The 72,089-nt window shown below is 44.0% G+C and overlaps 1 protein-coding gene across 1 annotated transcript; it reads left to right on the forward strand.

The window, feature by feature from the left end:
* The first annotated feature begins 30,779 nt into the window (after positions 1–30,779).
* On the forward strand, positions 30,780–54,600 carry POU2AF1 (POU class 2 homeobox associating factor 1). The gene is made up of 5 exons (XM_032641903.1): positions 30,780–31,210; positions 48,750–48,880; positions 49,392–49,434; positions 49,519–49,784; positions 52,470–54,600. The coding sequence occupies exons 1-5, from the start codon at positions 31,195–31,197 to the stop codon at positions 52,782–52,784; spliced, it is 771 nt and encodes a 256-aa protein (XP_032497794.1). The 5' UTR covers positions 30,780–31,194; the 3' UTR covers positions 52,785–54,600.
* The last annotated feature ends 17,489 nt before the right edge of the window (positions 54,601–72,089 follow it).

Raw genomic sequence — 72,089 nt, forward strand, 5'->3', positions numbered from 1 at the left:
GGCAAACTGAGATTAATGAAGGTTTCAGAGAGACTCATAGATTCATATCCAAATAGAGAAATTGAGGCTTAGAGAAGTTAAGTGACTAATTCAAGATCCCACTGCAGGTTAGCAGCAGGCCCAAGCCCAGAGCTAAGTCTCCTGAATCACAGTGCAAAGTTTAAGATCTGGAGTTGGAAGATCTATGTTTGCCTCCCGTCATTTCCATTAGCCAAGTCCCTTCCCTTCCCCCGTAGACCTCAGGTTCTTCATTTGTAAAAGGGGGGTGGTGGATCAAATGAAATGATTTACATAAGATTGATTTATGAAACTTCTTTTTTCCTACCATAACATACAGCATTTCTTATGCCAAAACCATCCAAAAGAGAGGAAATAATCATAATCCAAACTTCATCGGCATTAGGAAGAGGACACTGACACGGGAGAGATGCACGAACCTCACTGACATATCTAGTCAACTCCTTTTTCAGCTCCCTTCATCTCCTAAAGGGATGATTTTTAAACCTTACTGTTTTCCATCACCTCTTCCATCACTCTCAGAGAAAACATTGGCTGATGAATGACAGTTCCTTCAATCTCCTGTAACTACAGCTAACAAACGTCTGCATAAACCTTCATTTCCACCTTTTCCTGTTTCTGAAATGGCAATATCCTGCTTCTTCCCTTGGTTAACTCCAGTTTCCACATATCCTTCACAACTCAACTCAGAGGTCATGGCACCCATCCTTATCCACCCGCCCTTGGCTAATTGGTACCCCTCTTCTGTTCTCCAAGAGCACCCTCTCCGAGCATGAATCCCATTGTCTTACATATTTGTTTACTCGAAAACCTCCCTCACTAGAATGTAGGGATTCTATTTACCACTCTATCTACCTAGTGCCTGGCACATATATGTTCTCAATAAACGTGTTTTTGGGTAAATGAATGCATGTGTAATGCTTATTTGGGTTGCCCTGAAGACGACTTCATCAGCTTCTGCTTTACCATCCCTGGTGGGTTTGAATGTCCTGGTGAGAGAAGAGTCTCCAGGTTGCCCAGGCTCTGTTTGCACCTCCCAGCCTCAGGCAGAAATGAATGAAAGCAGAGGGACTCTCTTTTGACTATGCCCCACTGTGTACCCGTGCCCTGTGTCTGAAATCCTCTCTGGATGGTGGAGGTGAGGATGTTGAGGATGGCTTCTGGAGGAGGCAGGTCTGGCCTGGCCAGGAGTTAGAAGCTCCTGCTTCTAAACGTATAGACACCAAGGGGGGAAAGTGGTGGTGGTGGGATGAATTGGGAGATGGCAATTGACATATATACACTAATATATATATAAAATTGAAAGATAATAAGAACCTGCTGTATAAAAATAAATAAATAAATAATTTAAAAAAGAAAAAAAGAAGCTCTTGGTTCTCCCAGCTGTAAGCCTGCTCTTCCTCTTTCTTCTGCTGGGAACCTTCCCTGAGGAGCTGCAGCAGCCTCTGCCCTCCAAGACTCTCTTCCCAGGGCCATTGAGTCAGGCTCTGAGTAGGTCGCGGTAATTGGTATCAGTGATTGGTATTGAAGCAACCAAGAGACAAAAGGCAGCGGGGGGTGTAGGAGAGACAGAAGAGAAGGGGGTGAGGGTGGCTTCTTGCCTCCTACCACTCTGTCAATCAAGTATGGTCCCAGCTCCAGTGACTCTGCACACCCATTTCCATCTGTCTTCTGGGACATCCATGTGGTGTGCAACATGAACTTGGAGGCTTCGGATGGGGAGGGTTGAGTATTATGTGAGCCCGGCTTCAATAAAGGTGAGACTGCAGTTTGTGTGTGGGGAACCTTTAGCATACTTTCACTTGTGCTGACAGAGCCCCTTTGCCCCAGCACTATTCTCTGGCTGTAGAGGCCTCTGTGTCCCTTTCCATCCTAATTCCCACACACTACACTTTTCCTGCCTTTTGACCTGCATCAAAAGTCACTTGTCCTGAGGAATAAGGCAATAGCTTAATGAGGTTAAGAACTTGAACTCTGGAGGCAGTCTGACCCTGGTGTGAATCCTGGCCCCGCCATGGACTGCTATGCAAGTTACTTATCCTCTCTGAAGATTAGTTTTCTCATCCAAAATGTGGCAAATATTATCCACTCATGGAGTTTTCTGAGGATTATATTAGATAATACTCATAAAGGACTTAGTATATTTTGAGCTCTTAACAAATAGTGATTATTACGTTGTTTTATAACTATATCTGTCTCAGATATACCTTGTCATAAATAATCACTCTTTCCTTGCTGTTACTACAGAACATTGTAACAATAATACATATTTATTTTGAGAATAGTGTATATAATAATATGCTATATGTAGACTATATGCTTTATAGCAGGGGTCCCCAACCCCTGGGCCGCAGACTAGTAGCAGTCCACTGCCTGTTAGGAACTGGGCCGCACAGCAGGAGGTGAGCAGTGGGTGAGAGAGGGAAGCTTCATCTGCCGCTCCCCATCGCTCCCCATCACTCCCCATCACTCGCATTATTGCCTGAACCATCCCCCCCATCACTCTCATTACCGCCTGAACCATTCCACACTCCCCCACAATTTTTCCGTGGAAAAATTGTCTTCCACGAAACCGGTCCCTGGTGCCAAAAAGGTTGGGGACCACTGCTCTATAGTATATGTAGAGTATATACTTATATGGTATAACTGTATATAATACATATGCTACATACTCTATGTAATATATACTAAGTATATTTAATAATATATAAATATATAATATATGAAAATAATAGCCAACTTTTATTAAATGCTTACTATGTGCAGACATTATTCTATGAGCTTTATATGTATTAATTCACCGAATCCTCTCAAGATAGGTATAATCGTTATCCAAATTTTATAAATGAGAAACTGAGGCACAGACAAGTCAAGCAACTTGCCTAAGGATATAAAGTTAGTAAGACGAAGAGCAGCATTTGAAATGCGGCAGGTGGCTCCAGTATTAGAGTTTGCTGTATGCGGGCTGTGCACCCACTCCTGGCCTGTAAGTCTCACGGGTGCATTACCTGTTTCTGATTCATCTTTGTAACCTCCCCAGCGCTTTGCTCCAGGTTTACCTTGTTTCTGGATGCCTGTACAAAGGAGGTGTCATCAGCAAGAACACCAGTTCTTCAGTAGCTAACTGCCCGGGGAGGGAGGATGCTGGCTTCCTGGCGCTCAGGTGCCCACCGCCCAGTACCCAGTTTTCAAAGTCCCCCTGCTCATCCTTGGCAGCAGATAGCAGATTTTTTCGCCCAGGGAAAAGCACTTAGAGTATGCAAGGCTTTCAATAATGGGGCAAAATGACCACCAAGCTAATTAGAACAAGAAAAATAAAGGTTCATTTTGCAGCTAGGGACCGTATTTGAGGAGTGAGCAGAGGTGAGATGTGGGGCACAAGCATGGATTTGATTATGTGGGGGTCAGTCAGTCAATAAAGAGAGACTGACTGAGAGATCCCAGGATTCCATCCAAGAGCAAAACCTATTCAGGCCAGCGGGGCCCTGTTGAGCCATCTGCCCCTGCCCCTCTCCAGGCCCAGCAGGATCTGACCATCATCTGAAGACCACTCTCTGCACCATCATCAAAAGACAAAATGGTGTGGCAAACTGAGTGTAGCATTAACAAGTCATTTAAGTCTCCTGTTTTTAATTTTTTTCATTTCTGAAGTGAAGATGATAATAAAATCTGTCTCATGAGTTTGTTGGGAGACAGTGAAATATCTTCATTGTGAAGAGTGGTAAAGATAACTTACGTCTGCAGAATGTTTTAATAATAATAAAAATAATAGCAATAATAACACCTAACCTATATACAGCACTTGTTATATGCCAGGAACTCTTCTAAGTACTTTTGTATATTTAATCCTTATAACAATTTTATGAGATGAGTAGTATTATATCCATTTTACAGAAGAAAAACTGAGGCACAGAGAGGTTAAATCGATTGTCCAAAGTCACATAGCTGGTAAGTAGCACAGCTGGCATTCAAAGGCAGGCAATCTGGCTCCAAGTCTATGCTCTTAACCACCATGTAAAGATGAATGTGAGCATTTATAAAGTATGCCTTTATCCATCATCTCAGCTAATCCTCCCTGCTCCCCATACAGGACAACTCATTGGCACAGGGGAACTTGGGCAATTCCTGGCACTGAGATGAATCTGCCTCTTGGAGAAAGGTCTTGAGTCTGCTACAGATCCCAAACCTTGGGAAAGCTTGCCTGATGCTTGCAGAAAAATACTGAGGGTCATCTTTGTTCTTATAGGGAGGACAGATAATCTCTGCAAACTCTCTGGGTTCCCATTGTTCTGGCATCTCAGTGTCCATCAGACAGGAGCTGACCCTGGCTGAGTGGAGGTTCCTCAAAAAATCAGAACTCAGATATTCACTGGGCACCTACACCATGCCCAGCACAGGCATGTATATATCCTGTATAAAGAAGCAGGATATGGCCTCCATTTACAAAGAGTTAGCAGTCTAGTGAGAAAGATCAAACAGATGAAACAATAGATTAATTAATAAACAAGGTAATACCATTAAGTAATAATGGGATAACATGAAATCGTTTGGTATTGAAAACAAGGCTGTGGGAGATGAATGGAACACAGTTGCTAACTGTGTCCCATTCATCTCTTGGTCTTTTTCTCAAAGGTTTCTGTAGGGACACTGTATGCAGCATGGGTAACCCGTCCTCCCTTCCCAGGGAAGAAAACAAAATTCCACGTAGAAGAACATTCTTTTCCCAGCAGCTCATGCCATATTCACCAAGATGTGTCTTTGCCTTTTCCTGTGTATTTTTCCATCAGAGATGGTAGAGAAGTTGATTTGAGGTCTGTTACCCCTGTAATAACTGTCATAGTGACATCAGCAGAGGGGACTTGATGTCAAAGGGTAAGTCAGAGATGGTCTTCCCTCTCCTCCTTTCAAGGTGTGCTCTTACTTCCCCAGGAAACTTGAAGCTCCTTCCTAACCCTGGAAATGTAGGGTGCTTCAGCCAGGACACCATCTGAAATCTTTGGCGGGCTTCAGTCCTTTCTCTCCTAGCTGGGTGACATTGGGCAAGTTGCTTAATCTCTTTCAGCTTTAATTTTTCTCATCTGTACAAAGGATATATAAATGTGAATGTGCACATTGATTCAGGATGGTGGAGTAGAAGTACGTGTGCTCACTCCCTCTTGTGAGAACACTGGAATCACAACTAACTGCTGAACAATCATCAAAAGGAAGACACTGGAATTCACCAAAAAGGATACCCCACATCGAAAGGCAAAGGGGAAGCTTCAGTGAGATGGTATGAGGGGTGCAATCACAATAAAATCAAATCTCATAACTGCTGGGCGGGTGACTCACAAACTGGAGAACAAGTATACCACAGAAGTCCACACACTGGAGTGAAGGTTGTGAGCCCCACATCAGGTTTCCCAACCTGAGGGACCAGCAATGGGAGGAGGAATTCCCAGAGAATCAGACTTTGAAGGCTAGTGGGATTTGATTGCAAGACTTTGACAGGATTGGGGGAAACAGAGACTCTGCTCTTGGAGGACACACGCAAAGTAGTGTGTGTATCGGGATGCAGGGGAAGAAGTGGTGACCCCATAGGAGACTGAACAAGATTTACCTGCTAGTGTTGGAGGGTCTTCTGCAGAGGTGGGGGGTGGCTGTGGCTCACTGCAGGGACAAGGATGCTGGCAGCAGAAGTTCTGGGAAGTACTCCATGGCATGAGACCTCTTGGAGTCGGCCATTAGCCCCACCAAAGAGCCTGTAGCCTCCAGTGCTGGGTTGCCTCAGGCCAAACCACCAACAGGGAGGGAACTCAGCCCCACCCATCAGCAGAGAGCAGATTAAAGTTTTACTGAGCTCTGCTCACCAGAGCAACACCCAGCTCTACCCACCACCAGTCCCACCCATCAGGAAGCTTGCACAAGCCTCTTAGATAGCCTCATCCACCAGAGCGCAGACAGCAGAAACAAGAAGAAGTACAGTCCTGCAGCATGTGGAACAAAAACCACATTCACAGAAAGATGGACAAAATGAAAAGGCAGAGGACTATGTACCAGATGAAAGAACAAGATAAAATCTCAGAAAAACAAGTAAATGAAGTGGAGATAGGCAACCTTCCAAAAAAGAATTCAGAATAATGATAGTGAAGATGATCCAGGACCTTGAAAAAAGAATGTAGGCAAAGATCAAGAAGATGCAAGAAACGTATAACAAAGACCTAGAAGGATTAAAGAAAAAACACCTAGAAGAATTAAAAACAAAAAACCGGTGATGAACAATATAATAACTGAAAAGAAAAATACACTAGAAGGAATCAATAGCAGAATAACTGAGGCAGAAGAACGGATAAGTGAACTGGAAGACAGAATGTTCGAATTCACTGCCATAGAACAGAATAAAGAAAAAAGAATGAAAAGAAATGAAGACAGCATAAGAGAACTCTGGGACAACATTAAATGCACCAACATTTACATTATAGGGATCCCAGAAGGAGAAGAGAGAGAGAAAGGACCTGAGAGAATATTTGAAGAGGTTATAGTCAAAAACTTTCCTAACATGGGAAAGGATATAGCCACCCAAGTCTGGGAAGTGCAGAGAGTCCCAGACAGGATAAACCCAAGGAGAAACACACCGAGACATACAGTAATCAAATTGGCAAAAATTAAAGACAAAGAACAATTATTAAAATCAACAAGGGAAAAACAACAAATAACATACAAGGGAACTCCCATAAGGTTAACAGCAGATTTCTCAGGAGAAATTCTACAAGCCAGAAGGGAGTGGCATGATATATTTAAAGTGATGAAAGGGAAGAACCTACAACCAAGATTACTCTACTCGGCAAGAATCTCATTCAGATTCAATGGAGAAATCAAAAGCTTTACAGACAAGCAAAAGCTAAGAGAATTCAGCACCACAAAACCAGCTCTACAATGAATGCTAAAGGAACTTTTCTAAGTGGGAAACACAAGAGAAGAAAAGGACCTATAAAAACCAACTCAAAACAATTAAGAAAATGGTAACAGAAATATACATATTGAGAATTACCTGAAATTTGAATGGATTAAATGCTCTAACCAAAAGATACAGGCTCACTGAATGGATACAAAAACAAGACCCACATATATGCTGTCTACAAGAGACCCACTTCAGACCTAGGACACATACAGACTGAAAGGGAGGGGATGGAAAAAGATATTCCATACAAATGAAAATCAAAAGAAAGCTGGAGTAGCAATACTCATATCAGACAAAATAGACTTTAAAATAAAGACTATTACAAGAGACAAGGAAGGACACTATATAATGATCAAGGGATCATTCCAGGAAGAAGATATAACAATTATAAATATATATGCACCCAACATAGGACCACGTCAATACGTAAGGCAAATGCTAACAGCTATAAAAGAGGAAATCAACAGTAACACAATAATAGTGGGGGACTTTAGCACCTCACTTACACCAATGGACAGATCATCCACACAGAAAATTAATAAGGAAACACCAGCTTTAAATGACAAAATAGATCAGATGGACTTAAATAGTATTTATAGGACATTCCATCTGAAAACAGCAGATTACACTTTCTTCTCAAGTGCACACAGAACATTCTCCAGGATAGATCACATCTTGGGTCACAAAGCCAGCCTTGATAAATTTAAGAAAATTGAAATTATATCAAGCATTTCTTTCTGAACACAATGCTATAAGATTAGAAATAAATTACAGGCAAAAAAACCTGTAAAAAACACAACCACATGGAGGCTAAATAATACATTACTAAATAGCCAAGAGATCACTGAAGAAATCAAAGAGGGAATGAAAAAATACCTAGAGACAAATGACAATGAAAACACAACAATCCAAAACCTATGGGATGCAGCAAAAGCAGTTCTAAGAGGGAAGACTATAGCAATAAAATCCTACCTCAAGAAATAAATCTCAATTAACAATCTAACCTTACACCTAAAGGAACTAGAGAAAGAAGAACAAACAAAACCCAACTTTAGTAGAAGGAGAGAAATCATAAAGATCAGAGCATAAATAAATAAAATACAAACAAAGAAAACAACATCAAAGATCAATAAAACTAAAAGCTTGTTCTTTGAGAAGATAAACAGAACTGATAAACCTTTAACCAGACACATCAAGAAAAAGAGGGAGAGGACTCAAATCAATAAAATTAGAAATGAAAAAGGAGAAGTTACAAAAGATGTTGCAGAAATACAAAGTATCATAAGAGACTATTATAAGCAAGTCTATGCCAATAAAATGGGCAACCTGGAAGAAATGGACAAATTCTTAGAAAAGTATAACCTTCCAAGACCGAACCAGGAAGAAATAGAAAATATGAACAGACCAATCACAAGTAATGAAATTGGAACTGTGATGAAAAATCTTCCAACAAACAAATTCCAGGACCAGAAGCCTTCACAGGTGAATTGTATCAAACATTTAGAGAAGAGCTAACACCCATCCTTCTCAGACTCTTCCAAAAAATTGCAGAGGAAGGAACACTCCCAAACTCATTCTACGAGACCACCATGACTCTGATACCAAAACCAGACAAAGATACTACAAAAAAAGAAAATTACAGACCAATATCACTGATGAAAATAGATGCAAAATCCTCAACATAATACTAGCAAACAAAATCCAACAACATATTAAAAGGGTCATACACCATGATTAAGTGAGATTTATCCCAGAGATGCAAGGATTCTTCAGTATATGCAAATCAATCAATGCGATACACCATATTAACAAATTGAAGACTAAAAACCATATGATTATCTCAATGGATGCAGAAAAAGCTTTTGACAAAATTCAACACCGATTTATGATAAAAACTCTCCAGAATGTGGGCATAGAGGGAACGTACCTCCACATGATAAAAGCCATATATGACAAACCCACAGCAAACGTCATTCTCAATGGTGAAAAAGTGAAAGCATTTCCCCTAAGACCAGGAACAAAACAAGGATGTCCACTCTCGCCACTGTTATTCAACATAGTATTGGAAGTCCTAGCCACAGCAATCAGAGAAGAAAAATAAATAAAAGGAATCCAAATTGGAAAAGAAGTAAAACTGTCACTGTTCACCAATTGACATGATACTATACATAGAATATCCTACAGATGCTACCAGATAAATATTAGAACTAATCAATGAATTTGGTAAGGTTGCAGGATACAAAATTAATGCACAGAAGTATCTTGCATTCCTATACACTAAAATGAAAGATGAGAAAGAGAAATTAAGGAAATTATCCCATTTACCATCTCAACAAAAAGAATAAAATACCTAGGAATAAACCTACCTAAGGAGGCAAAAGACCTTTACTCAGAAAACACTGATGAAAGAAGTCAAAGGTAACTTAAACTTAAACAGATGGAGCGATATACCATGCTCTTGGATTGGAAGAATCAATGTTGTGAAAATGAGTATACTACCCAAAACAATCTAAAGGTTTAATGCAATCCCTATCAATTTTCACAGAATTAGAACAAGAAATTTTACAATTTGTATGGAAACACAAAAGACCCTGAATAGCCAAAGCAATCTTAAGAAAGAAAAACAGAGCTGGAGGAATCAGGCTCCCTGAATTCAGACTATATTACAAAGTTACAATAATCAAGACAATATGGTACTGGCACCAAAACAGAAATATAGATCAATGGAAGAGGATAGAAAGCCCAGAGATAAACCCATGCACCTATGATCAACTAATCTATGACAATGGAGAAAAGACAGTCTCTTCAGTAAGTGGTGCTGGGAAAAATGGACAGCTACATGTAAAAAATGAAATTAGAACTCTGTAACACCATACACAAAAATAAACTCAAAATAGATTAAAGACCTAAATGTAAGACTGGACACTATAAAACTCTTAGAGGAAAGCATAGGAAGAACACCCTTTGACATAAATCACAGCAAGATCTTTTTTGACCCACCTCCTAGAGTAATGGAAATAAAAACAAAAATAAACAAATGGGATCTAATGAAATTTAAAGATTTTGCACAGCAACGGAAACTATAAACAAGACCAAAAGACAACTCTCAGAATGGGAGAAAATATTTGCAGATGAATCAATGGACAAAGGAGTAATCTCCAAAATATATAAACAGCTCATGTAGCTCAATATTAAAAAAACAAACAACCCAATCCAAAAATGGGCAGAAGACCTAAATAGACATTTCACCAAAGAAGACATACAGAAGGCCAAGAAGCACATGAAAAGCTGCTCAACACCACTAATTATTAGAGAAATGCTAATCAAAACTACAATGAGGTATCACCTCACATGGGTTAGAATTGTCATCATCAGAAAATCTACAAACAACAAATGCTAGAGAGGGTGTGGTGAAAAGGGAACCCTCCTGCACTGTTGGTAGGAATGTAAATTGATACAGCCACTATGGAGAACAGTATGGAGGTTCCTTAAAAAACCAAAAATAGAATTAGCATATGAGCCAGCAATCACATTACTGTGCATATACCCAGAGAAAACCATAATTCCAAAAGACACATGCACTCCAATATTCATTTTAGCACTATTTACAATAGCCAGGTCATGGAAGCAATGTAAATGCCCATCGAGAGACAAATGGATAAAGAAGATATGGTACATATATACATAAAATGGAGTATTACTCAGCCATAAAAAGGAATGAAATTCAGTCATTTGTAGAGACTGTCATACAGAGTGAAGTAAGTCAGAAAGAGAAAAACAAATATCGTCTATTAACGCATATATGTGGAACCTAGAAAAATGGTGCAGATGAACTGGTTTGCAAGGCAGAATTAGAGACACACATGTAGAGAACAAACGTATGGACACCAAGACGGGAGAGAGGGGTGGGGGGTGATGGTGGTGGTGTGATGAACTGGGAGATTGGGACTGACATATATACACTAATATGTAGAAAATAGATAACTAATGAGAACCTGTTGTATAAATAAAATAAAATTAAAAAAAGTGAATGTGAGGACGAAGTGAAATAACTAATACAGAGTGCTTATTATAGTGAGTGGTACATAGCACGTTGTTCAAAAAAATTTTTTTTTTTTGTTAACAGCTCTACTACCAATAAGCTCAATCACTATCACCACCGTCATCATCCCCACCATCATTAGCCATATCATTGCTATCATCATCATCATCAACCTGTTCCTCACCATTACCGTCATTTCTATCATCATCAGTAGCACCCCCTTCATCATTTAGCCAGTACATTCCCATGTACCTTTTCTTAAGAACTTTTTAAAATGACTGGCTGGCTAATCTGATAAATATCAATCTCTCCTTGCATGACAATGGCTTAATTTGTCACCCCACTCAGATAATATCTTTATTCAAATTTTCAGAGACGAGGGAGTGATTTGCTGAAAATGAATACTGACAATTTTAGTCCCTGTGGTGGGAGAGAAAGGAAGTTAGTTTTGGTTGGTTGGACTTTTGGATGCTCCTCAAATCGCCTTGTTTGCAGCTGTTAAGTCTGTCCCCAAGATAAATTCTTTCAAGGAGTTCTCTCTGTTTTCCCATGAATAACAGTGGAAACAATGCAGGTAAAGGAGACCTTAGCCCACTAAAATCATTTCCCTTTTCTCCATTAATTATAGAGTCCTGGTGAAGAGAAGACACTTCATTTCAATTTTAGTCCCTAATAGTGGGAGTGCCTGGAGGAGAACAACAAAAATGTTCGAGGTTGAGATTCTGAAGCAAAAAAAGCACAGAGTCAATTACCTTTGGCTTCCCAGGCAGATTTCTATGTACACAGTTGTGTTGCATGTTTGGAACCATGGCTATACTTTGAGAGTTCCTGAAGTAGAGAAATTACCTGTGCTGTATCCAGAGTTAAGAGCTCACGTGAGTATGGGCATAAATACCATTTAAGGACCTCACAAGAGAAGCTCTTCCCTGGAGAGTTGTTTATCTGGTAATTCAGGAGGGTAAAGGGACTCATTCTGAAATTTTTGCTTGGGGGCTTTCATGTAAAGTTCCATTCTGCAAAGAGCTGTTCAGTTCCGTTGAATTTCTTCACCAAGTCAACATGAATTGCAATGTGGAAATGAGTGCAGAGACATTTCCGATGTGGTATTTCTTTTCTTGCCTTTGGATAAAAACACAGTCAGACCTTTGTGTACAATGAGGATTCTGAAAGGCCATGGAAGGCAGGGTGGGAGAACCTCTAAGGCATCCCAGGGGAACTCTGAGCACAAACACAGCACATGCCAACTTGCCTCAAGGCTGGGAGACAGAGGGTTTCTCTGCAGCAACCTCACTCTTCCTACACACTCAACTGAAAGGAACTGGAAGATATCCCCTTGGCAGGTACATGAGGTTTGATCCATTCATCCATTGAACAGATATATATTGAGTGTCAGCTCATGCCAAAGCTATTCCAGAACTGCTGAGGATACAGCAGTGAGCAAAATAAGGCAAAAATCCCACCTGACATAAATTCACTTTTTCTCAAATTGGCTTAATATTGTTATAGTGCTCTCTTTGATTATATATATACACACACATATGTATATATATTTTATATATATATATTCTTAGATTTAACATATAAATCTTAGACTTCTCAGATTTATATACAAATAACACATAAAAATATAAATAAAATAATTTAAAAGATACCTTCTTAGATTGTATGTTCCAAGAATTCAGGAGTTGAGTTTATCTAATTATCTGTGTTCAAAGCCCAGAATCACATCATTCATTCACTCAACACATTCTTTCTGAATGTCTACTCTGAGTTAGGTGATGGGAATACAGTGATGAACAAGACAGAACATCTCTTATACAGATTATAGTGTAACTTAGTGAATGTGGAGACAAAGATAGTGATGCCATGGTTTTTTGACATTTCATTCAGGTTTAATGATGTACAAATTTAAAATCTTATGTTTAAAAAGATATGTCTTACATCCAAAGAGTAATGCCATGTTCATTGTTAGTTGACACATTTTCAGCATTAATAACTTTGTCTATCCCTTGTAGTCTTTTTTTTAGCTTTTTATTTTGAGATAATTTTAGCTTTACAGAAGAGTTGCTAAAATAAAGTACAGAGAATTCCTGGATACTCTTCACCCAGCTTCCCCTAATGTTAAGATCTTATATAACTATGGTACATTTATCAAAACTAAGAAATGAACATCGGTATAATACTGTTAACTAGATTATAGACTTTATTTGCATTTCACCAGTTTTTCCATTAATGTCTTTATTTTTCTGTACCAGGATCCAATCCAGGATATCCTGTGGCATTTAGTTATCATGTCCCCTTAATCTCCTCTGATCTGTAAAAATTTCTCAGGCTTACCTTGCTTTTATGACTTGGACAGTTTTGAAAAGCACCATTCAAGCATTTTGTAGACTGTGCCTGAATTTGGGTTGCCTGATATTTCCTCATGATTAGACCAGAGTTATGGATTTTGGGGGAAGAACGTCACAGAGGGGTAGTGTCTTTCTCGTGGCATCAGGGGTGCACGACTTATCACTGGTCGTGTTGACCTTGGTTACTTGGTTAAAGTGGTGTCTGCCAGGTTTCTCCACCGTAGTTACTCCCCTCCTTTATATACTCTGCATGTTAGAAGCTAGTTAGTCTGTACTCAAAGGGAGAGGTATTCAGTCTACCTCCTGGAGGAAGGCTTCCTTTCTTCTTGAGTTTTCCTCACTTACATGTCCTGTCTTTTGGATTAAGGGCTTTAGGGATCATAGTATTATTTCCCCTTTAAGTGATGTTAAAGTTCATAAATCGAACCTCTTTGCACAGGACCTTGTTTAGAAAGTCCTTCATCATTTTACACAATCTTTCAGGAAGAGAGAGAGTGAATGTTTTCATTGGAACTTCTGAAGTTCTTGTTATTTGTAAATTCACTCTAGTACTACAGATGAAATACTTTGTATTCAGTTTAATGCAATTTTAGCAATCACTTATTGTATTTTAGGGTAAGTGGCTCAATATGAGTTCAATTGTGGAATCATAGAACATCGGGCCTGTGTGATATAAGAATGATTTAATTCAGCCTCCTCAAATTACAGATGAGGAAATTGAGGCCTTGCAAGGAGGCATGGCTTTTCTGTTTCTTTTTTTAAATTGAAGTATAGTTGATTTACACTATTATATTAGTTTAGGTGTACAACATCGTGATTCAATATTTTTATAGATTATACTCCATTTAAACTTATTACAAAATAATGGCTATATTTTCCTGTGCTGTACAATATATCCTAGTTGCTTATCTATTTAATACATAGTAGTTTGTGTCTCTTAATCCCCTACCCCTATCTCACCCCTCCCTCTTTCTTTTCCCCCCGGTAAACAGTAGTTTGTTCTCTATATCTTTGTCTGTTTCTGTTTGCTATATACATTTGTATGTTTTATTTTTTTAGATTCCACATATAAGTGATAACATGGAGTATTTGTCTTACTCCGTTTACTTATTTCACTAAGCATAATACCCTCTAGGTCATCCACATTGTTGCAAATGGCATAATTTCATTCTTTTTTATGGCTGAGTAACAAAAACCACAATGAGATATCACCTCACACCCGTCAGAATGGCTATCATCAAAAATAACACAAATAACAAATGTTGGTGAAAATGTGGAGAAAAGGGAACCCTAGTACAGTGCTCATGGGAACATAAATTGCTGCAGTCACTAGGGAAAATAGTGTGGAAGTTCCTCACAAAACTAAAAATAGAACTACCATATGACTCAGCAATTCCACTGCTGCGTATATATCGAAGAAAAAATACTAATTTGAAAAGATACAAGCACCCTAATGTTAATGGCAGCACTATTTGCAATAGCCAACACATGGACGCAACCTAAGTGCTCATCAACAGATGAGTGGGTAAAGAAGATGTGGTGTATATGTATACAGAGGCATGGCTTTTCTGAGGTTGTTCACCTGGTTAGACGGAGCCTCGGCCTCCTGTTTCTCAGGGATCTTTTCCTGTAAACCCTCTGTCTGACCTCCTCAGCAACTGAGGGAATCTGTACCTTCTTCCCCTGACCCATCCCAGCTCTTTCCACAGTGCAAGGCCTTCCATTCTTTCGGCAAATCAGGAATGAGGCCTGCATTCAGGCCATTCTTAGCACAACACAGGATAAAGAGAAACACATTTTGCAAACACCCTCAGGCCCCACTCCCATACGGTGCACCTCTACCCCTCTGGGAGCACGAGGACTTCCTATCCTGCAGCCACTTTCTGGCACCTCCAGTCACACCAGCCTCAGTCCCAGTTTAGCTAGGCCCTGCCCCTGGCTGGAGATGCTGCAGTTTGAAAGTGGAAATTCTCTCTTAAATTTGGAGTTTCTTGTTGGAGACTGGTGTTGCAGGAGCAGTGAGAGTGGTTCCCTTAGAAGACTGAGCCAGCTTAAAGCCATGAAAGAACTAAACTAATAGTTGAGGGGCAGTGAGAACGCAAAGCTTGCATTTGGGAGAGGAAACTGGAAAAAAGTTGTTCCCTTTCCCCCTATCAGTCACTCCAACTGGGGTTGAAAGTCAGTGAGATAAACATCTGAGTATGCTCAGCTAAAGAGAGCTGTCATTTCTCCTAATAAAAAAATAAAGCTGGGCTTCCCTGGTGGCGCAGTGGTTGAGAGTCCGCCTGCCGATGAAGGGGACACGGGTTCGTGCCCCGGTCCGGGAAGATCCCACATGCCATGGAGCAGCTGGGCCCATGAGCCATGGCCGCTGAGCCTTCGCGTCCGGAGCCTGTGCTCCGCAACGGGAGAGGCCACAGCGGTGAGAGGCCCACGTACCGCCAAAAAAAAAAAAAAAAAAATAATAATAAAAGCTTAAAGTCCACTCCCATCCCATGCAGGAGGGGAGCACCAATGATCAAATCCATAAGGCAGTGTTCTCCAGGGGCTCCCTGGACAAGGAAGGGCACAAGGGGTCAGGGGCAGGGCCGGCCCACGGCCCGAGACTAAGTGCTATCCAGTCAGAATATCTGACCAGCTGGGTTTTGCACGTTGCCATTTTGATGGTCTTGGCCACAGTCAGTGAGCCTGAGAAGCAAAGTCAAGTTAGTGAGAGTGTCCAAGGAGGTGGCTGCAACTGTCTGATCTAGGGCTGCTGCAAAGGGCTTTCACAGGCTGGACGACCCCCTTGGTGAGGTGAGTAAAGATGGTTTTGGCCACCTCGGTTTCCCTCCCCTGGGTGTGCCTTATCCACATGTGTCCCTCAGTCTAGGGTCTTCAGTACTCACTTCCTTCCCTCCACTAAAATCTCTCAGGAGCTCATTCATACTAACATGTAAATCACTGACTCCATTTCAGTGTGTTAGCCCTTTAGAGGGACGATTGCCTTTAAACAGGGATCAACACTTGCGGTTTTCAGTCTTGGCTGTGCGCCAGCACCACTGGTGGTTCATTGAGAAATGAGGAAGCCCGGGCTCCACTCAAACTCTGGAATATTACAAAGCTCCACAGGTGATTCTTATGCACAACCAGGCCTGGAAGCAAGTCCTAGTTAAGTGAGAGGTTCTGTGTGTGGTCCCTGGACCAGCAGCATCAGCTTTGCCTGGAACTTAGGAATATTGCTCTGTGGGCCTGAGCCTGGCCTCCTGAACTGGAATCTCTGGGCGTGGGGCCCAGCCACCTGTCTTTTATTAAACCTTCCAGTTGATTTCAATGCATGTTAAGTTTGAGAACCACTGATTTCAGCAAAAGAACCAAGGTCTAACTGGTAGACCTTGGATCAGGAGTAGGGGAAATGTGGATGGAGGCCAGGGGTGCCCTCTGAAACCACAATCCATAAATGGTGGGCCAGTCTGTGTACACATAAAGCCATCTGTGGTTACTAGTTGATCAATCAACTGAAGCTGTTTGAGATTTGCCGACCATCAGCTGTGTTAGAACCTTTTCTTCCAGTAGGAAAGACAGCTTTATTTAAAGTGGCAACAACATGCTGGGTAGTAGTATTGATTGGTGGTGGTTATGTTGGTGGCCATGACTGGCTCCCTTCCTTCCTCTTGTGCTCCACAAGCCACAGACCACAAGTGAGTCTGGTGGACAGGGCAGAGGCAGAGGATAAGACTGTGGTAGGGGAAGTAAATGATTTGATTTGTTAAGCTAAAGTGGACTGAATTAGAGGCCATGGAACTCTTCTGCACAGTAATTATTTCTTTAATTGTAAACTATCTCAAAAACAGTGATCCTAAAGGGCTCACCTGAAGGATGTATTCATGGCCTGAAGCATACGTGGGAAAGATGTCCTGAACATTGGCTGATATGTGAGGTTGTTTCAGTTTTACTCAACCAGCACTGTTCTTGGTACTGGGCATACATGGAGGGACACATTCCCTAGCCTCAGGGACTAGAAGGATAAACAAATGGGTGGGGAGACCGCTGATGAAGAAGAGACACAGGAAGAATGCTGTGTGAGCAACTGGCAGTTTCTCTGATCTTAGTTCTGGGGCCCAGGTAAGTTCTCTCTGGGTTAGTGATGCTTAATCAGAAAACTGAAGATTTACCAGGAATCGACCAGGTGAAGGCATGCAGGGGAGGGAAGGAAAGAGTGAGGAGAAGAACAATTTATAGACAGCGGAAGAGCTCATGTGAAGGCCTGGAGTCGAGAGAGGGCATAGTATGGAAGTTTTAAGAACTGCAAGCTGAATATGCAAATCCTAGAAAGCACAGCGGATGCGATAGAAGGTGAGGTTAGAAAGGCAGCAAGTCTGGATCACCCAGGGCCTAGGAAGTTAGGTGAAGGATTTGGACTAGGGCCTAAGGGCGATTGGAAGCCTCTGGGAGGTTTAAAGCAGTGGAAGAAGATGACAGATTTGCATGATAAATAAATCTCTTGGCTGCATTTTGGAAAGTGGATTGGAGGGGGGTAGAGAGGGTACTGGGAGACAAGAGACATGTATTATACAGACCAAACTTATGAACGTTTGCTTAGGAAAAATCAGAAATGAACTAAGAAATTATGAGATTAAAATTGTGTTTGCTCTTACATTCTTTTTTCAGCCTGTTTTTCTTTGGATGAAGCAGGTTTATGACAGCCATCTTCAAAGAGTGTGTAAGTATATAACATGTGGCGGACCTAGACAGTGCATGGGTAACACAACCAACACTGGTTAAATACTAGTTGTTTTCAAATCACAGTATAAAACATGGTGCTGGACACCATGGGGGATTCCAGGAAGGCTTGGTCCTTGCTTACAAGAAACCAACAACTGAGTTGTGGAAATAAACAAAAGCACTTCAATGTCCATTGAAAATTCAGGCAGTATGTGATTAGTTGTCACAATTGAGGATGGAATCATAAGTAGTTTCATGGAAGATGCAGGTCTTGGGCAAGGCTTTGAGGATCCTGGGAAGTGAGTAGACGGACAAGCATGGGGAGGACGTTCGAGGTGGGGGAGTAGGACGGGCAGTGGGCCTTACGGTTGGATCCACATTTGTGGCTTCAAGTTGTCATGGTTTTCAGGGAAAGTCAACCAAACCTCAGACATGACAGCAAAGCACACTAGCTTTTGGCAAAGAAGAAGGGAGTGGTGAATGTTGCCATCTTAATTAGTGGCCATTTTTCTGCTGTACCTGTTGGAACTGCAGCAGAACAGGGGCCTGTGGGTAGACTTGCTGGAAAGGGATTTGGGGTTGACTTGGAGGAGGCCTGGCAAGGGTGGGTGAGGGGCCTAGGCTCTGCTGCAGAGGAGTGCAGTGGGCCTTCACTAGCTGACCTGTCAACCCAGAAGTCAGAGCGCTCTGGTTTTTCGAGCATTACCTAATACCAAGGCAGTTTAGAAGTTACATGTAACAGGAAGGCTCATTTCTGAAGCCCCACCCCTCACTCTCCCAGAAGCCCTAATGCTTTGCCCCTTAGCACTGAGGCAGCCTGCCTTGTGCAGGAAGCTCAACTGTTCTGAAGGGTAGATTGGGCTCTGTATTGCCCTCAAGTTTCAGGTGCAAAATGCCACTGGATGGCCACCTGCCATCATCCTGGGCAGGGCGTTAGGGAGGCGGTGGAAGGGCAGAGGGATGGAAATGGGACCCTGTAACAGCAGAGTCAGGTCTGGACCAGGCTGGGAGAAGACAGGCGTGTCTCTGAGGTGCCTCCTGGGAGCCGTCTGTCATGGCCAGTGGGCCAGGATGAGAGGCTGAGCCAGGTGACGGGGGTGATGCAGGGAGTGTGTCTCAAAGTCTGTGAGGTGAGCTCAAAGGGGATGTTCTGAGGCAGAGCATTTCCAGCTGTGTGTGTTCTGTGCAGGTGCTTGTGGGGCTGCCTGGACTGAGGGCCAGGGAAGCTGAAATGTGGGGAGACCCAGAGACGGCCTACGGACCCACCCTGTTTTCACTGGAGTTGGTCCTCCTTTATCTGTTTTATACTTTGGGGATCTGCTTAATAACTCATTTGGGGGAAAAGAAAAGGATTCTGGTGACAGAAATCAGTTAAAAATCTTTGTCAATTAAATGACTTTTCCACAATACACTGCTTTGGTTCCTGCTTGAAAGAATGTCCCCCAAATAGGAAAGTGCTTGTTGAGCACCCCGACTCTGTGGTGCACACCAGGGTGGCAGTGCTGAGCCCCAAGGCTGGCTCAGCGTGTCCAGAGTGGTGAGGCTCTGCTGGGGTCGCGGGGGCAGCGACCGGGAGGAAGAGGTAGAGAGCTGCCGGCAGGAAGAAGAACAATGGGCCAGTGTGAGTGTGCCCGAGGGTCCGTGGAGGTGACAGTCCACCAAGACTGTGGAGGCGTGTTTGTCCAGGCAGGAAGCCACAGGGGATCCTGAGCCAGCCTCCCTTGGCACGTCTCCTGACCTCAACTGCAGTGGAGCCCCGGGCACCTTGAGGATGGCGGGAGCTGTTGCTGGGAAGCCCGCCCCGGTCCACCTGGCAGGACCAACTCATTCCTGATTTCGTGGTTGTGCTTGAGGGCTCCTTCCTGTCCCCACTCCAGGCAGGATTCTCCACTGCACTCAGGTTGCTCAGCCTTCTCCCTTAGTCACCTCATGGTCTCACCATCCGGGGAACATGTGCTGAGCCAGGTGGGGCACTAAGATCTAATGAAACAGCTGCCAAAGGGGAAGGGTCCGAGGGGGACAGGGCACTGCGTAGGCTCTCCTTGACACATGCGGAATAGATGGTTCTATGAGCATGCTGGGGCTCTCCCACTGTGTGAAGACTCTTGGGCCAACACAGGTCTAACCATATCTTGGTGGGTGGGAGTAACTGTATGACAAGACGACACCTGGTGTCGATGACTCAGGGAGGAGGCCTGCCTCTCAGACCAGGTATCGGGTTGGGCACAAGTGTCTGTGAAGGAGTAGGAGTGGGCCCACGAGGAGATAAATAGTAAAAATGAAGGGGCAGTAGAGGTGGGACATGGATCTGGCATTAATCTGAACATCGTGTATGGAAAAGGCAGGGCCTGTGAGTCAACAGAAAGAGCTGGTCATTCACCACAGATGGTGTCTTACATGTATGTTTTCCATATAACTAATCTAACCCTCATAGCAATGTTATAACATACATACTCAGAGACGATAAGTAACCTGCCCAAAGTTGGTGGAGGCAGGATCAAACCTAGGTATTTGGCTTGTGAGTCTGGACTCTCAACCACCAAGTTATATATACAACATTGCACAGCCTGGAATGCCTATTCTCCCCAAAACTCAGAGCCAAGCAATGAGGGGTGACAGAGCCAGGCCAGGCCCTCCCCCCCCCGCCTTTTTTTTTTGTTTAGAAAAGACAGCTAGGTATTGTAGAGGGCAACTGGGTAAGGCAAGGCGTTCTCAAATGTGATCCCTGGACCAGCAGCTGCAGCATCCGCCTTTGGAGCTTGGTAGAAATGCAAATTCTCTGACCCTGTCTCGGACCTATCAAATCACAAACTCTGAGAAGCATGATTTTGACACATGACAAAGTGAAAATCACTAACCCATCTCTGCCCTTGCCTATCTAAATGACAATGGGCAGGTAATTTCTGATCCTGGTTTCCTCATCTTTAAAATGAATGGCTTACTCCAGATTCATTTACTTTTTATTAATCCAACAAATACCTACCACGTGGCAGATTCTGAGACTACAAAAACACTGTGCCTTCAGAATGGAAAAAAATGACAACCAGGTGGCTTGGGGTCATCTATGGTCACCACTCTAGGTTCAATCCTAGCTGATTCTTGCTGGAACAATTGTTAGAAACACTCTCTCTGTACCTCCCCTTTCTCCTAACTCCAATATATCTCCGCACTGTTGCCAAAACCACATTTAAAGGGAGCATAACTCTGACCCTATTTCTCCTCGGTTAAAAACCTCCAATAGCTCCCTGTCATCTATGCTTTCCAAGTGGATCACAATGGAGGACCAGGCTGCTTGTGATACTTGGAAATGTCAGAGGCCTCAGACACAACTCTGCTCAGGACACATAGGCCTGCAGGATGGTTAGGAGTAAGGACTCCTGGCCAGCGAAGGTCCTAGGTTCTACGGAACATGCGTCCCGTGGATGAAAGAAGGAAAGGGTAAGAATCTTATGCAACATTTGGCAAAACTTTGCTCTTTCTTGGGGAATCACATGACGTTTCCCCAGGTAAACCTGGTTAAATTTCCTGCCTGCATTTCAAAACCTACAAAATGTTCAGAGCAGAAGAAAATGGATATGTTAGCTCAGTACTCTCACCAGCGCGTTTGGTCTGCTGTGGCAACTGGAGCTGATGTGCTCATCAGTCAGCAGCCTGAATCAAGCCCCTGGGACTTAAGGACTGCAGTTAACCTCGATAGGCTGGGAACTTCCTCTCCAGGTTCAGGTGAAGCCGCTGCTGTCTACATGGTTTTCTCACCCTCTGAAAAAGAACGAAGAACTGGTGATCAACGAATCCATGAGAGTTTAGTGAGCACATACTCTACAACTGGCACTGTGTCAATTTTTCTGGATAAAAAAGAAACCTGAGATGATTCCCCAAGGAACTCAACATTTCTTGCACCAGAAGAGGCAGTCTTCCAAGGTTTCTGCAATCCACAGCTTGGTGGCATCTACACACCGGGCAATCTACGCTCTGGGACTGCTTAGCAATCTGTCTGGATGTTTGCTCTGAGTCTGTGCATCTTCCTGTGAGGGCCACCTCACTGGTACAAAGCGGTCCCACTGTTTCAGAAAGACACGTGTTCTGAGTTGCATCTTTGGCTGTGCATGTAGGACTGGAAACCTTTGGAGAAAGAAGGAAGGCAAGGATGTTCAGGTTGTATTAGACTGTTAGATTTTGGGCTTAGCATCCCCTGGTAAAATACTTCTAGGCATCTGTGGCAGAGTGGGAAGCTCACCAGAGCTTTGGCCCCACTTCCTGCTTATCTGACTGAGCTTGAGCCTCCCTGAGCTCAGTTTCTACTTTGCCACTGTGAGGGCAGTGGCTGGTGCTTAGTTGGTGTTTGTGGAATTTGTTGAATGTAGAATATCTGGTTTTAATGCCATTGATGGTTTTATCTGTATCCCTTAGCTGAGTTTTTAGAAATGTTTTTCTAAATGTGCCCTGTGGAAATATAAGGCTGGAGGCCTCAAGACGTTTATTTGAAGAGATTCTTTCTGATCTATTGCTTTCCTTCTTCTGGTGAGAAGAAATTTGTGCTGTCTCTCTTCCACCTCCCCCCAACTCCCATGAAAGTGGAAGGTCTTTGAAGTCAGGGACCTTACTTTACTTGTTCACTGCTGTATCCTCAGTGCCAAATACAGACTGGATGATAGTAGGGTGACAGTCAACAAATATTTTCTGAATGAATAGATGGATGAATGGATGGACGAATAGATTGAGGGATGGAGGCATGAATCATTGGTTACGTGGGACTTGACTCTCTTGGGAAGTAGTGTCATATGGTGATTAAGAGGTGTGGAATCAGATTGCCCAGGTTGGAACCCTGGCTCTTTTGATGAGTTGTATGTTTTAGCCAAGTTTCTTAACCTCATTCTATTTCTTCATCTGTAAAATGAGGCTAATACTTCAAAGCGTTTCTATGAGGGTTAAATGAAGTAATATGTGCAAAGTATCTAGAACAGTTCCTGGCGTATAGAAAAGTCCAGAAATCTTGGCTATCATTGGCTTTGTGAACAGGAAGGTACATGTGGGGTTCCTGGAGCTGTTGGATCTCTGTCTTCTGCCCCACTGCCAACAATTTTTTTTTCATGGTGTGACTTTGTGGAACACCCTAACTAATTGAAATTTGTTTTGTTTTTTTAAAGTTCTCATGCCATTCAGTTTATATTACTGTGATCCTGTTACATTTCTTGCCCTGTTTGTGTTTTTTGTTTTGTATTTGCTCCCATAGACAGTGGTAGAAATGCTGGGCTCAAGTCAAAAACTTCCATATTCATTGTTAATAAAAGTAATAATAACAACAATAATGGCTACCTTTTATAGAGTTTGTGTGCTGGGCATTGTATACTTTTCTGGCTAAGTAATCTGATCCCTGACCTGGATCAGGGGTCATGGATACCCAGGTACCGACTGACTGTCGTGTCTGACTTTGTCTCTGGGCTTGCTGAGGCCAAGCTTAGCTTCGTTCACTCGTTTCTCTCTGGTGTTAGTCTGACCACACATGCCTCACTTAGAGTTACTGCTTGATTGAATTAACTGCTTTGTCTTTGGAGGCAGATCTTTTTTTCCTTTGGACCCTTGAGATGTCTAAAATTCTGAGTTGTCTTTGTCTCTTTCTTTTCTTCCATTTCCATTTCTATTTCTATCTCCTTTTCATCTTCTCCACGTCTTCATTCATTCATTCAAGTTGCTCTCCTACCAAATTAGAGAAGTGGCAGTTCAAAAAAAGCAGCACAGCTGCCCGCCCCACAGCTCCACCTGTGACCAAAAGTAGCCCAGGAGCATGGCACACATGCAAATAGACTTGTCCTGATGTGCTGGAACCTTTTCCTTTCTGTAGTAAACTAAACCTTTGATTCACAAGGAAATGGACTTTAGCTTTATTGTAATTCCTATTTCGATAGTGTTTGGGCACAAATCATGAACTACACTTAGTGAAAATACTGAGTCACTGGAAGGCTTGGTGTTTCAGAAAGAGGAAGAGGAGGAGGTTCTTTGTTGCATTTTCAGAAGGAAGGGTTAGTTGACAAGCATCATCTCAATCATTGGACAAACTCCCTTCACTTTACTCCTTTGAGCCTTTAGCTCAAGGGGAACAGGGTCCAACAGCATCCCTGATGTCTGTTGTTTTGGAGGCTCTGGTCACTTGGGGGGACATTTTAACACTACACAGAGAAGCAGTGAGACTGGGCAGTCTGAGTCATGGGCATGCAGAGTGGGTGCCAGGTCACAGGGTCACCTGATCACTATTCCCTGTAGGGGGGGAACTACAGGAAAGGGATTGCCTCTGGGTGCAGAGCATTCATGGTGCCAAGCTCCCTCCTGTGTGTGGGAAATGATGGTTGTGTGCTTAAATAGACAAGATATCTTCCATGCTACACTTAAGCTGGAGCTTTTTGTTTTTCTTCTTAATTAGGGCTTTCTAGGGGCATTCCAATGAATAAGAGTTAAAAGAAGAGAGACAGAAAAAGAAATCTTGAGAAGGAAGGATCAGCTTTTGACTGCCTAAGTTAGTGCTTCCTAAATCCCAAAGTAATGTCACCTGAATTTGTTTTTTTTTTTTCCACAAAAACCAACCAACCAACCGAGTCATGGACCAACCACTTCAGACCTACTGAGTCAGGGTTTTAGAGGGTGGGGCCCGGAAATGTCTCTTATAATTATTCCGTGTAATTGGAACTACTTACTAGGAGCTCTTGTGGGACTTTCCATTATTAAAAAAAGCAGGTTTCTCACACCAGTGATAATTGCTTGAGCACAGGGCCTATGTCTTCCTCACCTCGATATCACTGACATCTAGCATGATTCCTAGCACAGAGTTAGTGCTCAGTAAGCCTTTGTAGAAGTATCATGGAAGATATTTCTTGAAGGTGGCCATCAACTGTGCAAGACTGGGGGGGGGGAAAGTATTGTTTGTGATGTGGAGGTGAAATTAATTAAACCTATCATTTGGCGTGTACTGCCAAGTATTGGAAGGACAACACGGTGGAAAGAATAACCTGGAGACTTTTTCTTTTGCGAGGGCTGTTTTCCAAAGCTCGTGGTAACAAGGGCTTCAAAGGTAATAACCACTAGGTTTTTATGACTATCTTCCAGGATTATTTATGACAGTCTTGGGACATAGAACATAGTTATACCAACCTGACCCTTGGTTTTCTCATCGGCAAAAAGGGGGCATGAACACTTGCCAGGTGCCTGTGTTGGAGAGAGTTTGTCAGTATGACTAGAGGCCATCTGTCTAGCGTCAGAGGGCATTCAAGTATAGCCATAAAGAGTTGGGCATCCTGCAGCCTGCCATGGAGGCCAGGCTGTTACATACAATAAAGCACTAGCTTCTGAACATTGGCATCCATTCAAGTCACTCTGACATAGGTCTCTGCAATCTTTATTTGATCAGAATGAAAGTGATTTCCTTTTATAATTGTTCTTAGTCATAACATCTAATTGTTTAAAGCAATATAAAGCTGGAAATCTCAACCATTAAGGACATTCTTTGATAAGGACCTGCCAAGTAGCTGTTGGCCATATTTGTAGATGGTGCCTGGGGACTGGGGATGCTGAGATGTGGTGTGAATCCCACTACTTCTTTGGCAGGGGTTGTGGGAACTGATCTTCTCTTGGAAAAGTACAAATTGGCGAAACTTGAAGGGGTCCCTAGTGTGCATGAATTTGAGAACAAAAACATGAAAGGGAATTCAATTATGTAGTCTCTTGATCAAAGTGAAACAGTGAAAATTAGCGTACAGAGATGACTCTATACTAGGCTGTTACATTTAATTGTTGCAACTATTCTTCTTATTATTTTGATTTGGAAGAGGAGGAAACTAAAGCTAGGAGAGTTCAAACAATTACCCAAGGCCACACTGCTAGCAGTACAGCCATATTTCAAACCAAGCTCTCTTAAATAATCTCTCTGTGATGCCCAGATGCCTTGACCAGAGGCAAATTCTGTGGAAGAATGAAATGATATTCATTTGCAGGAGAAATGAGAAATGGATTTAGTTGACTCAGTGCATAAAGGAAACACAGGTGATTGAGTATAGGCAGCAATGGAGCTTGATATTATACACAGGGATTACTCATATTACTTGGGGTCTCATTCTTGTTCTAGCTGAACTTAGTTAATTTATCCTTCATATATTAAAATTTTTGATCTCATAATATTTATCTAAAATAAACAGTGGTTCTTAACCTTGGAATTCTTGTAAACTCTATGGATTGTGTCCCAAGGAAAATGTATACACATATGACCCTTCCTTTAAAATCACCCAGGTCCTTCCCTCCTGTTCCACCACACCTCTAATGTCAAGAAATCTTTCTCCAGATATGTAACTTTACAAATTGCTCTGACTTTCTGGGCCACAGACAATCTTTATAGTCTAGGGGCTGTTCAACCCGCAGGTATCAGATTTTCTATGCTCTAGTCTGTTCTGGGTTCTTTTTTTTTTTTTTTGTGGTACGCGGGCCTCTCACTGTTGTGGCCTCTCCCGTTGCGGAGCACAGGTTCCAGATGCACAGGCTCAGCGGCCATGGCTCACGGACCCAGCTGCTCCGCGGCATGTGGGATCTTCCCGGACTGGGGCACGAACCCGTGTCCCCTGTATCGGCAGGTGGACTCTCAACCACTGTGCCACCAGGGAAGCCCCTGTTCTGATGGATGTATGTATTTTCTCTTTTTTTTTTTTTTCCAGCCTTAAGAAAATTCCTACAATAAACTTTATCCAGGTGTTTGACCACCTTTTACTCCTGTATTTTTTGTGTCCTCCTCCTGGGTTGCCCTTTTTATCTGATTGCTTCCTCCAAGAGCAATTTTAATGTCAGGTCAGGTAGGCTTAAGGATACCTTTGTTATGCTACAATATTTGAATGACAGTTTGGTTGGATTTAAAGATATAGGTTCAATGGTCTTTTCTTCTATACATTAAAAATATTTTTCATTGTCTATTTGCATCCAGTTTTGCTATTGAAAATTGTACTATCAGTATGATTCGTCCTCAGCTGTTAATATGATCTTCTTATTAGAAGATCACCAAGAATAAAGTTAAATGGCAGATTAGGAGAAGAAATTTGTATTGAGTAAAACTTATTATATCTAGAATTATACATATAAAATATATGAATAGCTCCTGGTAATCAACAAGAAAAAGACAGCAACCCCAGTAGAGAAATTGGCAAAGAAATGAAAAAACATTTTAGAGAAGAGGAAATCCAGGAGGTTAGGAAGCGTATGAAAAGACACCCAAATTTATTAGCATTAGTAATGTAAAATAAAACCACAATGAAATATCACTACATCTATTAGTTTGGCAAAAATTAGAAAGCTGGATGATACCAAGTTTGGTGGTGAAATGGAAATACATAAAGCCTCATGGAACTGCTGGTGGGAGTCCTGGTTATATTTAGTCAGCTTAGATACATGCATATCCTTTGACCTAGTAATTCTACTTCTGGGCGTATAATTCCAAGGAAATGTTCACATGCCTCTGTAAAAGGATGCATATCAGAAAGTTGATGCATTGTTTGTAGAGGGAGAGGTTGGAAACAATCTGGTTAAGCATGATGCAGTGCTGCATTCCACTGAATACTTTCAAGCCATTAGGAGTGACAGATGGAATGTATACATAGCAATGGGGATGGATCTTACAACATAGTTCTGAGTTAAAAAGTAAGAAACAGTATGAGCTCTATAATACAGCACCACTTACGTGAATTAAAAATCTGTGTGAGCAAAACAATACACATTGTGTAAGAACAGATACAAATGTCTACAGATAAAACGATTGACATCAACCAGATGAAAATAGTTGCTTTGATTGGAATGGTGGGTATCTGGTGGAGGTGAAGGGAGTCAGAAAAAAGAATAAGCATGGTAGTAGGGAGGAAAGTGAATTAATGAATAAATGAATGAACAAACAAACAAATAAATAAATAAGTGAGTCCATCATGGACCAATGATGATAAAGTGCCATGGATGAAGAGGATGATTAAAGCCTAAATTAAAAGGGAAAAATAACCTAATATAGACAATGGCACATAATGAGCACTTAGTAAATATTTGTTGAATGAAGAAATGCAGTCTGTGGTGAATCACTTTTGCAAAGCTAAGAGTTCTTTACTGAATTATTTTAGGAGTTTTGACTTTGGCATATCAATTTTTAAAACTATGTGAACACACTGGTATTTCAAGACATCTGGTTGGCATTAATAGAATTTTTTTCTTCAACTTCTTGAGGTATTGCACAAACATGGACACCTTGTCCTCTTTCAAACTATGCCATGTAATTTGACTTTTGATTCTGACTTATGGAAAATGTCTTCCCAGCAAATATTTGCCTTTTTGATCAAATCTTGGTTCCCAAATACCTGCCTATATGTGGTCATTGATATCTACTTTGATATCCACTTTCTTTGCTGGAGGCACTGAGTTGGACTCTGCTTCCTGAGCTTTGAGGTTGTCAGCAGTGGCAGGGTTTAAAGCTGGCCATGACGGTGGATGTGCTGACGTTTTTTTCTCTGCCACTGTACAAGGTTTGATTTCTTACAGCACCTCCGGGTTTGTCCTTGTCCTCCCCTCTTTCCAGAGGATTTATCCCTGAGGATATAAACTTCTAATGATCTGCTCCAGGTTTTAAAATATTAGCGATTCTATATTTCTGCTAATAAACATAGTTCACATTTGGCTTTCACTGATTTCAACTTAACGAATATATATTTGTGTTAATTATTTAAAATTTCAGCTCTAGTCAGATGAACTTGTGTCTTACACCAAGCTTATCACCTAGTAGCCCTGTGATACTGGGCAAATTAGATTTCCTAAGCATCTGTTTGTTCTTCTGAACAATATGGGTAGAAGTTTTCTCATAGAGTTGTGGTGACGAGATAATGTAGTTAAGGTTCCACATGGAGCTTGGTACATAATAAGTTGTTATTATTACTTCATGGAAATCATTATGCTAGGCCTGTGAGGAGACACAAAGCTGAATAAGAAAAGAGTTCTTACTTTCATGGAACTTGGAGAGAATAAGACAGATGCCCAGACTACAGAGCAATGTGAGAGAGGACCACTGAGGTCACATATCCTCCTAAGAAGGCTGTGAGACATTCAGAGAACTGCTTCTTCATTTTATAAACAAGGAAAGTGAGACTCAGAAGGGTTATGTGACTTGGTTAAGGGGACATAGCTAGTGAGTGCCAGAGCCTTGTTGGGAACCCATGTCTCCTCCGACGGAGCCAGGCCTGATGGATGTGTCCCTGTTTCTGTGGATACACTTCAGTGTGGCCCAAGGCCTTGTAGCACTGCTACCTGCCAGGCCACTCACTGGAGCCTCCATGTCCTAAAGCCCAGAGGCTTTGTGCTGAGGGCTCATAACTCAGCCAGGAGATAGACTTTGCTTTTTGAGTGAGTTTGGTTGGTTTATGTGGCTGGTTTATGTGGACAACATTTCTTCTCAAGACCTGCTTTCAAACCAACAACCCATTAAAGACAGTAATTCATTAAATTCATCACTTCATTTGAATGAACTTTTATTGAGAGACAGATATGCTCCAGCTCCTTTGTTGGCACTGGGGAGACAAAGATGAAACATCCTTGCAGAGCCTACAGCGGCATGCAACAATTTACTGCCACATAACAAACAAAGTGCTCCAGGACCTGAGGAAAGAGGGATGGATATTTTCTGGATGAGGAGGTTTGGTGGGTCAGAACATTTTCCACTGGAAGGATCCTGAAAAATGAGGAGATGATGATTTTTGGGTGAGGAACTGGAGAACAGGAACCGAGAGAGAGAGGACAGCAGTGTCAAAGGCAGGAGCTGCACGGGTGCAGAGTGGTGCTTAGAAGGCACTGGGGACCAGTGGCAGGGGTGGGCTCAAGTGGGCCACGAGCCTGGGAAGGTAGACAAGGATTAGATTGCCAGCGGTCTTCTGTGCCTCCAGCTCTGTGGCTGAAGGGACCAGGTGAAGGCTTTTTAAGCTGGAGAATGGCGTGATTCGATCTAGGTTGTGTGAGACGGCTCTGAGGCAGTGTGGAGGGCAGAGCAGCAAGGCCCCAGACCGGCCAGAGGGGGCCCAAGTCAGGTGGTCTTGACCCCAGACTGATGGGGTCATTAGGACCTGAGCATGTGGACTTCAGGTACCCAGTGACAGAAGGCAACCAAACTGGGAAGAAGTCCATGGCCTAACACCCCAAACACTATCAGAGGGTGAACCCCATTTCTTTTCCGCCGAGTCACTTCATGTGGACAGCTGTTGCCGGCTAGGAGGGAGGCTCCTTCACATAACGTCTGCAAGTTCTCTTCGAGAACCCAGCTCCAGTTAAAGAGCCCGGGAGTCTTCTTTCTGCGCTGAGGGAGCTGGCCTCTTTCTCCGTGGGCATGTGGACCATCAGAACCGGTGTTCCCCCTATTTAAGCATGACTAGGCCTGGCCATTTTGGTCGTAGCTGGGGGGCAAGGGGAAGCGCTAACCTGGTTCAAAATGGAATGCACAGAAAAGCAATATTAAAAGAACAAGGAGGTTGTTTAGTGAGGCTTGAAGAGTCTACAGGTGTTTCCTCCTGTGTTGAGAAACAGTGTCCCCTGGGAATCGCATTTCCCGTCGAGCAGGGCCCAGGGCGGACTGAGCGCTGCCGACACCCCGGTGGTGGAGAGGCCTGAATGGGTGCCACAGAAAACCCAGAGTTTTCCAGGGGGTCTTAGGGCCCATCGCAGCGCGGAGGGGGGCACGACTGGACACACACGCTCACGGAGTTCACACTCACGCACACTTGCCCACGCCCCGCGCACCCTGGCACCCCGTGGGGTTGCGTCCCGCGGCCCACGGCCTCCCGGGCCGGCTGGTTGTGCAGATCCAGCCGGCTGGCCGCGAGCATGGCGCATGGAGGGGTGGGCCGCCGGTGGGCCCGTGAGCGCGCGCAGGGGGGGGAACGGGCGCCCCGCTGGAGAAGAGGGGCGGCGGCGGCGCCCGGGGTGGGAGGATGTGATGACGCTGTGCCCCCGCCGCGGGAACTCAGGCCTTTAAAAGCCGAGGAAACAGCCTTGAGCAGGCGGTGGCTCCACTGGAGGCAAGCACACCCGGGTCTCACATTAAAGAAGCCAAACTGTCTGCTTCAAAGAGAAAAGGCAACATCCTGTCGCAGGCCATGCTCTGGCAAAAACGTAAGTGGTTTGGCTGTGGCTGTCGGAGCCGAGTCAGCGAGGGAGGGCCTGGGCTTCGCCAGGCATCCGGGAGCCGGGGAGGTGCGGGGCGCGGGCGGGGGCGGGGGGACCGGCAGCGGGGTCCCGGTCACCGGCCAGGGGAGCAGGAGGGGCGAGGTAGGCAAGATGGAGCGGGGTGGAGAAACCAACCTGTCAGAGGTGATGCTGATTTTCCAGGCTGGAGGGGAACGAACTAGTGTTCCAAGGTGGGACAGCTCATCCTGTCTCCGCTGCCCGCATGAATCACTGTGGTGAAGAAAGGGCAGCTGATGATTCACAAAACACAATTTAGGGGGGAAAGCGTGGAGCTCTTTACCAGAGTGTCTTTACTTTTATAAACAGCTACTCTACCCTGTGGTTCAGTTCCGTGGGCCTGTTTCTCTCTGAGTTACTGAGCTTTCTGACAAAGGCACGATGTGTCTCTGTGACTGCATCGGGACGATGTGGAAACTTGGCTTGTCAAGCCTGTCCTCACCTGCTTTGCTGTCTTTCTCCTGTCATTCTTCTTCCCCTCTTGTGGCAAGGCTCGTGTGTCCCCGTGCAATGGGGCGCGGGTTTACCTCTAACCTTAATGTTTATCCCTGGAGTTGGATGGAACATCTGTGAACTTTATTTTCCATATGTGGGACTGAACAGAGACTCGTGTTATTAATAATTGAAATCACACAGAGATTATCAACAACATTCCTTTCTCAGAAAAACAAAGTCAACTCAATGGCCTCATGAGAGTTGAACCTTCCTGGGGCTCAGTTCTGTACTTCCTCAAGAAAGAAGTAGTACCAAAAAATTTATCTGTCTTTTTAAAGGTGCTTAGGTCTTTAAAATGCCCTTTAATGAATTCAGGTACACCCTACCTCAAGCAAACTTAATATAAGAGAAACTAGATTTACAGAGAAAGATACATTAGGGAGTGTTTATTTATTTTACAAAAGATATTCTAATGGAGACCTTACAGTTCTGAAAATATACCATCATTGATTAAGTCATAACTTATAGTCACTTATCAGCAGTTCATTGTTTCCTTTATTTCTTGTGTAAATTCTTTGCAACTGAGCTTGTTAATGTGTAATGTGAAGGAACGATTTCAAAATTTCTCAGATTGTGAAGTCTCATCATTGTTCAATGTTGGCAAGATGCAGTTTTTTTCTTCAATGAAAGAAGTGAATTCTAATTTGCATTTGAGAGTTATGGAATCCTTCCAAGGTAACTAGGGATATGCTAGTGTGGGTGGTGGCCACCGCTCCCAGGAGCAAGATAGAGCAAGACCCTCCCCTGCGGGGGCAAAGGCAGCCGGCCCTGTGGGAGTGCATTAATGGTGGTAGGTGGGCATTAATGTCCCTACTGGGAGCTGCTGAGTGTCTATATGCCCGGACCCCGACACTTAGAGCCCGATCTGTGGATTTTATGTGAGCCCCTGGAGGGACTTCTGCCTTTATTCCTACCTACTCAGAGAAAGTCACTTTCTTCTTTTTTTAATCCTCAGGTTTCTTATATGTAAAATGGGGTAAAAATGATACCCATTCCACAGAGATACCCTTAGTAAGATGAGATGCCACCGAGATGATGTTGATTGCTCTGGTTCTGCTTCAGTGCCTGAGATATGGGTTGCTTCCTTGCACTCATGAGCTGCCATATTTCCCCCTTTGTTAACACACTGCATTTTTTTTTCTTTAGCTCCACCTAAGAGATTAACAATTTTTTTTTAAAGGGGATGCTAGAGGCACGTTTCCTGCTCACTCCCTGGAGGTCAGTCAGGTGCAGCAAAACTCCATCCTCAGGGAGACCACGTTGTAAATTCATCAGTGGAAAAACTGGGGTGAATGATTCTACCTGTTCAGATGCACATAATCAAAATTCTTTTTAATTGCTCTTTGGCATCTTAAAGGAAATTAGGAAAGGCCCTGGGTACTGGGCCCATCCCCTTACCCTAAGTGAGGCCCTTGTCTAAGGCACTGAGGGCACGTGGGTGACTAAACCCTGTGGGAAAACCAGTAAAAACAGGGCAGCATTGTCAGCCCGCTTAGAATCACCTGATGGAAGGTCAGAATTTGAAATCAGGCACCAAGAGCGCTGAAAAGGCACTTTCTTTTTTCAGAAAACACCCTTGAGGCCTGAGCTGAAATGACTGTACTATGGGGTTCTGGAAAGGGTTAAGAAAACATTCACTTTGTAGATGTTGCCTCCTCCCTACCTGGCCCGTGACCCCTGTTTGTGGACTAAATGTGAACATGGGCTTTGGTTTGGATCAGCTCAGAACTGGGAGCACACAGAGGTAGAAATCTTCAAGTCACAACCATGAATTGGAGATTTGCTTGACCGGCCAGTTGGACAAAGAAGTCATGCTCCCTGCAGATCTACCCACTGCCACCACCCCTCCCCGCCCCCCTGCGGTTCTGCACTTGGTCCAGCAGGTGCCGCGTAGATGTGAAGAACTGACATCCACCCCAGCAAGAAGCCCTTGTTAAGGCCAGCTAGTAACGGTGCCGTAGAAATAGCAGGCACGATGGAGTGAGACAGGCCTGGGTTTGAAAGTTGGCTCTGCAGCTTAATTATTTAACCTTTTCGCATTCTTACAAATCTGGAAAATGGGGGTTCTAATGCCTGACTTACAAGGTTTTTGTCAGAACTAAAGTAGAGAATGGGGAAAGTGTCATCATGTCTCCTGAGAATTAATGACAGTGGTAAGAGAGCACCTTCCCTCCTGGGACACCTTTTGTGGGCCCATCTCGAGTGATTAGGGCTATGCCAAATCCTTTCTAATCATTTCCCACACTTTGATTAGCATAGTTAAAAAGGCACATCAAAATATTTTTGAACGATAGGACCTTACATACAGTTTTCCAAGGGTCTAAATTAGAGGTCTGCCAACTATGGCCTGAGTGCCAAATCAGTCCCACCGCCTGTTTTCATAAATAAAAATTGATTGGGACATGGCCGTGTCTATTCATTTACATATTGTCTAGGGCTGCTTCTGCTACAATGGAAGAGTTGAGTAGGTGACACAGAGACCATATGGCCTGCAAACAATATTACTATCTGGCCCTTTACAGACAGGGTTTGCCAACCTCTGGTTTAAGATGATTTGGGTAGTACTTGGGATGTTTATTTCCCTAAGTTACTGGGTATCATGGACTTGCACAATGCCAGCACCAATGGGAGACAAAGCTTGCAGTCAACTGATTACATGATTTGCACGATGCTGAAATTTGACTTGGTTGACTTCTTCCTTAAAAGCAGTGGAACTGTGTATAATAAACTCAACACCACTTGTTAGAAAATGAATGAATTGAACAACTGCTTTTTATTGTTATTTATGTTAGAGAAAGATCTACATGAGAACAGAAGGCCTGCTTGACTGATTTTCTTTGAATTGACTGTTTGTCTTGGTGCCCCATTGACTTGGTCTTGGTGTTTCTTTGCTGTAGTGCTCAAGGAGGCATCTTAAGAACAGGAAATACTTATTATCAAATTATTATGGCATGAATGTTTACTCTCAGACAACTTGAACTGAGCAGAGATTCACCAAATAGATAAATTAAGGTCTCAAAATTCTCATTGACATAGAACTCTATACTTTCTCCAAGCTTCCACTAAATAGCCAACTTTTTTTTTTTTTTTTTTGCGTTACACGGGCCTCTCACTGTTGTGGCCTCTCCCGTTGCGGAGCACAGGCTCCGGATGCGCAGGCTCAGCGGCCATGGCTCACAGGCCCAGCCGCTCCGCGGCATGTGGGATCTTCCCAGACCGGGGCACGAACCCGTGTCCCCTGCATCGGCAGGCGGACTCTCAACCACTGCGCCACCAGGGAAGCCCTAAATAGCCAACTTTTTGAGGACAGTTAAAAGTTCAGTTAGAGATAAGAAAAACTTGTAATATACATATAATTTTTGGAACTCTATCTCCTGCATAAATTCCGATGAACTTACAACAAGAAGTAATTTCGGTCTGTGGACTGCTTCTAATATTTCTAGTCTGTATTATATAACCTTTGCTTATTTAATAAGCCTAATAAACACCTTTACTTCCTACCAAGTTTATCTGTTGATGCAGTGGTTCCTGTTGATTAGGACAATTAGGATGCAAAAGATATTCACGAATTTACGTGCACATGGGGAGGTGAAATAAGTGACACACATCTACTAAGCGCACAGATTAATCGGTAAAAGAGCTGATGAGTTTCAAGGTGGACACTTTACTTCTTCTCCTTATATTAACTAAATGAAAAACCAACCATGTCCCCCTCTACAGCCCAAAAGTTTATGAGTCAGAGGTTTTGAAAGCTCTCTTCTGATTCAAAGCTGCAAATCTGTTCTGTTGTGAGGAACAAAAAAGGACCAGCGTTGTCCACAATTATTAGCTAAATATCTGGACATTTAATTCACTTAGAAGTGCTGTAAATTTTTGCTTTTAAACTTTCTCATTACAAAGTAAAGATATTAGGTAGTTGTCCTTCTAACTTCTTTCTAAAGTGGCTTGTTTCCCACTAAATGAAGATGTCCACCAATTTCTCACTTTGAGCCAAAGAAACCAAGGTTGGCTAATTGATTATGACCATTAACATATTTTTCACCTTTATGAAATACTTAGTAACATTGTGGCTTTCTCATTTTTGTAGAGAAACTGCTTGATAAAGTGGGGCTGCCTGGGATGGAGAGGCTTCCTCTGAAACCCTCTTGTCCTGCTTGTGTGATGCTAAGACAAAGCGTTACTCTTGCAGGCAGGAAACATGGATTCTACTTTCCAGACTCTGGGTAATTAGGTGTGGGGCCTTAGGCAAGCCACCTAACCACTGTGGGTCTCAAGTGCTCCAGCTGTAAAATGGGACTTCTGTTTTCCTGGCTGAGGACAAGGAGACTGGACTTGACTGAAATCCTTTTCCACCTCGAGTTGCTGAGTCTTCATGAGTGCTTATAAAAAATAAATACATATTTTCAAATGCAGCTCAGGTGATTCTAATGGGCAGTAGAGCTGAGAACTGTTGACCTGGAGGCTGAAATTGACGGCTTAGAATATACTTTTGGACATTGCACCGCTATGAGCAGAACATGTTCAATCCTTTTCATAGGGATAAATTTCAGTTGAGTGCTTCCCTGGTGCCGTGCAGTATACCAGATGTTCTGCTGGATCAGTGTGGATTGCATTTGGTGGTTATTGAAGAGACCAGAAAATCCATGGATTTAAATAAATAAGACAGTGGTATAGTTTCTCTCACACAAAAAAGTCCATAGTAGTCTGCAGGGGCTGTATGGAGGCTCTAAGTGCCAACAGTATCTCAGGCTACTTCTGTCTTTCTGGTCTGAGGTCCTTGGCATGTGGCCTTTGCCCTCAAGTTTGCTTCATAGTTGCACTGTAGCTCCAACCATCACATCTGTGTTTCAGACAATGAAGAAGAAGAAAAGGGAAAGGCAAAAAAATCATGCTTCTCTATCATGGCATCTCCCCACCAACACACAACTTCTGCTGACATCGAATGGCCACTCCCATCTGCAAGGGAGAATAGTGTAATTGTTTAGCTGGGCACATTGCCAACCTTCCAAAATGTCGGGGTTGACAGTAAGGAAGGAGAGGGCAGATGCTGGGTGTGGCAACCGCCAGTCTTTGCCACACTTTGAATGTATTATCTCATTTAATGCTCATAAAAATTTCATGAGGTAGATTCTCTTTTAAGCTCTATTTCATAGATGAGAAAACTGAAGCTTAAAGATGAGGTTAGTAACTCACCCTGAGTGCTGTCTTGCTAAGCTGTCCTGTCTCTCTACCATGGTGCCCGTCTCGCTCACAGGGCTTAGGAGGATGCTCTTGGTAGAAGCACAGGCCTTCCATGTTAGATAAAGGACCAGTGACAAAATGAAGTGCACCAGCTGGCAGATGTCTGTTCATACTTTGGAAACATTTTTGGTGCATGTGTTTCAGCTTGCTTATTGAAGGAAACGAAGTTTTTGCTTTCCTGCTATACCTCCTTCACTGGGCTCTTTGCAGATACTTTAGCTGAAATGGAGGGTTCAAAGGGGAGGGGAGGACCTAGAATTGCCCCAAAATAGCATAGCCTGTCTGTTTTCTTGGGAGCCCTGTGTGGCAGCCTGTGCTGGAAGCCAAGGCTTTTGCCTTCTTGGCACTTCCTTCATTCTGAGCTGTCAAGAGTTTGGAAGACTCAGGCTCTCCTTCACGTGTGTGTGTGTGTGTGTGTGTGTGTGTGTGTGTGTAAGTGAGGTGTGGAAAGCAAGGTAGAGGGGATTATTTTGAATTAGAGAGTGACAGCTCTGTTCTTTCTCTCCCTTCAGCGGTTTAAAGCTCAGCCTCTGGGGCAGGCAGATCTGAGTTTGAATCCTAGATTTATGCCTCAGTGGTTGTATGAAGCCGGCTTTGCCTCACTTTGCTGCCATTTCCTTGTATGTACAAGGGGAATGCAGTTCTTCATAGGGTTGTGGTAAGTGTTTACTACTGTGCTTGGCATTAAGTCAACACTCAATAGCTATTAATTACTATTATTATGTTCCTATTCTCACTCACTCTACCTCTGAGGGCAAAGTTTATGCAGCTAAGCCTAGATTACAGTTTGTATGGCCTCTGAGTTCTGCCTTTCTTGTGAACTAGCAGGTTGCATATTTCCAGTCTTGTAACTCATGGTGGGGTTAGTGATCAGGGCTTACATGGATGGTTAAGCTGGTCATACTGTGACCAAACTTGGAACTTGGATCACAATTTCCTACCAGCCTCATAAGGTGGGATGGTGGATGGCTTGTATTGACTGGCAAACTCGTGTTTGTTTTTTAAATTCACAAGATAGGACTTGAGGTGTTGTAATCTAGCTTGAAGTGTGCAAGAAATAGAACAAGTGATACTGAAAACTGAAACAACAATGTGCTGCCTCCTTTTCTCAGTAATGGTTTCATTAGTATCACTTTCTGGGAAGAGCAGGTAGCCAAAGAATTACAAACCAGAGTCATACTCGGACCAGGTGTTGGGACCAAAAAGGATCTGACCACACTTAAGAAAGATGAATTACTTTTTAATTCTCTAGAAAGAATCATAAATTTAATTGGAAGAGGAGTACGAAGATTGCTATAACCTTCCAGGACTGAGCAATGCTGGGAAGACAGAAAAGAAAGGAAAAAGGGAGGCAAGAGAGTTGAAGATAGAAACAAGTTTTAATGCTGGATGAAAGCAGCACCAACTTAGGAAAGAAAGGTATAGAAGGAAAATCAACCATCCATTTATCATCCCATGCAAGCATGCATCCGTCCAATAATGGAATTATTTCCAGCTAGGGAAATCAACGAATGAAGTAAATCCCTTCAGCAGGAGGGAGAGGAAAATGGAATCAGGGAAGATGTCATAGAGCATATATATGGCTTCAGATGTGGATCCTCAAGAATAAATGGTAAACGGCCTTCTTGCTTAGATTCTGGGGAAGGAAGAGCATCTTAGGATGTAAAATATTATCATTGGGAAGAAAATCCAACTCTATCTATCTCGGCTGGTGTCTAAAACATTTTTGTCACAACCCCCTTTATTCAAACCAGATCTACTGCAGACCTCTGATACAAAAGTAAACATGGAGCACTTTCGGGAGGCTCTTGGAGCTCTGACTGCTCATTCACCCCCAGACTCCCCCGCTTCCTTCCCTTTCTTGGCAAAAAATTCCCTTCATAGGCACCTTTACTCTATTACAGAGTTTTTGATTACAGCCTGACAATCCTGACCTGGACCAGTCCTCTGCTCCTTAGCAAGAACTCTGATACCTGGTCACAGATCCTTGGTTTAAATACTTCCAGGGTAAGGACCTCACTCCTAGAGGAAAGTGAGTCACTGTGAAGCATGTTGTATTCGTTTCCATGAAGCTTTGAGACTGTGAAAGTCGTGTTTTCAGTCTACATAGGTATCTTGTGAATATGGAAGGAGGTACATTCCTCAAAGATTGACCTAGTGACGTCTTTCCCAGGCTTGCTGTTCTAACTTCTTCAGTGTCCTTCACAAGGGATTTCCCCCACATCATAAGACCATTGGTTAGTAAACCCGAGACTTAACAAAAAAGCTCCTTTTGACTGGCAGTTAGATCTCACATCATGAATCAATTATTAGGGCTGCCTTCACTTATGTAGGCTGTACCCAGGCCACCATGAGCCTTGAGTCTTGGGCAGTTGGGTCTGACCCCAAATATATAGCTGATGCTGGGCCTGAAGAGTCCTTCCTCCAAGGAAGTGTTCCCTACCTGAGGGTCTCAGGAAAATTTTATTTATTTTATAAGAGTCTTTGGTCTTGGAAATCCTAAAGTAGATATTGCTTAAATCAAGGAACAAACAACTGAATGTCCTCAGTTCCTAACCACAGGTTTTTCCTGTTCTAGATCATACTGGCAATTAGATTTAGGCTTTGTATTTCAGTCTAAAGAGGGTAGATGTATCTGCCTCCTCTGCTCCATCTCCTCATTCTGGTGCTGCCTTTCCGTAGAATTTGGGTGGGAGCCCTGGGTTGGTTCACTCCCTGATGTGGTCTCGTGCTCTCAATGTAGGTCCCTTCTTCCCCCATTTTGATCCCTGTTGCTCTAGGTAAAGCTGAGGCAATACCCAATATGTCAGCCGGAAGCCTGTCTTGCTCTATAGCTGGTAAAACTTCCCTCTCTGACCACTGAAGAGCCCTCCCTCATCCACTGCCATGTTTGCATCCCATATGTGATATGTGCTTCTAGGTTTCTAGTCCCTTGAAGATGTATCGATGACTATGGCCTCAGTCATGGCTGCATCCCTGTCCTTTTGGAGATACATACAGGTTCCTTGAGGGGCTACATCTTACTCTGTCTGCCACTCAAAAATCTCCAAGGTACTCCTTCCTAGAGTTGTCCTTTAAAAAGTCAAATCTGCCACCAACCTAATCCTCTGGTGGCTTTGGAAGAAAACAGTCCTTCTGCTCAGCTCATGGTATCTTTACGACAGGTCAGTGCCAGGATTTTGATGTCTCCTCTCCAGGCTTGCTCTGTTTGCATGTGAGGTCTTTGACCAGTGTCTCTGCAGCATCATTGGCCTCCCTGTCTCCTAAACAGGGCCATCCTGCTGCTGGGGACATAGGCGCAAGTACCTGAGGGATGACTTCCAGGAATACAAGGAAGGCAGACAGGCTTTGCTGGAGGAAGACGGCCCTGGGTATATTGAGGATAGAGACATTCAGTATCAGGATGCAGCAGGATGAGGGCAAGTTAGGGTCACTGTACCAAGGCTACTTCTCTGATGAGTGATAGACCACAGGTTTTGGCTGAGAACAAGGAGAAACAGCCATCTCTTGAAAACCTATTACATGCTAGGTGTTTGGTTAATTTCATACAATCCTCATGATAACCCCATGAGATGGAGATCATTATTCTCATTTAACAAGTGGAGAAACTGAGGCACACACAAGTTAAATTATTTGCCAAGGGTCACATAGTGATAAGCTATGTAGTAGGCTTTCCAAACTAGATCTGCTTCGGTTCCAAACAATGCCACACCACTTTTCAATGCCAAGGATTTTAGGGTTGCATTAGATGCTTCTTCCCTTCCTAATTAAAATAAATGTACCATTAGAAGGAGGTGGTCTCTGACTTCACTGAGAGTAATTGTAGCCTGACTCAAAAGCCCCTGCAATTATGAATCTCAGAAAGTTAGATCTGAGACAGCCTAGAACTTCTGAAGCCAGCTGCTTTCCATCTTGGAATCTGAATTCCTAGGACTGGTCTTCCCCTAGTGGGCTAATAAGCCAAGATAGGATAAGTGAAACGTCTTTGGGGTTTATCCAGGGTCCCTAGGCTGAGGAAGGATCCTGAACATCTGGGGCTCCTTTGTTACATCTTGGGCAAGGCTTCCATTCATGGTGTGGGCTGAGCCTGACCCCAGAGCCATCTCCTTGCACTGGAGACAGAACAGTCGAGCCTCATGCACTCTTCTCTTTATACAGCCCCAGGAGGCTGGGGCCCCTGGCTGGCTGCTCATTCAAGCCCAACTGAATCAAGTGAGGCTTGGACTTGACATGCTACAGAAAGGCTTTCCCACCCAATTTACACTAGATTGTAGTTTACTTTTTTTTTTTTTAATGTAGGCCAACAAAGAAATTCCATATACATGTAAATTTAGGTTTTTATTAAAAACCTAATTAGGTTATTATTATTCAATCAAATTATTATTATAATAATGCAATTATGAGGCAGATGCAGCTCTGTCACCATTTGTAATTCTAGGTTTGCTTGTGCAATTATTTGATTAAATCTATATTCCCTACTAGACTAGACAGTAAGCTCCATGACGGCAGGGGCATGGTTTCCTCCGCTCTGTTCACAGAATGCACTGCCAGGGGTCTCCTACTGTTGACCCCACCCTGGGACGTGGTATCTGAGACGGGAGCTCTTTCTGCTCTGGTGACCCCAGTTTCTGTAAAAGGCAGGCAGATGCAGCTGGTTTCTCAGGTGGACCTATCCGCTGTCATTTCAGTCGAAAAATACCAAAAATAAAACTTTGCGGGGAATTGTGTGGGTCTCTCAGTTCTCGCCACTCCTCATGTGAGCAGACTGCTGGTAAGCTTCTCATGGACTTCTCTCTCCCTCCTCGGCTGGGAGACACCCTCTCTTGCGGGAATTGGCAGTCAAGGGAGATTGGATCAGGGTGGTGCGAGCCCAGACCCCCAGCGTGGAGGGAAGAGGGTTAGAACGGAGCAGGGGACCATTCAGTGGCCCACCTCCAGTGTCCCCCAGAGAAATAAATGGGATTTGCCGGGGCAGAGAGGAGGCAGGATGTGAGGCAGAAGCGGACTGCACTTGGAATCAGAGGTCCTGGGTTTAGTTGATGACCCTGCTGTTTACAAGCACAGTCCTCAGGCAAATCACTTAAAATCTCTGAGCATCACTTTCCTCATCAGTGAAAAGGAGGGTAAGAAGAAGACCTCCCCTGCCTATTTCAGAAGTTGTGGTGAGTCTTCACGTGAAATCATTTGTGTCAAATTCTCTGTGAGCCACAGACCATCTTGCAAAGGTGAGTGTGGTGATTTCTGAGTTCCTGGGAGTTAAGATCATGACCAGGAATCACACAGACCTTTGGCAGCCATGCATTCAACATACCTGCATCTCCACAGAAAAGAGGTCTCACACTGACACTGTCTCTGGGAGTAGGGAGCAGTATCCAGAGCCTTCTGTGCTCCTCTTGTTCTGTGGGAGGGTTGGAGGGAGGATGGATGTGTGGTTTGTGGGGTGCTGAGGGCTCTGGGGGAGGGACGCCTTAGCAGCAGTGCCTGTGAGGGAAAAGTCTGAAGGCTCTGCCACTAGAGGCCTTGTGGCTGAGTCTACCCAAGGCCATGGGGTGGGACATCCAAAACTTTTGGTCTGGCCAGGTCTGGGGAAGTCCTAAGTGACTGTGGCCCTCGTTTAGCTTTCCCAGCGACCTGTCTATGGTTGATCAGTGAGCTCTGTGTGGGCTGATGGGGATATGCCTCTTAGAATGGGGACACAGGGAGGGGAATGCCTACTGTTCCCTTCCTTTCCGTGACCAGACCAGAGAGCATGGGCTCAGCCGCCATCTTTGAGATCTCCTGATGGAGACATCCTACTCTACACATGAAGTTGTCAAGACTTACTCTTGATTGGCTGACCAGTAGCCTTCAAGCAACATCAAATCCTAATTCAGTTGAGGTTCCACTTTCCCATATCTTCTGTATACCTTTAAAGCCACCCTTTTTGTCCGTCTATCTTTTTCTCGTCTTCCCTGTTATGCAGATTGCTAGAATACGTGAGTGACACTTCAATATTTCCTGGCTGCAGGGTCCTCCTCTGTTCAAATATTAGTGAATAGAAAACCTAACTTTACATGTAGATGGGATTTCTTTGTTGGTCTACATTAAAAAAAAGGTAAACTACAATCTAGTATAAATTGGGTGGGAAAGCCTTTCTGTAGCATGTCAAGTCCAATCTTTGGCCAAAGCCCAAGTTCTTTCTTCCTGTTTGGAAAAAAATCAGCCATTGTCCATGAATGCAAAGAACAAATTTTAAGACTTTGACTCAGACCTTCACCAAGAACACTTGCAGTCGTGTTTCAATTAAGGATATGAATAATCCTTCAGCTGAAAGGAGCTAAACTTTCCTGGGAGCCCTCATCTGTCTTAGGTCAAGAACACAAGCAAGCTTGTTTACATTAAAGTGAAAAGTGTCAGCAACTTTTGTGACTTTATTTTCAGTTAGAAGCTAGGACAAGTTTGTTAGCCCTAGGCTTGAATTCCTATTGTTCAATTATTTGTTTTTGGTTTTGCTGTAAGTAACAAGAATATTATTGTATTTCTCCTTAGTGGGTCTTTTTTATTTTTTAAAATACTACTGAAGGTTCAGCAGCAAAAGTGAATCATATGTACTGTGGTTATTTGGACTGATCCATAATGTGTTATGTGTCCTTCTGGGCTAGGAAAGCTTTGTCTTTCAAAATGGCCTCGTGTGGCTGCATCCTCAAGTTTCAACTAGACAGTTGTAAATGGGAAGCGCTTTCAACGAGCTAGACTGTCAGGATGGCTGGGCTGGGTTCCTCTTCCTGGTTCCCTGATGATGGAAATGTAGGCTTAGCATGGATCCCACCTTAGATTCTAAACTTTAGAGCAGCAATCCTGACTGGTGTCCAACTCACTGCCTGGCCCTGGTGGCTCATGGGAAATCTGTAACAGGACAATGGCTGGGAGAAGAGTATTCTTTCGAGAATATATTGGAAGCTGTTCTAGGTACCGCCTGCCTGAAGAGGGCTCTCTTAAAGCTGCCCTGAGGAGATGCCTGGGTGTTGGCTCCGCTAGGACCTACCTGCTTAGCCTAGCTTTCTCACTGTGGTGTGAACATGGTTTGCATGGGGTCATTAAATAAACAAGTGCTGGCAGTTTTGCATATTTCCTTGGTGATGTTAATTATACCTTATCAAAGGACCGAGGGCCATGTTTATTTAAACCTGTAGAATCCTATGTTCCCGAAGCTTGGTGCAAAGCAAGCGCAGGGCCCACATGCAGCCAGAGTGCTGTCTCAGGTGACCCTTGGGCTTGAATCTGTCATGGTCTGTGCTTTCCAGTGGAACAGCAGCTGCAGGACTCTTATTTTTGTGATGTGAAGCATGTCTGGGTATGCGGCAGGGGGAACTGAAATAGCCTCTGCTGACTTTTTATACCTTCAGATTTTTTCGTTGCTCATTTTGGAAAAGGGAAGCCCTCACTGGGGCCAAATTCATAGGTTTTTCTGTAAATGAGTGTTGTTTTTTTTCCCAAACAACATTGGTGACGGACTTGCCGTGGTGGAAAGGTAATATGGCTGAACTTCTCAGACTGAAAAAGGAGATTCCCAATGAGGGTCAAGAGGCTTGTGTTTAGGTGGAAAGATTTTTCTCAGTGCTGGACACTTGGATGCCCACAGGGGACTTAAAGGGCCTTCGAACCACAGGATAAATTATGAGAAAGCTTCAGGCTTTGAAAGCGTGCTGCATGGAGCTGCAATTCTACCGGTGCTATGAAAATCTCTGGTCAACTCTATTTTGGGAAATTGGACTTTCATCTTTCTCTGCTTGTGTATTACTATTTTGATCTCCTGTTTTATTTTCCTTGGCTCTTCTTTTATTTTGTATTATTATTTGAAGAAATTATTTTAATAATCTTAAATTTTTCTTTTAAATATTTTAGTTTAGTTTTTTTTATTCAGGGATCCAGAAGACCCAAGGCAAAGCAATCATGACTGCGGACAAGCTTCTTTTCCTTTTCCAAATTTGAATTTGTGGGCTCATTTCTCATGCTAGCAGCAGTAGGGAGTCCAGTGTTTACTGTGGAATTAGAAATGTTTATCGCTGCTTCACAAAGGTTGGTGTGAAAGGCACCAACTGCATTTTCACCTTGAAAGTACACTCGGCCGTTGGGGTCCTGTGGAAATTGTCTTGAGGCTTCAGATTTTGATATTTCATGGGCACTTTGCAAAGACACTATCAGAAGTGCCTTCACTCTTGCCTACTCACCTGGCAGCAGTCACAGGATTCCTTGGCAGCTGGCTGGGGACTCCTGGGTAGGCAGTCAGGAGGTCCTTGGGAGCTGTAGGTGTTTCATGACTGCAGTAGGAAGAGGTGGGGACTTTGAAACTGTTCTCCATATGGTGGTTGTGCCAGGGCACACCTGTTGACACTGTGGGTTCCAAGGGAGTCCAGACATCAGAGGGTGATGACCTCTGCTCACAGCACCTCCCCAAGCCCTCTTTGTTCGTTGATTCAAAAACAACAGGAGGCAGGAAGCTCTCACTTGCCAAGAAGCTGGAAGTGCCCAGCTGTCCCCTTTGCAGCCAAGTGGTCCATGTGTCCACTTCCCAGGGGGGAGTGGGATTGGAAGTCCTCTGGGCCCTTCCCCAGAAGTGTACATGCAAATCAGAGGGGCATGAGCCGTATAGCTGTCTTTGATCTGGTCTGAGATGTGTGCATGTGTGATGGGGCCTTTCTTGTCCCCCAACTGAGTTAAGAGTGTGATCACCATGCTCAGACCCCCAAATAACCCTGTCCCTTGAGTTTCTCCCAAATGCACAAAGCCTCAGGCTGCACTTTATGCCTAAGAACAGCTGGAAACCCAACCGGAGACAAGTGTAGGTTGAGTGATATGGGTGTGAACAAAAGCTGGTGTAGTTGTGGGTGACCCTGAGAATGAGTGAACAGAGTGCAGGAGGGCAGGGGCCCTTGTTCTCTGCCATCTCAGGCCATACCTGGGGTCTCTGGTCACCCCTGGGCATCACCCATCATAAGGGGAAGTGGCAAATGAACTTGTGGAGGAGTGAAACAGCCAGAAGGAAGGTTAAGAGGGATTCAAAACATGTCATTTTGAAATAGCTGAAGGAATGGAATGTTCGCTCAGACTCTACAGGGGACCTGGGGGTCTGTCTTCAGATGCTGGGAAGGGATACTACTACTAATACTAATGATGATATTAGCTCACATCTTTTCAGTGCTTCCTCAGTGTAAGCTCTATTCTAAGCATTTACACGTAATTCTCAGATTATCCTACCGGGTATATACCACTATGATCCTCACTCTGTAGATGAGAAAGCTGTAAATGGATTATGAATTGTGAGTTTCATTAGAAGGTAATGCCAGGAAAAATGGTGCTTGTCACCATGAGGCAGGTCCAGTAAGAGGAAGAGCTTTCTGACATTTGCACTCTCCAGAGGAAGGTAAACATGGGTGGAGGAAGGGGAAGGAAAATAACGTGTGTTGAACATCGACCGCATGCTGGACATGGCTTTGGGAGCTTCCCGTGTGTTATTTCAGTTAATCCTCACAAGAACCGTGTGAGACAGGAACTATTATCCGTATTTTACAGATGAGGAAACTGAGGCTTAGGGATGTAAAATAAATCAACTGAGACCTTTCCACCAGAAACTGACAGCCCAGGTATCTTGAGCTCTTAAGTCCATTGTCACTGCTGTTTAAACAAAGATGATGGTGCACAGATGGCCCCAGGGTGCAGGTACCAGTCTGGCTCTCTCTGCTGTACACTCCTGCTTCAGCCTGAATTTCACAAGTTGTAACTGTTTTATTGCTTGCCTGTCCCACTAGACTGCAAGATGTGTGTGGGCAGTGGCCACATCTATCTTGCTTAGTGCTGTATACCTAGTGCCCATCGATATTTGAAAGAATGAATGAATACCAGTAGAGATCCCTTGTTATGACAGGGCAAGTTAGAAAGAGGATGTTTAATCTCCTCTTGGGATGTTAGAGGGAGATCAGGGATGCATTAGCAGTGGTCCTAATCCCAGCAGAGCTTCAGAATCACCTGAGGGATTTTTATAAATATAGATTCGTAAGTCCACATCAGACCCCTGGAATCAGACACTCCAGGAGCAGGGCCTGGGTATCTGTATTTTGCATCACTCCCTGGTCGCTTCTGCTACTTGGCCAGGTTAGGAAGCCCCCATAAATGCATCTGAATCTGGGGTTCTCTGACTCTCACGTGTTTCTGGGGCTCTTGGACAGCACTTCTCTCTTGCCCCTGCTTCTCTGCCTGGGCTTCCAGGCCAGGCCGTGTGTGTGCCTGGAGCATGGTTGGAGGTCTGGTGCTGGTCAGGCTTGGGGTCTTATCAGGTGGGTATTTACTGAGCAAAGTTTAGTTAGGGCAGCACTGCGGAATCCGGCTTTAATAGATACCCAGGCTTCCGGGCTTTTGATTCAGAGCCCAGGTCCCTGGGCCCTTATCAGTGGATGATAATGGACTCCCATGTGAGTCGTAAGGCCCAGTGCTACTTGCCTTTCTTGGCTGACCCAGGCCTGCCCTCCAAGGCCTCCGGCTGTGGGCCGTCTGGGAGGGTAGATTGTCACTGCCCAGCCATGGCTACTTTGGACTTCTTCTCCTGCCAGGGAGAGCCCTGTGTTCCAGCTCATGGTGCTTTGGTTTCCTGGAATTGATGGCAAAAGGCAGATGGAACCCTCTCTCGGAGGCAAGGCTGGATACTCTCTGGCCCCAGGGCACATGGATCACCATTGAGTATTTGTCCTGGGAGACACAGAGAACCTGGGAAGCATTCACTGCAGCCCATTCTAAAGTTCCAGGAGAGGTGAAGGGAAGGTGAACGGCAGCACATTTTGAATAATCATCCAACCAATTAATCAACAAATAACTTACTGAGCTTATTATGGACATGCTACTTGGGATGATATAGAGAAATAAGGTATAATATTTCACCTTGAGAAGTTTATAACCTAGCTAGGGGCATAAGAAATTTACCCCAAAAAGGATGACTAATTATTACATAGCAGACTACAAATTTATTGAATGCTTACTCTGTACCTGATTTTATACTTAGCATGTATTATGCTTCCCATTTGCTATGTCAGTGACTCCTTACGACATTCCTTTGATAAGAAACTGTAGGTTAAGAGGCACAGAGAGGTTTAGTAACTCGCCCAGGATCACACAGCTAGAAAGTGGCAGGGGCAGGTTTTGAGGCATCTGACTCAGAGTCCCTGCTCTTATGCCATCCCCTGCTGCCCCCTGTGATGAATACTAACCTGTCTGGAAGTGTTGAAGAGGTTGTAGGATGAAGCAAATTCTGTGGGCTCTGTGGTCAGCTAGGAGGCTTGCAGTAGTAGTCTTGGGTCAGGAAGAATCCAGAGGTCGAGAAAAGTGAGAGGGAATCCTCACCACGGGAAACTGCAAACAGAGAAGAGGAGGGGAGACCTTCAAGGGGGGTGGAGAGGAGTCTAGGTGGACCTTCTGGCTGGAGTCAGGCTTTCCATAGTGCTTAGTGTACAAAGAAGTTGGGAAAATGGGTTGAGATCACCCGGTGGTGCTCGGGCCTTAATCCTCTGGGTGCAGGGGAGCCGTAGAAGTGTTGGGGCGGGAGGAGTGATAATACTGGGAGGAATACCCTAGGAAGTCTCGTGTGGTCCTGCACGTTCAGGCGCAACTTTGGTGAGCAGGCAGACCCTCGAGGAGAGGGGGCACATTGGGGTGGAGCCTGTCTGAGAAGGGAGACCGAGTACCAGTGATGCTTTCTTCACAGCCACAGCTCCAGAGCAAACCCCGGCCCCACCCCGGCCGTACCAGGGCGTGCGGGTGAAGGAGCCAGTGAAGGAGCTGCTGCGGAGGAAACGTGGCCACGCCAGCAGCGGGCCGCCGGTGGCACCAACCGCGGTGAGGGGGCCGCTGTGGCCAGAGTGTGTGTGTGTGTGTGTGTGTGTGTGTGTGTGTGTGTGTAGGGGGCTGGGGGTGGTCAGGTGGCGGTGTACGGATGTCCCACTCCATGGGCTACTCCTCGAGGGCACGGAGGCTGCACGTTGCCCTGGTGTGGATGCCAGAGAATGGGCCCAGGTAGAAGTGCTTTGAAGTGGGATGAGGAATATGGGGCGGCTGGCTTGGTCCACTGAACAGCAGGTGTCTCACATGTCCTGGTGTGAGTTGAGGGCCCCCCCCGGGACGTTGATGAAGCCAGTTCCCTCAGTGCACAGCCTTCTTGCTAAATGGGAACACCGATCCCTCGAAAGTATAGGTGGTGATGGTTGGGACATGAGGCTTAGTTCTAACAAGGGAGGTTCTTGCGCCCCACCCGATACCCTCCTGCCCTGGGGCCCTCTGGGCGAGCTCCCTGCAGAGGGTCAGCGGGAGATGGCTGAACCCTGATCCCGGTCTCCCTTCTCCCCTCTAGGTGGTGCTGCCCCATCAGCCCCTGGCGACCTACACCACAGTAGGTAAGAGCTCCCCACAGCCCTGGCCTCCTCCCGGACCCGCATCTGGGAGACACCTGCAGCTCTGTAACTTCCTCCTTCCCACAGGTCCTTCCTGCCTTGACATGGAGGTCTCTGCTTCCACAGTGACGGAGGAGGGGGCCCTGTGTGCCGGCTGGCTCTCCCAGCCCGCCCCAGCCACCCTCCAGCCCCTGGCCCCATGGGCACCCTATACGGAGTATGTGTCCCATGAGGCTGTCAGCTGCCCCTACTCAGCTGACATGTATGTGCAGCCCGTGTGCCCCAGCTACACGGTTGTGGGACCCTCCTCGGTGCTGACCTACGCCTCCCAGCCGCTCATCACCAATGTCACGGTATGTCACACAAAGGCCTTTCTATACCCACCCATGCTGAGGGCACCCTTTTAGAACCAGGGCTGACTTCCAGACACCTGACCTTCCTTGCTGTTGATTCCCAGGATAATCCCATCATCTAAGCCCACCCCATCCTCCAGGAACGCCTACTTTCATTCCTGATGACTTCAAATATCTTTCATAGAAAAGGCTTATGGCCTCCTTTGCCATGCTTTGTGGTCCTCGGGGTTGGCACATCCTCCTGCCTCTCTGTCCTAAGTCTCCCCTGCTGCCCCATAGGCAGTGAGTCTCGGTGATGAGTCTAAATTTTTATTAAATGGTGATACTTGTGTGGGGTCTCTTGCCGGAGCCAGCCTCTCCTTCCTACTCAGATTATGTAGGGGGTGATCGTTCACCCAATAATGGGATTTACTAGAACATTTTTAGGCTGAGCAACAGGTGACACAATTTTTCAGAAAACTGTACTTTTGATGGAGTCAGACCTACCTGCAGGGTAATGTTTTGAGTTCCACCTCTAGTGTCAGGTTGCCTGGGTTCAAATCTCTGCCCCTTCACTCACTAGCTATGTGATCCTGAGCTTGGTGACTTAATGCTCTGAGTCTCAGCGTCCTCATCTGTAAAATGGGTTGATGTCAGGATCAATGACATGATGCACGTAGAGGGCTTAGAGCGCTTCCTGGGCTCAGCATAGTTCCTAGCATACAGAAAGCACCCGATAGATGCTAGTTCTTATGATCGTTGACAAGTTGGCCAACAACACTAACAAAGGGCCATCTTCAAGTGCCAGATAGGAAAGGAAGTGCTTGCTCCCCCAGGAATGGAGGAAGGAAGAGAAACAGTTTTATGTGAATGATGCCTGTTTGACCAAAGGAATGGGAATTCTCCAAGTGTTCAGAGGAGAAAAGACCTGTGGTTACAGCTACATCCAGCTCCAGTCCAAGGAAAACTGTGGGAGATAGAACAGGGGCCTCGTGAGTCACTGCAGAACCACCCTTGATGATGGAACTTGCTTTGGTTCCCCAAATCCTCTCTGTTTACCTCAAGGTCCAGTGTCACCCTGATGCTCCTTCCCCTCAAGCACCGTCCAGGCACAGGCTGCAGGAGCCCTCCCACTCCATGCCCACCTGGCTACTCAGCAAACCAGTTGTGGGGCCTGAATGATGGCAGATGGGAAGGAGTTAATTCAACACCTCTCCCAGGCAGCTCATTTCCATATCAGAGGCCTGGGGTGAGGGTGGGGAGTGGTAGACACAATGGTTTCCCAACCATCTCAGGACCGAGCATTCCTTTCATTATTTATCCTTTCATCACTCTCACCTCTTACTTTGAAAGGGTCTGTGTAACAAACAAACTATATTTATTAAGAAATAATTTATTTGTTTTGCCATTTTGTAAATTAACTCATCAAAGCTGGTTAGAGCTGCCAATCAGCGCTCCAGATCAGCAGGAGATAAGACCTGTAATGATGACAGTTTGATGTAATTCTATCCCTGAGGCAAGAAACCTGCAGTCGCAGTTGACCTGTGTAGGTTTATGACTCAAAACTGTAGGATATCTGTTTGGATTTTTGAAATACTAGAAATAACAAGGCTTTGCTGGGAGGCTGGAAGTCCTCTGAGACCCTTTCCAGCTCTATCATTCTATAGAAAAACATCCTAAAGCCTTGCTACTCAAACTGTGGTCCCTGGACTAGCTGCACTGGTGTCAGCTGGGATCCAACCAGACGTGCAGTATGCAGGCCTGACCAGACCGCCTGTACCAGAATCTGCATTGCAACATGGTCCCAGGAGATTAAGATAAGCTCTTCCCTGAGTGACTCCAATAGTTCGCTCCCAAGACACAGTGGCAACTGGAGGAGCTATGACAGAGAAGGGAGTGTGGTAGGGGGAGGTTTTGGCCTCTCACACACACATCTTTCCATGCAAAGACCTTCCTCCCCCACCTGCTTCCTCAGCAGTGGAAGATAGTAAGAATCCAGACCCTGGCTTTGCAGGCTTGAGCTGGGATTCGTAGGGTGGCTGCTGTGCACGTGAAAGATGTTGCTTACAGAGGACCTGGGAGAACGGCCCTGACCTTTGGAGGTCCCTGGGTTGGCCACAGGGGGCCCAGCTAAGAGGCAGCGGAGGGTGAGGTAGTGGGAGGCTAGTGGAGCTGAGTCCAAGGGGTCCTTAAAATGCCAAAGCTGCTGTGTGGAGCCTGGACAGTCTCTGTGTCTGGGCACAGCAGTGGCTGCTTTGGGATATAGCTGCTATGCCGTGTGATGGGCTGCTTGTTTAACATGCTGTGTTTTCATTGATTTTAAGATGCACACCTCCCCCCTCCTCACACATATTTTAATATCTCTGAAATCGGGATGCATTTTATATTCCGTGAAATCTGGAAAAGTATCTCTAATTCGCCCAGCTCTATGATGTCAGTCCTCTGTGTAATCTATTTACAGACGCTTCAGGTGGGGAAGTCGCATGAGCAAGGACATATAGCTAGTGAGTGACAGGGTAAGGGATGCGGAAGTTTGTCTGGCTTCTTCTCCCTTGGGGAAGACCTTGAGCAGGGACAGACGGAGACCTCTGGAGTGAGACGGCAGGAAAGGGCTGAGGTGAGGGAAACAGAGATCCCCGTGGGGACCAGGGTGGGCAGTGGATATACCCCAGGGCTGCTAACCAACCAGTATCTCCCCCATCACAGACGAGAAGTGCTGCCACACCCACAGTGGGACCCCAGCTGGAGGGCCCAGAGCACCAGGCACCTCTCACCTATTTCCCGTGGCCTCAGCCCCTGTCCACGCTGCCCACCTCCACCCTACAGTACCAGCCTCCAGCCCCAGCCCTGCCGGGGCCCCAGTTTGTCCAGCTCCCTATCTCTATCCCGGAGCCAGTCCTTCAGGACGTGGAAGACCCCAGGAGAGCCATCAGTTCCCTGACCATCGACAAGCTGCTTTTGGAGGAAGAGGATAGCGATACCTATGCGCTCAACCACACGCTTTCCGTGGAAGGCTTTTAGGGCTGGCTCCCACCCGAGCATCCTGTCCCCTGAAACTGGGATTTGAAAATGAGCCTGGGATTGAGCCTCAGGTTCATATCTGTTTGGAGTTTCATAATTACAAACTACAGTTTCTACCCCAAACTAGAATTGTAAACCAGACTTCCTTCCTCCCTTCCTCCCTTCCTCTCTTTCTTACTCTCCCTTTCTTATTTCTTTTTCCATTTCTGTTTCCTTTTGGGAGGGAATTATAGGGATTTTAAAGATAATATTTGATGCCAAGTGTTGCCTAATCTGTGGCCCAGGGTTTTCATTTCTGCCACGTTTCCTTCCTGGAGAAGGCCCCTCTTTCCAATGCCCGCTGCTTCGTGGGAGCAGCAGCCCTGCTGAGCCGTCTTCAGGCAGTGATGCCCTGTGCTCTGTCATTTTGAGATGGATGGGGTGCCCTGTGAGAAGACCAGCCCTGCCAGCATCTCCAAGGGCAGAACCAATGCCAGAGGCCTTGAGCTGTCAGTTCCCACAGTTGCTCCTTTGTTTGCTGTTCTCAGTTTTGGCCAGATTTACAGTCTGGACAGCAGGGTCTCAAGGCCTGGGGCTCAGCGAGGCGGTGGGTGGAGGGTCGGGGGGAAAGGGAACATCAGAGTGTGTAGGGGCCGGGTCAGAGGGACAAAGGAGGGTTGGGGGCATGGAGTGTGGATATGGGGGGAGGGGCAAGCAGGAGGGCTGAGGAATGGTTTTCTTTAGATTACTTGGTTATTAAGAAGGGGAATAAATTTAAGAAAATATAGCTTTAATAGGTGGTTTTGCTGCTCTCCTTGAGGATGCTTGCAAGGAGAGCTGAGCTTTGGTCAACAGGTTGATGGGATATGTCTGACTGTATCTTTCCATGTCCAGACCCTCTTTGGGGCTATGTGCAGGCCAAGACCCACTGAGGCCCAGGGATGACTGAGACCTGGTTGAGTGTGGCCACATGTGCTTCTTTAGTGTCTTAAGCCTTCATGGACCACGCTTATGTGAAGCCAAGACCGCCTCCCCAAGCACCATCCTTCCTGGGGGTTCTAGAGCCTCAGCCAGAAGGACCATTAAGTTTCATTTCAATTTTTATTTTTTTGCTGGAGAAACATCAGATCTGCAGGGGCCGGAGCACAGCTGTCACCAGGGGTGCACAGCTCCTGACAGAGGCCATGTCCTTCGGGAACTAGCACATCTGTCTGCTAAGGACACCATTGTCACTATTAGGCAGATGCATTAGTTGGAGGACTCCGCATAGAAGTAATGGACTTTTCTGGGAAGTGACCCTTTCTTTGATATATATATATATAGCCATTTTAAATAAAGACTTTGGAGAAAAATTGCCTTTTTTGGATTTTTCTGCTTTGGGTTTATTTTGACCCAAATTTCTGGTATCTGCCTAAAATCCCCAAACAGATATCTTGAATTGTTTTTATTTAGGCAATTTTTAGATTTAAAAGGTTAAGATATCATTTTGGATAACAAATTTCTATCTTTGTTGGCAGTGATGTGAGTAGGAAAGGGAGGGGGGGGGTCTCAGGCCTATTTGATCAAAAGCCCTGGCTTCCTATAAAAAACACTATGCAAGAATTTTCCGCTTACTGTTTGAGGGTTTGAGAAGATGCAGAAGCAATCTCCATAAGGGAGTTTAAGCTGAAAAAACAAGCAAAGAAATAAAGTACTTGACATATTTGCTAAGATCTAAATGGTGTTTTCTTTCTTCTTATCTTGAGGTCATGGAAATCTTGGTTGCAGCCATCCATCTAGGTTTCTTCCTGGGTTTTTCTGTTAAGATGGAAACATTTTCAATAAAGATTTGCTCACACTTTTCTGTGCTGAAATGTTTTATTTCTTATCAGATTAATCCCCTTCGCTTGCAGTCCCATGTCATGCAGTGCCATTCTAGGAAGGAGCTTATACTACTAGTCTTGTTGATTTTGCAATGTGACTGGCTGCCAGGGAAGATAAAACCAGCCCCACTGTGCTTGCAGCCCGTTATCCCAAGCAGGACATGTGAGGCCAGGAGGCTTGGTCTCCAGGAGAGTAGGGATCTGAGGAGAGGAAGAAAATCTTTGTAACCGTATTACTCTTCCTGTTATTCATGGTACGTGAATACCTGCTCATGACGCTGGGGGTCCAGGGATAGATCAACCACTGGCATTTCCACAGCAGGTTCTTAGAGTGCACCAGTCAGAACCCAGGGCCACGTACATGGTGCTGAGTGCTATGCGCAAAGGGAGCCCTCTCTTAGGACCAGACATCACAATGAAATGGGAACTCAAGACGCCAGCAGCCTCCTCTAACACCAGTCCTTGGAATGAGTAACAGTTTGGAGGGATCTCCTTTTCCTGGCGATTTTCTGAGTTGCTGAGAACCTCTGAGCTCATTGCCTTCACTGGTAATATTTACAGGGGTGATTTTTTTAATGATCCACTTTTTTCTGCTGTGTGTCTTATTTCTAGTTTAGGGGGACAAAAGTACATCCAGTTATTTACCTCAGTTTAGATTATCATCACCATTGTCTTTTTTGTTTATTCTCCATGTAGATCATAATTCAGAAAAAAGATACGGAAAGAAAAGGATTTGAGGGTTTTTTTTCCTCCAGCTTTACTAAGGTACAACTGTAGGGGAAGCTCTTTATAAAATGCACTTTGCAGGGGCTTCCCTGGTGGCACAGTGGTTAAGAATCCACCTGCCAATGCAGGGGACACGGGTTCGAGCCCTGGTCCGGGAAGATCCCACATGCCACGGAGCAACTAAGCCCGTGCGCCACAACTACTGAGCCTGTGCTCTGGAGCCCCTGAGCCACAACTACTGAAGCCTGTGAGCCTATAGCCCGTGCTCCGCAACAAGAGAAGCCACCGCAATGAGAAGCCATGCACTGCAAGCCCCCGCTCGCCACAACTAGAGAAAAGCCCACACGTGGCAACGGAAACCCAATGCAGCCAAAAATAAAAATAAGTAAATTAAAAAAAAAATGCACTTTGCAGTCCTCACCTCCTTATGTGATAGGAGGGTGAACCACTTGCTGTACGATGTGAAGAGGGTGGCCAGCTTCTTATATATTTAGTAGTTTTAAAATTGTATCCCTGAACTATTCTATAAATAAAACATCCAATATAAAACAGTCACGATAATAGAAATTTAAAAGATGAAGTATAAAATAGATAATATTTTAATAATTATTTTATTAATGGTATAAAAGTACTTTTGACCTCATTTACTATAAATAATATTTAGAGGGAGAAATGTTATTGAATGTGTCTAATTGCTTTTAAAAATCTTTGTAATATGCCAGTTTGAAGATCTGGGTCTTAGTTCAATTGATTTCAGTTCTCTGCTTGAATAGATGTTATAGGTGAAAAAGATACCATACAAAGATATTTAAATCCAAATAAAATAGTATATAATTGGCTGTGCTAAGTAAATTACAAAACTCATTTTGAAATTCCTTCCATCAATTTTGCAAAGGCTTTATTTTAACATTTGGCTAGTAAATTTCATCTTAGTTTATGTCAGCTAGTCTTGCAAACTAGTTAAGGGGGTTGACTTTTTATTTTTTAACACAGTGAGTTAAAACCACTCAAATTCTTTATTTGGAAAATTTAAAATAAACTGAAAAATTCTGCTTCTACTTTTTAAAAAAGTGTAAAGATAAGGGGTTTTACAGGTGACACATACCTACATTGTTGTTAGAAATAATATCACATCATGGTGGAATCATTCCTAAACATGCACTAGACTTCACTTTCTAAAGTTTTCCCCATTCATTTACTTCTAAAAGTACTATTAAAATGTCATCTATACCTTGATGGGCTGGATTAAATGCAAATTGTGATTATTACTTTAAAAAAATCTGCAGGTAGCATATTTTGGACAGTCAACTTATCAACCAAAAAAGGTCAGAAAATTTAGTACTATTGCATTTTTAAAAAATTGCTAATAATTTATTTTTAAGTTTGACAGTTCTTTGGAGTTTTTTTGCCATGAGATAGTCAGTGATTCTCTTTGTGGTGGAAGAATCTCATATCATTATAAAGATTGTATCATTTAAAACTGTTGCATCTATAAAATTAATCACATTTGTAATTGCCCTGTAAACTTCAAAGGTTGCCATATGATATGGAAATGAATAAGCTGAGCAAGGGCATCACCGTCACCCCTCCTCTCGTGCATAACTTCCACTTGTCCCCGCAGACACTTTCAGAACCATGGATCACACATAACCAAGTGGGATGCTAGCATTAGTCCATGTTAGGTGACCAATTTGTCCTGGTTTGCCTGGGACCTTCCTGGAGTTAGTCCTGTGTTCCAGGAAATCCTTTAGTCTGGAGCAAATTGGGACGTTTGATCACCTCAGTCCACATATTAGATACAACTAGATATTAATTTCTTCTTTTCTCTGTTTTTTTCTTATAAATTAGTAGTTTTTTGGTCTGCACGCCAATGGTTTGTCTCATGTGATTACTAGGATACATGCGTCCCACTTCAGAGCTTGTAACTGAGATTCTTGCTGGCTAGAATTCTCAGTAAAAGCTCCCCTGGGGACTACAGGAGGGAAGCTGGCTCTGGCCTGAAGAACCTTGTCCTAATGCGTTCTAAGTCAATACTAGGTCTAGAAACACCAGCGATTCTACCAGGGAATGATCCTGGGGTTTCTCATTTGAGTGGTAATAGCATGAGATACACATTACATACTGTCTTAAAACTAAAATCAAGTTCTCACAAAAGGTTTTCTTTATGTAACCCGATCTTAAAGCAACACCTGTACGAATGTGACAATGTCAACTCATTTGGGAAAATCTTAAGAGAAGGCACATTTTTCCTAAGGTCAAGGTGATGGCTTCTTCTACCCAATTCAATCAGGTGGGACACTTTAACAGCAGTCTCTGCCTAGCCTGCATATTAGAACTTCTTGGGGAATTTTTAAAAATCCCTGTGTCCAGACCAAGACTTAGATCAACTAAAACAGAATTGCTGGGAGTGCGAACTGGGCATCAGGAATTTTAAAGCTCTCAGGTGATTCCAGTGTACAGCCCAAGCCCAGAACCACTGCTCATCTACCCTCCCCTGCCAGTGGTTTTGGGATAGCTGTCATATCTGAAAGCTGAAAAAGAGATCTCAGCGACTTGTGCATGACATGTAGAATTGATGCTGTTCTATTTAATTAGCGTTGTTTTCCTACCAAGCCAGGCAGGGGTATAGTACTGCACCATCTCTTCATTAGAGGGTGAAAGCCCAGTGGTCTTAGCAATCACTATAGGAGGGCTCTAGAGTGGATACATTCAGTTGAGAGATAGCAGCTAACGTCATTTCATATGCCCATTATCTGATAGCACACGGATTTTCTTTTAATATGTGTAGTTCCCACAAGCAAATGTAAGAATGAAACATAAAGGAAAGAACAGGATATTAGAATCTTCTCCCCTTGTCTCACCTGTGTGTTTAAACTTCAGTAATGGATTGATATATTCAATATGGAGCTGCTTGGACCAGATGAAAAGATAACAGGGACAACAGCTATGGTAGAATCCCCCATATAAGCCTATGCTTGTGGTCAAGTCAAGGGCCTCCCTGGGCAGAAGGCTTTATGACCTTCAAACCAAACTAAACCTTAAAGGCTGAGCCATGTAGGACCGAGAAATCTGCTTCTTCCAGTGATGGAATATAACTAAGCCTTGACCAATGTCCTTATTTGCTATCTTAGATTCTGTGTATTTCAGTGGAGAAAGATCTTGATGTCTGGAGAGCCTGAGAGAACTGGAGGACTTGGGGCCCAGGAGTGTAAGGAAGGTTGTCACCAACTGCTAGTAAATGAGACTGGAGACCCTTGTTTTGTTTACCAGGTGCAACAGCATTTATGTGCCGGGTACTTGTTGTGGAATTCCAGGCCCTGACCAGAGGAAGCTCAGTTAGTGGGACGAGTGGAAAGTTGCAATAGAGTGAAATGAGTGGTAGATCTAAACACAGTTGATTTACCTGTCCCTCCTTTACCAATGAAAACGTTATTACCATCTCATTTAATCTTCACGAAAAGCAAATAAAGACTGTACAATTTTAATTCCCATTTATGGGAGGAAGACATAGATTTAAAGAGGCTAAGTAACACGTCCAAGTTCACACAGTCAGTAAATGGCCCTGCTGGTGTTCAAACCCACCATGTCCAATGCTCATTCTTTTAATCATTTTGTCATACAGCCAACAACATTGGCTCTGGCCTGAAGAGACCTGTCATAATGGGTTCTAAGTCAGTACTAGGTCTAGGAACACCAGGGATTCTAACAGGGGATGATTCTAGGGTGTCTCATTTGAGGCAGAGAGTAGGGATGGAGACCAAATATATCTATTTCTTACTATAAATCACAGTATCATAGTGACCAACTAATATGTCCAGACTTGGTGCTGGGACACTTTACAAATCAAGAATTTGTTGCCTTCTTGGTTCCTGGCATACTTAACACAAATCAGAATATTTAAAGGGCTGAAATAAAATGTATTAATATTTTGGTCAACTTCAACACAATATTCAGTTCTGTTAAAGTATTTGTTAGAGTCTCTTAATCTGTAGATTTGGCTAAAAATGACTTTCAGAGGAAGGATATGATTAATATGAAGTTTTTACAGAGATAATTCGAAATACGTATTTCACTTGATTATGAAAAGGATTTTCTTTTGTTTTTCCCAAAGACTTAGATTTACACATTCACATTACCCTTTTAAACAGAAATCTGCAAGCCATCTATTAAAAAGAAATAACCTAATTCTTTCTGCACAAGCCAATAAAGAGTCCAAGGGCTTTGGGGCTAAGATGCACTAAAAATGCCTCAGTGCCATGGCAGACCTGGATTTCTAGAGGTGTGCTTTTAATTTTTTTATTATTATTATTATTTTTTGGTGTGCTTTCTTTATGTCTAGGGAAGTAAGTCAGGATAAAGAGTTTTCAGAGTTGCAGCATTTGGCCCTGTTCACCCCTGGGAACAGTGACTCTGGTCTATGCACTTCAAAACAAGGAGGCAGACCGGAGATCCTCGTGATGCTGAAGGGGCTTTTGAGCAGACCTGTCTGCTCACCACAGTGACTCAGCACCAGCTTACAGAGACTAGCTCAGACTGCTGTGCATTTGCTGCTGTGTTTCATGTCCAAGTGTTGATTAGGGGCACCTTTGACATGGAATAACTGTCTCTTTCACATATCAAAAGCCATTGTTACCTCATCTGAGGCAATGGAGCATAGCGGAAGGAAGAACAGTTTGGAGCAGACAAAATTTTGTTTGAATGGGGATAATATACATGATAATATAATTAAAGAGACCACTGTAATGTCTGACATTTCATAGGCCTTTCATAAATGTTAGTACCTCTTAAGTAGAAGGTTAGAAGGTCCTGCATCTGAAGCTTTTAAAATTTAAAAACAGCTCACAGTTTTGATGGAAATACTTTATATAAACAAAATTTAGAGGTAAATCAGTTTTCATATAGCTGATGTTGAAATAGAATCTCCTGGCTGGGAAATAATTTGCCTTCCTGTTTACAGTTGTCATTTTTCACCAATTTTAGGTCTGAAATAAGAGTACTTTTTACGTAAACAATGTAGTTCTCATAAGCTTTATCGTATTAGTAATCACAGTTTTTAAAATTAGAATGTACACACAGACTTGCTGAAGTAGTAATGACTTGCTGTATATTCTTTTTCTGGGAAAGTTCAGTGCAATGAATGAGCTGGGTTTATGAGAAGTCTGGGTGTTGGATAACCCATGCATGGTGCAGATGGGCTGATGGGCTAGTATGCAGCACGGAGAGCACATCTTCCAGGGGCTGAATTCCTCAGGGTTATGTCCTGAGGTCACCAGGGAGAGTTTTGATCTTTCACATCAGTGTTACTTTTTTTCTACCCATCATCTTATTATGCAAATGTTCAAACATGAACAGAAATTTAAAGAATTGTACAGTGAACATCCATATACTCACTGCCCAAGATTCTACAATTAACATTTTACCACAAATCTGTCTAACTCATTTACTCACCCTCTATTTCTCCTTTAATCTGTCTTGTATTAAGATAGATTTCAAAGTGAGTTGCTGATACCAGTACACTCACCCCTAGATACTTTACTATACATACAAGAAACTGATATTAGATTAGGGTTTTGTTTTTTTTTTAATTGTGAGGTCAAATTTGTGTATGGTGAAACAGATAAATCTTAAGGATACCATTAAATTAGTTCACCTGTGTAACTCAAATCTGTGTCAAGACACAGAACACTACCATCAACCCCCAAATTTCCTCATGACCCTTCTCAGTTAATCTCCATGCCTACCTCCTTAAAGGCAACCACCAATTTTTCTTTTCACCATAGATTAATCAGTGTTGCCTCTTGTAGAATTAACACGAATGGAATGACAGAGTGTGCACTCTCTTGTGTAAATCTTTTGCTCTGCATAATGTTTTTTGTATTCATCCGTGTTGTGCACGTATAGGCAGTTTGTTCTTTTTCATTGCTGAGTAATATTCCATTGCAAGAATATCTACTGTAGTTTTTTTATCCGTTTTCCTATTGATTGACACCTGGGCTGTTTCCAGTTTTAGGTTATTATGGATACAGTTGCTAAGAACATTCTTGTACAAGTTGGTTTACTTTGTGTGTGTGTGTGTACATACATTTTTATTTCTCTTGGGTAAATACCTAAGAACAAAATTACTGGAGCATACAGTAGATATATGTTTAGTTTTATAAGAAAACTGTTAGATCTTTTTCCAGAGTAGTTATACCACTTTACACTCTCACCAGAAATGTATGAGAGTTCCTGTTACTTCACTGCCTTGCCAACATTTGGTCTATCTCATTTAGGTTTTAATTTGCATTTCTTTGATGACTAATGATGTTGGACAATTTGTTCTACATTTATTTATTGATCATTCATCTTCCTTTGTGAAATGTCTGTTCAAATCTTTTGTCCATTTTTAATAGGTTAATTTGTCTTCCTTTTACTGAGTTATAGGAGTTCTTGATATACTGTGAATACAATTCCTTTGTTAGGTATATATTTTGTGAATATTTTCCTCCAGGCTGCAGCTTGCCTATCATTTTTCTAATAGTATCTTTTGATGAGGATAAGCTTTTAAACTTGATGCAGTACAATTTATCATTCTTTTCTTTTATGGGTGTTTATTTCTGTATCTTATCTAAGAAATCTTTCCCTCCCCAACCCCAAGTTGTGAAGATATTATCCTGTTTTCTCACAGAGGCTTGGTAGTTTTATGCTTTACATTGAAACCTAAGGTCCGTTTGTGTCTGTGGTATAATATAGGAGTCAAGGTTCTTTTTTTTTCCTACATGAACATTCAGTTTATAGGAGACAAGGTTCTTTTTTTTTCCTACATGAACATTCAGTTTTCCTAATACCATTTGTTGAAAAGCATTTCCTTTCTCCATTGTATTTCTCTGATGTTTTTGTTGAAATTAAGTGACTATATAAGTGTGATTCTATTTCTCAACTTTATTTTCTGATCTTTTGATACTTTTTATCTATTCTTATACCACTACCACACTGTTTTAATTAATGTAGCTTTATAGCAAAACTTGAAATCAAATATGTAAGTCCTCCAATCTTGTTTTCCTTTTTTCAAGATTGCTTTGAATATTATAGGTCCTTTTCATTTCCATGTGCATTTTAGAATCAGCTTATCAATTCCCACAAAAAACCAGGTGAGATTATGATTGGGTTGCATTAAATTTGTAGATCAATTTGTAGAAGATTGACATCTTAAAACATTGCATCTTCTAATCCATGAACATAGTACGTCTCTCCATGTATATAGACCTTTAAAGTTTTTCTCAGTAAGGTTTTGTAGTTTTCAATGTACAAGTCCTATGCGTTTTTAAAATTTATTATTAAGTATTTTACGTTTTTGATGTTACTATGAAATAAATTGTATTTTAAAATTTTATTTTCTAATTGCTACTAGTATAGACAGCACAATTATTATTTGTGGATTGACCTTGTATCCTTCACCTGCTAAAGTTACTTATTGGCTCTAGTATCTATTTTTTGTAGATTCGTAATGATTTCACATGTAAGCATTCATGTCTGAGCAGAGGTTTTACTTCTTTCTTTCCAATCTGCATGATTTCTTTTCCTTGTTTTATTGTATTGGTTAGAACCTTGGGTAAAATATTGAGTAGAAATGGTGAGAGACAATCTATTTGCCTTATTCCCAATCTCAGAGAGAAACAATTCAATATTTCACTATTATATATGATATTAGTTATAGGTCTTTCTTAAATGTAAAACCTTTATCATATTGAGGAAATACCCTTATATTCCTGATTGCAGAGTTAAAAAAATCACACTGGTGCTTAATTTGGATTTTTTTTTATCCACTGAGGTATTCATGCAGATCTCTGAATATCAGAGGAGGGGCTGGGCTGTGAACATCACTGTCACAACACACATTTGATGAGCATCAGCTATTCGTCTTCATTGTGTTGTATGTAGTAGAGTTTGGCCTGGAGGCAGAGGGCTGGATAAGGTGATCTCTGGTTGGCTGCCTGCCCTAAGATTCCATGACTCCTTCTTACGTAAGCCACAAGAGAAGCTGATGTCTCAAGCTGCCACTCACTAGGGAAACTGATCTTCCCTGAAGGAGCCCCTCCCTAATTCTCACCTGGCAGTCTAAGCCCCAGGTGGACAATTTATTGGTCCTTATGGGGCTGGGCTACTCCAGCTGGACCCAGGAGCTCAGCTATGCAAATACCAGTTATGAGTTTGTATTTGTGTTGACCTCACCTTTTGCTTTCAAACCTCCAATGCCCACCAGAAGGAATCTGTCTAGGGAATTTGGACAGTAGTGTTTTTTTTTCTTTTTATTGGCTTGTTGGTTATTTGGTTTTTGCTCGTGATGAATTTTATATCTCATAGACATGAACTTGTGATTTTTAAAAATATACCTAACTTTGTTACAGTGATATTTCTTAAAAAAAAAATGCACTTTGCCTTTATTTGTCATCTAGCCAACTTTAGTTCCATCACTTGCTGCTCCTAAAATAAGCTGTGGACCTTCCTACCTCTGTGTGCTTGACATGCCCTTTCTCTGCTGTTGATTCATCTCCAATGTCCAGTTCAAATACTGCCTTCTCTGAGAAACCCTCACCATCTGGTCAGAATAAATGATTCTGAGCTCCCAAGGCCCACTGAAGAAATCCTTCCACCTCCTGTGAACCCCAAGGATCCTCTGAAGGAAACACTTTCCCCTTCAAGATGTGTGGGGAGGCAGGGATTGGGCTTCAAACCCACTGTAAGGACAAGACTGAGGGATGAGTTGTGTACCTGTCACACCAGCCCTGGGTGGTCACCCTCTGCTCATCAGGTTGTCACGTCCTGGGAAACTTCCTTGCATTGATCAACGGTGTCTGCTTTTGCTCTATAGCTGGATGGAAAGGGTTAAGCAGTTAGGCAATTCCCCTGTGGCTTGGTAATTTCTGGAGAATCCTGGCACAAGTAATTTGCATAAGGCGGACATCTCCTGGATGATGCAGTGCCCTGCAATCGCAATGCAAATGAACTGCAGCTGTATTAACCTCTGAGGCTTGGGGGACTGATTGGACTGTCCCTGGGAGCCTTTGCAGATCACCCTGCCCCATCTGGCCCCAGGGACTGCAAAGTAGAGACAGAACTTCCTTTGTCTGGGGTTGGAGTTATGCTGAAGGTGATCCTCCCCTCATTTCATCACATCAGCAATAGGGCTCGGGAGACTGCCGGAGAGCTTCGCCTATGAGGTTATACAGACCTGGTTTCAAATCCTGGTAGTCATGTGACCAAGGGCAAGTTGCTTGGTAACCCTCTGCCCTCGTTTCTCCATCTATAAAATGGGTCCTCAAAGGATTGCCATGAGGATCAGATGAGATAATAATATAATATATGCAAAGTACTTAGCCTAGGGCCTGATGACTTGAGTGATTTGTGGCTGCAATGACGATAAGGAAGAAAACCTGCTCTCAGAGATTCCTTTCTGAAACCTGTGAGAGCTGACATTCTCCCCTGAATAGAAGACCATCGGCAGTGTTCTAAAGATATGCGGCCCCCTCTCACTGAACTCTGAAGCTCCATCGGGGATGACCAGGGGTCCCTCCTGCATGGGGACACCCCCATCCATTCAGATGATCTGCTGCCTATTGAGGGATGAAACGGAGAAAGGGATGACACCGAATCAGATTTCCCACAAGAAGAGTCTTAGGACACCGTGCAAACAGAAAATTTAGTCCTGTGCCTTGCGCTCTGATCAGATTCACTTCTCTACCAGGACGAGCAGAACCTCCTGGATCACACCTGCCAGCAGGGCCCCGGCCCCAAGGAGTTACAAGAGCCTAAGCTCTCTGCCCTTATGAATATCTACCCCTCTGTAGGATCCCTGCCATCAGAAGCCCTCCTGGTGAGGAAGACTCTGCTGGTCTCTGTGAACAAGGAGACCTAGCATGTGGGCTCACCTTCTCCTCATCTCCAAGGAGATTATCATTTTCTATTCTTGCCCCATTAATGGGAGTAAGGGGGTAGGACAGGAGTCTTCAGCAGGGACCTGGGAAGTCCCCAGGGAAGACCCAGTGAAGAGGCTGGGGTCCTGGTTGGCCTAGAAGAGTCTGAAGGGCCTGGTGGGACCAGGAGAACTAGTCACCCTGGGACTGAAGATCACCTTTGCCCCTTCCAAACTTCAATCTGGGCTGGTCTTTTCTTTAGGTCTGGGACTTTTGGACGCCCTCAGACCAGCAGACCCTGCTGACTCTGGGTTGGAGGGCCTGGATTTGGTTCCCACTCTTCACCCCTCCCCATCCCCGGTGCCCGCACCTGCAGGGTATCGCGGCGGTAAGTCCCACAGGTGATATTCCTGCTATTCGGGCCCCCAAACCCAGAGGGCTGAAGCAGACTTTCATTCTAGGATTTAACAATCCAGAAAACTTGCTTTGCCGAGGAGTGTGGGTTTGGATTCTGTGTATCCTGGAGCAGTTTCTTTGCCGAGATGGCTCAGGAAAGACTCTAGGGCACCTGCTGTGGGAGGCAAATTCCACCCTGCGCGCTCCTCGGGGACTGCGTTTCCACCGAATCAAGATAAAGCAGGTAGAACTATTGTCAATATTTAATCGGGTACACGGATTCGGCTCCGTAAAGGCAACACTCAGGACTTGTGTTTGCAGACGCTGGCCAAGCGCCAAGAAAGTATTAGTCCCTCCCACGTTTTAAGGGCACGATTACAGAATTTCTCCCAAAGTATGTCACAGGAATTCAGATGAATAACTGAGCTGCATAGCAACCCCAGACCCCTACCTCTTCAAAGCCACTCTGCGGTTCTGTGCTGGGCCGGGCTGGGAGGAACAGAGCCTTGGCCTCCTAAGTGGGCTTTCCCAGGCCCCCTTATTGCCCCGACCTGCTCTGTTCACCTTCTCTGCTCAGACAGCGCTGAGAGCGGTCAACTGCGTGGTGGCCTCACAGGAAGGAAGAAATGCTGTCTTTAAGTTCTTATACTTGACCTTTCTCTTTCCAAATGACTTACTCTAGGAATTTGGTCTCCTTGGTGGCGAGCTCCTGTCCTCAGAGCTAACGGGCTCCGCCAAGTCGGGGCTAGGACCACAGATGCTCTGAGGCCGAGTCCTGGGTCCCGGCCCTACTTTTATAAACATCTTTTGATCTCAACAGACAAATGCCTCCACCTGTGCTTTCCACCCAGCTCTCCTCTTGGATGTCACTTGCCCTCCCATTTCTTCTCCCTTGGGGTGCGTGTACCTGCGTATGCCTGTGTGTGGGGTGGAGGAGGGGCATAAGCTCTTCCTGTTTCCGTGATAGAAATCCTGGAGTTGTGATGAGGTATTGTTACTTCCCAACAGATTTCTGCCCGCTCGAAGGCATAAATCACAGCTCCTCCAGATCTTTAGGAGCAATAAAAGTTGCCTGCAATGATTGATCACTATGTATGCACAGGGTTAAGAGCTTTATCCATTACCTCATTTAATCCTTCACTACACCTTCTGAGCTAAGTGTGATTATCAACTTCATTTTATAGCTGAGGCTAAAGAGACATAGAAAGGTTAAGTAACTTATTTAAGATCACAGAGCTACTGAGTGGTCAAGTCAGGGTAGAAGCCCAGATCTGTCTGAGTCTACACTGCATCCTTTACCACCACATGCTATCATTTTTCTAATGTAAGTAATTAAAACAACTTTATATTAAATTTACTATAATTGCACAAGTAACACATGAACACATTATTCTTGTGAAAACTTAAAACTGCTCAGATAGAGCTGGAATCCCCTCTGATCAAATCCCCTATTTTTTGTTACTTTCCCTCACTCAGTGGGTAATTATTCTCAGTCCGGCTAATATAACTTCAGACCTTTTCCTATATATTTACATACATCTAAATATATGCATAGAAAACATCAGCATCACTAGCTGTGCATAAATACGTGGAATCATGCTTATAAGCATCATTCTGAAGCTGCTTTCCTTTCACAGTAGGTCTTGATTCTCTTTCCATGTAAGCATAGCAGATTTGTTCTTTCCTATCACTACCTAAAATTTCATGTTATGTGTACATTCCATAGTTTTCTGTTTTGTTGGTCATTCCGCGATTGGTGAACATTTGAGTTGTTATCCACTTTCCATTATCACAATGTTTCAACCAAGATCCTTGAACATAGCTCCTTGTATACTTTTGTAAGTATTTTTCTAGGACAGAGGGGTTGCAGTGTGATAGAGTATGCAAATTTTAAATTTTAATAGATACCAGAAAATGATCCTCCAAAGTGGCTGCATGAATAAGTAACTTTAACAATTGTTACACACATGTTGGGGGAAAAGTACTGTCTTTCCAGTGAGGACGGCACGAAAGAAAATGGGCTCAAACGGCAATAGGACACACACAGGCAACAGGCAGCAAGTGACTGAGCTGTGACTTCACAGCCTTCTAGTTGGGCAGCTGACAACCTCTCTGAACCTCAGTGTTCACATCTGTAAAATGGAGACAACAATCTCATTAACTCAGAGGGCTGTTGTGAGGATTAATTGAGATGATACATGAAAAACTCATAGTGTATATAGCCCTGATGACAGTTATCATTAGCTCTAGGGGAGGTTCAGGGCTGCCTTTCCTGGGAAATCTTTAAGGACAGCAAACCCACATCTGAGCTGGACCCAGGTGCTGTCCCCTGGAGGCAGAAAGTTGGATGACAGGACATTGATGCTCAGCCAATTTAAAAGCAGAGCTATAAGCCACTAGCCATGACCTTGAGCTTGACAGGCCAGCCTAGGAGTGGTAGAAGACCATACAGCAAGGACATTCACTGCCGTTTTATGAAAATTACAAGGTCATAAGAAATGCTCTTGATGTTTTTGCCCTTGAAATATCTTGACTTTTTACCCCCAACTTCTTTAACGTTCTGTGTGGCAAATATTCAGGATTTCAGGCCCTCAAGGCAATGCTAGAGTAGTAATGCTTTATTTGGTGGGTTTTATTTTCCAACCAGCATGGCATAGTCATCTTGGCTCTGACCTTCACTTGGTATGAATAGCTCTGAGAAAAATGTGGAACCGCTTTAGGTCTCAAATCCTTTGTAAAAATTGGATGATAGTAATATCTAAAAGTAAAGCTAATGTTTATGGAACACTTAAAATGTACCAGATATTGTGCTAACTAATCATTTTACATGTATTATTAGGTTATTATCTAATTTAAGGCTCACAATAAGTAGAGGTGGGTGGTGGTCCAGGAGGCAAATCTGGGTTTAAATCCACTAGCAATAACCGACCCCAAGTGCCAGGCTAGGCCCAGCTCTCCTGGGGAGTGGTCTTCTCTTGGGCCTGGTAGATGAGACCAGTATTGGCAATTCTTGGCTTGAGAGGAAGCAAAGAGGGTCATGTGTTGCTGACCTGCTTCTCAGAAGCCTTCATGGTGATCTGATACTTGCATGGCAGATTGGGACTGAAAACAGAGTTCTTGAACCATCTTGAGCTTCTTAAACTGCCATCTCCCTTCTCCATCCTTCCCTATGCCCAAATCCGTGTGCCAAAGGGAGGGTGCCAAAACCCAGTCCCTCTTTCTCCAGCTTCTAAACTGCTGAGACCCAAGGGGGAGATTCTACAGGGAGAGAGCACCTTAGCATCTTGGCACCTTGGAACTCATCAGAGCTGATTTCCTGTCAGATAGGAATGCTGAGAACAGGGCAGTGAGAGAACGGGACACCACAGAGGTAAGATATGGTGGTAGAGAAGTTTGGAGACTTGCCCTGGGAGGACAGGCCTAAGCATGGAGCAAAAGAGAGAAACACAGACAGGGAAGGAAGGGGCTTCTGAAGAAAATCTATATGCTTGTGACCATCCCTGTCTTGGTGACTCAGTTGTCTCCCCATCAACCCCAGGACTGTGAACTCCCTTCTCGGGATGTGACAACAGTCATACTGTCCTCACTGGGCCGCCTGGGAGCTCAGATGGGAGCTCTGCCTTCTCAAGTGCCTCTTGGAAACTCCTGTTCCCTGAGCAGGTAGGACATGGGGGAAGCCAGTCATAGGAACATGGGTCTGTCTGGGCATCAGAAGCTCTTTGCCTGTATGAAACTGGACATCCCAGGGCCCTTCGACCATCACGCCTAGCATTACCTGGCTCATCACCATCTTTAAAGGAAACCTGTTTCTTGTGTGGTTGTGCCTGGGCCTGAGCTGCCCGCTCCAAATTCAACAGGGACAGTGTTCTGGCCCAGGGTATGGCTGAACAAGAGCAGGACTGGGGGCCCTAAGACCTGGGTTAAGTAGTTGGGTAACCCTGGGCACGTCTCTTTGGTGCCAAGCTTCAGTTTTCTTCTCAGCGGAGTGTGGGACTGGCCGGCTCTGAGTGGGGAAACAGTCACCCCACAGCACACCAGGTTGAAGGCAGCTGAGTGTTTAAGCAAAAGAGGCTAGTCTCTTCCTTGGTGAAACTGACAAATACCAGCTCCACACGGAACGGACTTCCTCAGAGGTCCTAAAGCAAAGCTAGTGAGTCTGAGGGTCTCACACAGTGTGGGGAGCTTCTGAGCTTCCAGATCTCTGTTTTGCCAGGGACACTCACTGTTCCTAGGGTGACCAACTGTCCCAGTTTTCCCAGGACTAAGGGAGTCCCCAGAAAGCTGTGGGGGATGTTGAGTGGTAAAATTGAGAAATTTGAGGCAAACTGGTCAAATTGGTCATCCTAACTCTTCCCCGAGCTCTCTTCCTGGAGGCCTAGGGCAAGGCCCTTCTGCCTCTTGGTCTTGGGCTGAGTTCAAACCCAGATGCACTTGGCTCTGACCCACTGGAGTCTAGCAATGGACCTGGGCTGCTTGCTTTTCTTGCCCATGGGCTTGGTGTCTTTCTCTCCTCTGTGCCTTGTCAATCTCACCTCCCTCACCCACTCGAGTCAGACAGTCCTGGATTTCGACTCTTGGGGAAGTTATTTGATCAGGTGTTCTCATCCGTACAGCATAAAATGACACATATTGTGCTCTCATCAGGTGCCAAAGTGCTAAGAACTTTCCATATCTTAACTCATGATTCCTCACAGCAATCTCACGAGCATTATTACTATCTGTATTATCAGGCATTATTATTATTATCTGTTTTAGTCAGAGTTCCCCAGAGAAACAGAACCAATAGGATGTGCATCCATCCATCTATCTATCCAGCTATCTATCTATCTATCTATCTATCATCTATCATCTATCTATCTGGAGAGATTTGTTTTAAGGAGTTAGCTCACATGATTAAGGAGGCTGGGAAATCCAAAATCTGTAGGGATGGGGAACAGCAGCCTGCAGACCAGGGAAGAACTGATAAGCATGGAAAATGAGGCACAGAGAGGTAAAGTAACTTTCCCAAGGGCACATAGCAGTAAGAAGGGGAACCAAAATTTGAAACTGGGCAATCGTTTTTTCAGAGCCTAAGCCCCTAATTACCACGTTAAACAGCCTTTGTAATATGGGGCTATTACTATACCTATTACCTTGTTGAGTTCTTGGGAGGATAAAAAGAGATACATTAATCATTAGAGAAATTCAAATCAAAACCACAATGAAGTATCACCTCACACTGGACAGAATGGCCATCAGTCATCAAAAAATCTAGAAACAATAAATGCTGGAGAGGGTGTGGAGAAAAGGGAACCCTCTTGCACTGTTGGTGGGAATGTAAATTGATACAGCCACTATGGAGAACAGTATGGAGATTCCTTAAAAAACTAAAAATAAAACTACCATATGACCCAGCAACTCCACTACTGGGCATATACCCTGAGAAAGCCATAATTCAAAAGGACACATGTACCTCAGTGTTCATTGCAGCACTATTTACAATAGCCAGGACATGGAAGCAACCTAACTGTCCATCGACAGATGAATGGATAAAGAAGACATGGCACATATGTACAATGGAATTAATCAGCCATAAAAAGGAATGAAATTGAATTATTTGCAGTGAGGTGGATGGACCTAGAGTCTGTCATACAGAGTGATGTAAGTCAGAAAGAGAAAAACAAATACCGTATGTTAATACATATATATGGAATAAAAAAAAATGGTTCTGATGAACCTAGGGGCAGGACAGGAATAAAGACCCAGATGTAGAGAATAGCCTTGAGGACACGGGGTGGGGGAAGGGTAACCTGGGATGAACTGAGAGAGTAGCATTGACATACATACACTACCAAATGTAAAATAGATAGCTAGTGGGAAGCAGCCACATAGCACAGGGAGATCAGCTACGTGCTTTGTGACCACCTAAGGGGTGGGATAGGGAGGGTGGGAGGGAGACGCAAGAGGGAGGGGATATGGGGATATATGTATATGTATAGCTGATTCACTTTGTTGTACAGCGGAAACTAACACAACATTGTAAAACAATTATACTCCAATAAAGATGTATGAAAAAAAACAAGAGAGGTACTTTATGTGCTTGGTGACTGGCAGTGAGGAGACACTCAATACTTGCTACTTCCCTTCTCGCAGATCTTTTCTGTTGTAAACAATGAGCCATGTGGCCACAGATAGTCTGGTTACTATTACTATTAGACTCAGATGGTTGGCACCCATGAGGAATGGATTTTTAGCCAGGAACGCATGTGCCTTATGCACGCTTATTATGTGGCATGGCTGGGGGCAGTGGGGATGCTGGGCCAGTCACCTGCATTCCTCTGTGTGTCTCTAAGCCAGAGCAGGACCAAGCCAGGAGCCTGGCGAGAGATAACAGGGTCTGGGGCAGGCCTGTAAAGCCCAGGGCCCTGCAGCCAGCAGGGGGAGAGGGGCCAGGTGGCCTCAGGGGCCTT

Source organism: Phocoena sinus, chromosome 8 (assembly GCF_008692025.1).
Source record: "Phocoena sinus isolate mPhoSin1 chromosome 8, mPhoSin1.pri, whole genome shotgun sequence".
NCBI classification, from domain to species: domain Eukaryota; kingdom Metazoa; phylum Chordata; class Mammalia; order Artiodactyla; family Phocoenidae; genus Phocoena; species Phocoena sinus.

Excerpts from the sequence above, each read along its gene's own strand:
- POU2AF1 (XM_032641903.1), top strand. Across the intron at positions 49,435-49,518 it reads GGCGACCTACACCACAGTAG|GTCCTTCCTGCCTTGACATG; the intron begins GTAAGAGCTCCC and ends TCCTTCCCACAG. Across the intron at positions 49,785-52,469 it reads CGCTCATCACCAATGTCACG|ACGAGAAGTGCTGCCACACC; the intron begins GTATGTCACACA and ends CCCCCATCACAG.